The 72,089-nt window shown below is 47.7% G+C and overlaps 1 long non-coding RNA gene and 2 pseudogenes across 1 annotated transcript; all 3 read left to right on the forward strand.

Moving 5' to 3' along the window:
- Window positions 1-11,951: 11,951 nt before the first annotated feature.
- LOC149357245 (uncharacterized) lies at window positions 11,952-51,041 on the forward strand (annotated as a pseudogene).
- Window positions 32,086-34,003, forward strand: LOC149357246 (uncharacterized). Its single transcript, XR_016289893.1, has 3 exons — window positions 32,086-32,384; window positions 32,607-32,696; window positions 33,781-34,003. It is a non-coding gene; the product is annotated as an uncharacterized LOC149357246 (long non-coding RNA).
- Window positions 51,042-51,233: 192 nt separating the features above from the next.
- Window positions 51,234-53,165, forward strand: LOC149357247 (uncharacterized; annotated as a pseudogene).
- Window positions 53,166-72,089: the final 18,924 nt, after the last annotated feature.

A 72,089-nucleotide genomic window follows, 5' to 3' on the forward strand; every position in this document is an offset into this window, starting at 1 on the left:
CTCGTGTTGCCAGCGTGGGCAGCGGGGCTCGATGGTTGCGTGCGTGCCGCGGCAATTAGCGCAGCGTGGTTTCGGGGCGTCGCAGTTATCGGTGGCGTGGTCACCGCCGCAGCGAAGGCAGCGAGCCTTGTTTCGGCAAGTTGCCGTGGTGTACCCGAAGATGCCGCAGCTGTGGCATTGTAGCGGGCGAGGAAGACGGGCGCGGACTCGTCGGCGGAGCTTGAATAGGGCCACCTCTTGTGGGGGTTCGATGCCAGCGAAGCGGACAATGATGTTAGCACCACTGCGTGTGCAGCTGATGGCGGGGACCTTGCTGTCGAGGCCAGCTGCAATATCTTCCTCGGAGAGGCCGCGGTCAACACCAAAAATGACGCCAGTGCAGGTTTTGGGGCCAAGGTGTTTGGCGCGCACTCTGACGCCGCAAATCTCTTCCACGGCGAGGAGAGGAGCTATATCGGCTGTCGAAGGGGCGTCAACGGCGCAAACATTGCGGTTGATGTTGACACGCACTGCTGTGACACCAGGAAGGTGGGATAGTTGCGCGGCAAGTGCGTCGCGCGAAGTGTTCTTAAATGTCCCTTTGTTTCCCAGAGGGAAATAGAGAACAGTAGCGGGCTTGGTCTTGCTGCACTCCTGCGGCCTTGGCGCTGAAAAGCGACCAGTGGAGGGGGGACGATGTCTGGAGCTCCCGAAGGGGGTGCCTGTTTGGGCTTGGTTTGCTCAAGAGGACGGAAGGCGAGACGGCGCTTCTTCCTTTTGTCTGGTTTGCGACCTTGCTCTTTGGAAGGGAGAGCTTCGTTCTCGCCGTCTGAGGGGCGAGGGGGCGAAGGGGGATCCTGCTGAGGGGGGCCGCGCTTGGTTTGTAGGTAATCTTCTTCAGTGAAGGCATCCACTATTGTGGGAGTGGAAGTGGTGAAAGTGTTCTTTTCTTTGGCTTCAGAACAGCTGATGCCAGAGCGAAGGCTGGGAGGGGAAGTCTGTGTTGCTGCAGCGAGCTTCCCTTCTTGTGGAGGAGGCGTTTGGCTGCTCTGAAGGTGCGCAGTGCTTGGTTGTAGGGGAGGAAAATCCTCTTGGCCTTGAGGTGTGAGTTGTAGGGCCTCTATTGCTTCATTTTGGCAGTTCGGAGGTGGAGTAACGGGGTTCTCGGATGCACTGAAAAGTTGTGCCTGTGCATCGGATGCCGCGAGTTGAAGCGGTGATGGAGAGGCCTGAGAGGGATTCTCGATGGGCTTCTTGGTTTGGATGAAGGCAGGTGCCATTTCAGTGCCCTCGGGGCTCATAAAATAGTAGACTATTGTGTCTTCTCCACTTTCGGTGGACACGTTTGGAAGTGCAGCAGTCGGAGTGACGGGTGCTACTTGAGTAGTTGGCTGCGACTCGGCATTGAGTGGCTTGCGTGTGGTGGGACTTGGTTCAGTCTTGCTGTCAGCCTTGGGGGAGCGGTGAGCAGCAGAGAGTAGGCGACGAGCGTCGTCTTGAGACTCGATAATCTTCTGTGCCTCGACGTAAAGTTGTTGAAGCATGCGCGAGCAGCCGACGCTGCCGGCGCGGCGGTGGTGGCGGCCGGGAAGCCGGGCGCTAGGAGTTGGAGGCAGCTTCTCCATGGTCCGTTGCGGACAACAAAAAAAAAAGGGTAAAAGAAATTAAGAAAGAAAAAAGGACCCCATGGTGGGGTGGAAGGCGCGACGTTTACGCGACGTTAAGGTAGGAGTGGTAATACAGCAGCGATAACGAAGGATGCTGCAAGATAATACTAGAAGAGTGGGATGATGGCTGCGAGAGCAGGAGAAAATTGCGTCCGCTCGTTAAGAGAGTAAGACAGAGAATCCTCACATTTTTTTTTTTGAAGCCGGAAGCGAGGGCTCCGCCATGACACTTGGCCGTTTTCTCAGCCAATGGCATGCGAGAGCCGCGAAGATCACCGCGAGCGGCGCGAGCAGACGATTTCGCGCCGCGCCAGGCTGTCGGCAGCTGTCAGACACGGCTGAAAGTGAGACTTTGCTCCCATTGACAACAAAGACGCTGCGATGCCCAGCTGCTGCGTTCCTGGATGTTGGTCGCGCACGCCAGGACAAGAACCGGGCGTCACTTTCCACACGTAAGTATAGTGCATTTTGTTTTCGTATTTAATTGACTGCGTAATGAGTAAAATGCATTCTCGCAGAACATAACGCACGACACGGCGTGAACGTGGTATTCGTACCGCCCCGGCCTTATTGGTGGCTCTTTGTCCGAGTGCAGTGAATAATTGTTTTCAAACAGGTTTCCGAAAGATCCAGAGCGAAGGAGGCAGTGGACTGAGGCCGTTAGACCAGGCCAAAGCGACTGGGAACCAGCAAAATGGACCTGCGTATGTTCAAAACATTTTCTGCCCCAGCACTTCGATCGGATGTCGCCGCTCGTAGTTCGTATACGTGCGGATGCCGTCCCCCTTCAGGTGAGGAACCACCTCGATACATTCTCAAGAGATTGGAAAGAAATGCTCTTATTGAGAAGGTGTATAGCTTGACTGCATGTATATATGCTTTCAATATGACGTTGTAGGTGTTCATGCAAGAAATAGAATGATTTGCGAATAAATGGCTTTAGCTAGACGTTATGATCGAGTAGCGCGGCTACAGTATTCCCGCACTGATAAAAAGTAATTGTGTCATTACTGCTAAACTGGCTGCGGTTTATATATGGCTCTGATGAAATTCTGCTTACTGTACATGATTATTTATTTATTAGCTTACGCACTCCCTCATTAGAAGAAAATAAAAAGAGATACTTGTCATCTATAGCATCGAGCGCACCACAGTTTCTTTGGGGCATCATTTCCATTTGATATTATTACTTGTAGTGTGAAAATGTTTGCGCCTAGCAGTAATTTGTATGGCGGTGCATTTTTTTGTTGTTATCTCGGCCATAGCGCCTGGGAAGTGTCACTGTTTTATAACTAAGAGAGCACTGTGATTCCTTAAAACTATAGTTCGTTTACAAAGGAGATCATAAAGAAGTTCCATAAGGCATAGAGCACCGTACGTATTTGCTCGCGTAATTTGCGCACGTTTTTTCTTTAATTAGGGCTCCAAAAAAAGGGTGCGCAATTTACGCGCAAGCGAGTCATCCGAACACGTCCTAAAAGAAAAAGGTTGGCACCCCTCGCTGGCAAACAAAAAGGTTGACTCGTCCGCCCCGCCCACGCTATGTAGCTCCCCGCGGGGTGGCATGACGGCACGTGCTTAGCTCAAAGCAATAAACGCGCAAAGATTCAATCGCGAAGTCAGCAGTGGGAGGAGATAACGGGCAATAAAACGAAAACGGGGCCCTTGCGTGTGGCCCGGCTGACTAGCGGCAAACCGTATAGCAAACGGTACGGTAGAGTTTTGGATTTGGGGTGCGCGCAGCTGTTCGTCCGGGATAGCGACCGCCAGCGCGAGCAAGCCGGGTAAACGGCGCAGAGTTCGCACCCGCGTATACATGCTGGTGGTCTGGCTCAGCATAGTGCGCAAAATGTGCGAGTATTTTTTTTTTTTTTAATCCGGTTAAATGTTTGAACTTTTTGGGGTGCACAATCTAAGTGCGGGCGCAAATTACACGAGTAAATACTGTAAATGTCTGACTTTGTCAAAATAAAATTCTATTCAAACGGCCGCTCACAATTTAGAGTACATTATAACCTGTCATACCGAGTATTGAAAAGAATAGCTTTGTAATGTGAATGCGTCATGTACACCACCGACTTAGGCTCATGCTTGATGGCAGTCACTGTCAGTTTTTTCAAGAGTAATCAGGGCTTTGATTTAGGTTGATTGCTACTGAATCAACCAGAAATTACCTGCTTCCTAAAATCAGATTTTTGTCTTTTGTGGTAAATGAACGATACGCACATTTTCAAAAAGAAGTCAGTTAAGTAACATCAGCAGTACATGTCCAGAGTGCAAATGCTAGTTCTTGTTCATGAATCTATATGCTGTAGCTTCACAGATGGACATGTACTATTGGTCACTGATGTTCAAGAATAAGGGCTGCAGTTAGCAGCCTCCTAGAGCTTTCTTTAGCGTGCCTGCACTACTGTCCTTTAGGGTACAGGGTGACTGAAGTATCGTATTTTGTAAAAATATGGAGTGCATGTTTTTCATACTATAGAAGCCGGAATAATCAAGAGAGTAATTAGTGTACCATACTTACAATTTTAGTTCTAGATATTCAACACAACTGAAGGTGATTTTGGCCTTTCAAACTAGTAGTGTCAAAAGGAGGTGATCATCCCACTGCACGCAGCAACAGAGTAAGCACTAGCATATAAGTTCTAGCATATAAGGGGATTCTTTATCACCCAACATTTTTAAGAGCAAAGATTTTGTGAAAGGACTAGAAAGCCATATTTTGCATACTTAACATATCCTGTTTTCCTTCCAGAAGAGTTATTTGTCATGCATTTTGCATTCATGTCATACATGAGGTGTGTAGTTGCCATTTATTACCCAATGCTAGTTTTATCATATAGTTGTTCTTTTAAGAAATGTGTTGTTTCCCATGGGTTCTTCCTCGCATTGTATATGTTCTTCTTGTTGTATGCTACATTTGTATGCCCATCCTGCTTGGGCCAAAACATTGGCCTGCAGTATATGTAAATAAATAAAAAATATAAGTTTTGCAACCTGCAACAAATTCATGTTCTTAAATGATGAAAACGCTTTTCCACATGCACTTGGTACATATGCATACAGAGGAAAACCTTATCATTCTCCGTTGAAAGGGCGAACTGGGCAGACACCTTGTGCAGACACTGTGCAAAAAAAAAAAGAAATCGGTGAAAACTGGGCAGACACCTTTTAAGCAGGCACTGCAGGAACCGCGAGTCACTGCTCCAAGGTGTTCCTTTTTTCTGCAGAAAACAAACGACAGGGTTTATCTGTAAACTTTCTTGCTCTTTTTGGTCTCATGAAGGTGTTGAAAGCCTTTGCAGGAGACGTTTTCAGAATATCACCATGACGCAAGTGCAGGCATGTCCACGGACGCCTGAAGACCGTTTTTGTTGCCTTTCGATTGCATGCCCTTGCCAAGACCATTTCTTCCTCTGGATTTCGACTCGGTCGTCAATAATCTGCGTTCGTTCCTTGTCGCACTCTGCCCCCTTGCTGTCTCTTAACGTTAGAGAGGTCAATCATATTCCTTTCCACAACACGCTGTGTAGTCCTTAACTGAACTTGAATGCTTTTCGTAGTTCTCCACGTTTCTCCGCCGTAGGTGATTACCGGTAAGACACAGCTGCTATATACTTTTCTCTTGAGGGATATCGGCAAACTTCCATTAATGTTCATAGAGAACCTGCTGAATGCTCTACACTCCGTTGTTGTTATTCTTTTGGTTACTTCTGCCCTGTGGTGCGCATTTGCGGTCACTACGCGCTCTAAGTAGACGCACTCCTTTACCACTTCCAGCACCTCTACCAATTGTAAAGCGCACTTCCGTTCCCAGACTGCTGAAAACTGCACGGTCTCACCGGTTTTTCCAACGGATACAACATTTCTTGAGGCCTGGTGCTCGGCTCTTGTGGGGTGAAATGTTTGGAAAAGGGCATCTGGTGACGTCACCCTCCCTCGATGGAAAATCTATCCGCATTGAATAGAACAGAAAATGAGGGGTTACGCACTAATGGAAATGTAGATTTTGTACTAGAAACGCGGGTGTACTTTTATCGCACAAGGAAAGCGAGAACTAGAGCCAAAAGTGTAACAATAAGAGAAGCAATGCCCCAAGCTGGTTCGATGTCATCACCACAATCGTGAGTTTGAACCGTGGTACTGGCGAAAGGAATTATTAGGTCCGAGTTTTCCAGAAATGAAAGTGTCTTCCACCGCCGAAGAAAAGTCGGCGGAGTCACAAAAGGACCTCCTATCGCCCTGTAGACAAAATGAAAACCTCGTGGCACTGTGCTCCATTTCCCCCTTTAAACTCAGTACGACACTGTAGCGCCTTTTTGTGCACCCGGACAACCGTTAGCGGCGCTGCAGGTTTGCAGCCAGCCGACGACCCGAGAGCGGAACAGAGCGTCACGCCGCAGTAGTGCACGGGCTCCGAGCACCTGCGCATGCGCGCAGGAGCCTCCGAGTTCTCTGCGCGTGCGCTGTGGTACTGAACTGGGGTACTGTGGTACCTTACAGCAGACAGATGCAACAACAAAGACACACATTTCAGTGGCTCATAAGCGATTAAGGCTAACAAAAAAAGGCCAGAAATTGGCTGGACCGCACACGGCGGATTTAAGTTGTTTGACGGTGAACCGAGTCACTGAGCTGTCTACGCAACTGTATGGTCCAGGACCCTCTTCCCAACCACTTCTCCCGTGTCAACCATGGACACGATTGGCGAACGTTGTTTGCAAAGGTTATTTAATAGTCCAGATTTTATTCAAGAAGAGGATTTTACGAGCTGAAAATGAAATGGTAAAGCTTCTCTAATTGAGCTCGGTGGGCGAGTACAAAATACTGTGATTTGCAGACCATAGTCCGCCGCGGTGACGCAAAATTTAACCTTTTAAACATGTGTAGTCGGCGGACTGTAGTGCAGAAATTAAGGTACCTTCTTCAAAGTTTACGTGGGTATCGCCGGCAGGGGCCTTTGCCAAAACAAATAGTGGTTGTATAAAAAAAATTCAGAAGGGTAGCGGATCGGGCTAGTTGGTGCAGTTTTGACAATTTTCGAAGCGCTCAAACAACATCGTCCCTGCGCTCTCTCTGCGTCCATGTTGTTTTAGCGCTTCGAAAAATGTCAAAATATAAAAAAAATAAAACGCTGATCTCTGAGGCTGGCGCTTACTCTCCGTACTCTTGCAAACTGCGATCACAGAGTTTTCTTTTTCACATCACGCGTTTGAATATAGGGGCCAAAAAAATGCTGTTTCTTAATAAATGAAACTGTTTCACCGATAAAGACATATTTTACTCTTGCCGCCACCGGCTCCTAAGGTTACGTGTTTAAAGAAGTTGTTTAAAGTCAAGTGCAGGCCTTATTTACTCATAATTCACTCCATAAGGGAAGGAAATGAAACAAGCACAGCAATGATTACCATGTACTGTTATGTCGTTTGGGCCGTTTCTCTTTAGGCACACATTTTCAGTGCAAATCACCTTGAAAAAGTGAGAATGAACAACGAATGAACCATCACCAGCGGGCATCTGCGTGAGGGCCCTCTCATGCTACACCTGTCAAGACAGGTGCCAATACTATCAGAACCGAGAGCCTAAAAGTGCTAGTGAGCAGAAATGCTTAGGGAAACAAGGAAGTGGCCACATCGCAAATATGGAAGCCAAAAGTCATACAAACCAAGGAAAGCACAGGGGAATTTGTTTTTTTTTTTGCTTTTGGTGTAGTACTGGTAGTTGCGATTAATACGGGACTTACGGAGGCCTTGTGTTCGGAAGCCACAGCCAGCCTGTGGTTGGATTTACGTGTACTTTCTGTAAAATTATTGAAATGTTTGCAGAGTTATTTTGTCACTGTGACCAACACGGAAAAAAAAGGAAAAAATGCGGCATGACCCGTCATATGATGCGACAATTATAAAGCTGCTGGATTTTCCGCGGATCGTTACTTTGATGCTTTTACTCTTATCAATGCTTACTCTAAGCCGAGGCTTGACACACACGAGAGAATTGTTCTGCAGAGCGAAAATGGGCGGAAGCGGTTATATGAGTGGCGGGTGGAGCTTTTGGAGGGCGCAGAGGGGTAGGAAGGTGGATCGAGGGTGGCGATGAGTGGGTGGGCAGATCAAATACAACATCTAAACACAATCGGCCTGATCTCTTACCTACTAAGAATTAAATCGCTGGTAACTTTACTTCTACTGTGTGGACTTCATGATGCATAATTACCACACTTTCTTGCAATGCACACAACAAATAAATTAATATTGCATCATTATATTTCTTGGGTAATTGTGGTGTTCTGGTTGTAACAAGCACACAATATCACAATTCCAGCCTTCTTGCGATACATCAACACAGGTGCAACAAAAATTGGAGCAGCATCAAGTGTATTCATGATGTTTATAGGAAGCAATGTACAAAGGGTTGCTCATTAGCTCCTCCCGTGAAATTATCCTGCAACCCATAGCCAAATCAAAAGGTCAAGTTCATGCATTCACCACTCACCAATAAAAATAGATTTACAGCTCAAAGGGCATCAGGCCTGATGATGTTTGACGTAAAATGATGTTATTTAGCCAATGTTGCTTTGTAAGCAGCAGCATTGCGTTTCTCGCCAGTCATTATCATAAGAGAGCACAGTCATAAGACACGACTGTGAACACAGTCGCCCTACATGAGTCGCCCTACAAACAGCGCCGCCGAGAGCGCGATTCGAGTGAAGTCAAGTATATGGTTCCCGCGGCTACGATTGTTAGACAAGCGAATGCATTCCTGGCCTTCGAATGCAACCTACGAACAGATTGCCAAACTGTCGCAGCTAGTCAATACTATTAAATCATTTTGTGAAGGGGGGACTTCAACCTGCCTTACATTGACTGGTTACACAATGATCCCAGAACTACTGCTTCTGGTAGTTTATATTCTGCTTTTTTTTACTTTCTTGATGACCATACGTTTCAGCAAAATGTTTGCGTGCCATCACGAAACGATGGCACCGGTCATGTGCTTGATTTATTGTTGTGCAACACTCCCAATATTGTATCAGATGTGCACGTCTTGCCTGGTATTAGTGACCACAATGTATTTGTTGCTGACATTAATGTTGAATATTTCCAATTATTAAGAAACCCACTAGAAAAGTGTATACGTTTACAGTAAAGGCAACGTTGATGCTATTAATTCAGCCCTTGAGTGTTGTTATCCAACCTTTGGTGCGCTAGCAGACGACCTGAGCACTGAACAGCTATATAACATCCTTAAAGAAAAGCTGTTTACAGTCAGTGAAACTTTCATCCCGACACGGGTCTTGTCGAGCAGGCGGTGCAGAGATAAACTATGGTTTAATAAAAAACTGCTTATTTTTCTTCGTAGAGTGCGGCATGCGTATCCCAAGACAAAACGAACCGGCTGCGCTAAAGCACACCTTGAGCTTAATAAACTTGCACGCGAATTCCGAAACATGGCCATTTCGGCAAAGGAATCCTATATTCAGGACCTTGGACTGAAGCTAATTGAAGATCAAAAAGAATTCGGGAGATTTGATAGACGCAATGGTAAAGACAGTGTCTCTATCCCTCCGCTAATAGATCATGGAGTAATAGTTAATGATGATGCAGAAAAAGGCTCAGCTGTTCAGTAGTTACTTTTCTTCAGTCTTCAATCTGAGCTTCTCGCGCACGGTTGATGTGATTTCCCAGATTGAAGTAGATTTAATGCCAGAAGTCAATTTTAGCGTGATGGGTATTAGGTTTGGTTTCATTTATTACGGTTTAACGTCCCGAAGCAGCTCAGGTTATGAGGGACGCCGTAGTGAAGGGCTCCGGAAATTTCGACCACCTGGGGTTCTTTAACGTGCACTGACATCGCACAGCACACGGGCCTCTAGAATTTTGCATTCATCGAAATTCAGCCGCCGCGGCCGGGATCGAACCCGCGTCTTTCGGGTCAGCAGCCAAGCGCCGTAACCACTGAGCCACCGCGGCGGGAATGATGGGTATTAGAAAACTTCCGGACGGCATTAAATCAAACAAAGCATTTGGTCCAGACGACTTTCCTGTCGGGCTAATCTCTAAATGTTCATTGATATTGTGCCAATATTTTCTGCTTTTATTCCAGAAGAGTTTGGTTGAAACTGCATTAGCTAATGATTGGAAGATGGCGCGTGTTGTTCCCGTAGATAAGAAGGGACCAAAACACCACGTGGAGAACTACAGACCGGTGTCACTAACAAGTGTAGTGTGCAAAACAATGGAACATATTTTTTATAGTTGCATTATGTCTCATCTCACCAAGTACAGTCTTATTCATCCTAGTCAACATGGATTCCGTCAAGGGTTTCCTTGTTAAACGCAACTAGTTGAATTTACACATGACTTAGCAGTAGCTGTCGACAATAGACAACTGATTGATTGTATTTTTCTCGACTTCAGGAAAGCGTTTGACGTTGTTCCTCATGACCTTCTCGTCTCCCAATTGCGAACGTATAAACTTAACGAAAGTATCGTTATGTGGATAGCCGAATACCTTTCCCAAAGGCGGCAGACCGTGGTTGTTAATGGATGTTCATCTGCTTATGTTGATGTGACTTCAGGAGTGCCCCAGGGTTCAGTTTTGGCTCCTCTTTTGTTTTTGCTTTTTATAAAGGATATTGCTGAAGGTATTCAGTCATCTATCAGAATGTTTGATGACGACTATGTGGTCTGCAGGGTGATTGATAATGCACGTGATCATGAGCGTTTGCTAAATGACCTGGATACAGTACTGGAATGGTGCACTAAATGGAAGATGTCTCTTAACGTGGAAAAGTGTGTACACGTCACTTTTACAAGAAAGAGGTCCAATCAAATAAACACTTATACACTAGGTAGCGCAGATTTAAAAAGCGTTTCAGAACATAAATACCTGGGAATTCTTTTTACGTCAGATCTTAGATGAGCAAAACACATTAACTTCGTAAAGACTAAAGCTGCTCGGGTGTTGGGATTCTTAAGACGCAATTTCAGTCAGCTGCCAAGTAGTCTCAAAGAAAAGTTATATTTTACTAATGTCCCTTGTTATTAGAATAGGCTTGCGTGTGCTGGGATCCGTATACTGCCGAATTTGTTGATGGAATTGAGACGGTACAAAGCAGGGCAGTGAGGTTTCTTCACGGTAATTGGAGTAGAAATCTTAGTGCGCGAGAAATTAAAACTAAACTGAAATGGCAGGAGCTGAAGGAGCGCAGAAAAGATTTGAGGTTAAAATTTTTTCATAATATATACCACTGTAAAACCGGTATAAGTAGGGATCTATTCATAAAACCTCCATCTTATATATAAAAAAGGCGTGACCACTCTCTGAAAGTTCGTGAACTTTCTTTTAAAAGTGACCTCTTGCGTTATTCTTTTTTTGCACGTACGATTAGAAACTGGAATGCTTTGCCACCGAATGTGGTTTCAGTGCGAGCAAGTGGTGCTTTTTACCACGTTTTGCGCATGTGATTTTGCGAAGTGATTTTTGTTGCGATGATGTCCCCCCTGCTGCAATGCCTAAAACAGGCGATGCAGGTAATAAATAAGTGAATAATAAATAAATAAATAAAATGCCGGCGATCACGTGTCGCCTGCTCTACCTGCTGTTCCCGAAACACTGCGACCACTGATAAGAGCGGCGGGGGCATGAAGGGCTGCCTGAACACGCTGGCGTGCATCGCGAGGGCATAACCTGTTTAGAGTAGAATGCCAGAATCTCTTACGGCCATTTTCGTGGATGACCGGAGCGAGAAATAAAAAATCAGGGCGCGTTGGATTTCCCGCTTGCTTATGTACCTACAGTACAAAACAAAGACACAATGCTCATTGTTGATGGCACATGACACAGCACAGCTATAAGCGCGCTTCTTTATTTATCTCGTACGTCACGTGAATAGAGAGCGACAATGCCGTGTTACGAAGCGAAACGAAGCAACGAACGACGAGACGGCGGGAGCGCGCGCTCAAAGAACAGCCGCAGAAGCGCGAGTGGGAAATGCAGCCAGATCGCCGCTTCAGTCGGCATTAAAGTACACACTGACCACACGATACTTCAAAAAAGTATGTGCAGTACTGACGTCCAAGAGCCTGAAAATGCAAGACACATTGACAAGCCACCGCCAATTTCCGTCAGTATTGCTTCAGCAGAGTTCGGTGCGCCATTGTGGCCCATCGCGTACAGGCGGCACGCGCCGGCGTACACCTGCGGCTCAGATAGGCTGCAAGACGCGGACTCCTTATGTTGCTCACGCCCTGATTGCGCTGAACGCATTCCACTGGTGCAGCGAGGGCGGTGAGTGCAGCCATGGGGTGGCGGTGGAAGCGTTCCATTCGGCTATTCGTCTCGGGGTGGTACGCGGTGGTGCGCAGGCGAGTTGCGTCGAGAATGCAAGGGAGCTCAGCAAAGAGAGACGACTCGAACTGTCCGCTGACGCTCTGGATGATTGTAGACGGACATCTAAAATGGGCCACCAAGGTAGAAAGGAAAGCAGACGCGACAGCAGAGTTAGCAGTACCGGGGACTGTGGTTGCTTCCGGCCAACAGGTGTGCAAGGTGAAGCAAGGTAAAAGTGGTTCGCCTTGTTCAATGTTGACTTGTCACAGCGGACATCTGGTGTAAACAAAGAAATATTTTTTTATTCCGTTCTCGAGCCGATCCGGAGCCCGAGCCTTTCTGTCACGGGGTTCGCGTTGCTTCTACTTCCTCGCGCGCTCCGAACATCCAGAGATATTGCTGCTACTGGACTTTGCGGGCCGCTGCTTGATTGCTTTGGTCAGGACGAGGTGATGACGAGTCAACGCATCCTGAGTCACTTCGAGGAGCAACGCCTCTGGCACCGGCTGGTGGGGGAAGCTCGAGACAAGCAGATGACCAAGCCAGGCCTGCTGGCAGTGTGGCACGACGTAGCGCGCCTGCGGCTCGGCAGCGTCTCGGTACTGCTCTAGTTGCTGCCGTACGCGGTGCTGCCCGACCAACCGATGAGCAAGGGCTCCTTGGACTACCCGTACACCACCCTCCAGACCTGGTGCCAACAGGCCAGGAATGACCGAGGCAGGAGACTGCTGGTGAACATCGTGCTGGTAGAGGCGGGCCTGGGAGATGCGGCCAGCTACGGCAGTCATCTACGAGTGAGCTACCTGTCACCAAGCATTCACTGCGCCACCGATATCCGTCTTAAGCTGGAACCGCATGGAGCGTTTTTCGCGAGCGAAAAACGCTCGCGCTGCAAACGCCCGCGTTGCCGCCGACGCGCGAACACCCGCACGAGAAAAATGAAGCGGCGCTGTCGCGGCGCGTTTTTTCGGGTTGCCAGACAACACAACTGCCCACTAGGTGAATTATCGGTTACCGCATATATAATATGCCCTTTAAATTACAGGACACTACAATAAAACAATCTTCATGTAATTATACCTAGTTAAAGGTTGTCTTGTGCATGTTGGCCGAACGCTACGCGCGAAGGAGCACGATGCGTGAATGCACGTGGCTGTTTGGACGTGCTCAACAATAAAGCCAGCTCCTCCGAGGAAAGAGCAATGTTCCCCCAAAAAGGTACCGCCGAGATGCGCGGAGAGCAGAGCCATCTGTTGGCAAACCGGAAAACCAAAATGACACGTGCCTGCACGCTGATTGGTGGACGCGGGCCGTGACGTCAGTGGACGCGCACCGCGAGGCGTTTTTTTTCTACAAGCGTAGAACCACGCGGCGGCGCGATTTCGAGTTGGATTATGCTGGGCACGCGTCAGAATGACGCGCGCGTCCCACCATCCGCGCGGCAATCGCGCCCAAAAACGCGCCATGCGGTTTCAGCTTTATACGTGGTGTCGAGGCTTGGCCGCCGCACGTCGTCACGTACTACCTCCTACTACACATCTCCGCCTTCGCCATCCACGACTATCTACCGGTAAAGGAAAAGCTGAAGCCTTTCCTGTCTACATTTCTCCTGAGCTCTGACGTGCATAGTCTTGTCCAGAATATCTGGCACCTCGTCCATGGCAACTATGAGGAAGGGATGGAGAGTATGCTGCAGGGACAAGACAGGCCGGTGCTGAACTGCGGCCGCTTCTGGGCGCCCTCTGGGGCCCCGCCGAGCGCCTAATGATTCAGTGCCAGCACCGGCTGGCCCTGCGCTGCCTCGGCCACATGGAGGTGGCCTCCACGCCTAAGAAGATGACCCTGAAGTTGGACGTGCTGCTGGCCAACTCTCGAATCATCTACTCCCTGGAGCTGATCAGCGGGCACGGTCACTCTTACAGCCTGGAGCAGCTACTCGGATGCGTTATAACACTGGTCATAAAATCGAAAGTGCGTGAAGCCCGTGAGCAGCTGGAGCCGCTTCTGCAAGTGCCGCTGTCTTCCACGCAGGAGGAGGAGTTTGTCAACTTCTTCTGCGAGCTGGTCGAGCCGACCTGGATTTGCTACGTGGTGCTGCACTTCCTGCAGGGCGTACGACCCCATGCTGTCCTGCCGCTGACCGGCTGCCTTCAGGAGCTGTTTCAGAAGGGGAGGATGCAACACTGATGCGTTCGCGAGATGCGGGAGAATTTTTCCGCCTCGCAGGAACTCATGCAGAGCTTCGCGCGGTCAATGCCCCTGCCGGAAGCGCAGCTCAATCTAGCGTCAAGCTGGCGAAACCAGCCTGCCACACCAGAGCAGTACCCCGGGTTTGTGCCAACTCGTGTGCCGCGCAGGGGCATCACGCCTCGCCTGCCAACGCAGGTGGCTGCAGTGAGGGCCACTGTGGGTGCTGCAGAGGCGTCAAAGCCACCCGGTATGCCTTTTGCTCCCGACAAGACAGCACTGAGTGAATCGTGTGCCTCAATGTCTGCTCCGGTTGCCAGCTACTATACCCCGCAAAGCAAGCCGGAGGAGGATGCAGTATCGATCCTGTGCACGCCTTCCGTCACTCTGTGGGAGGGCCATCTTCAACGGACAACCTCCGCGGCACACCGACCTACAAGCGCACCTGCGTCCCTTTTGAACCGGCGACTCGTGAACCTCCCACCTGTTACTTCCACGCCAGTTGTCCTTCGAAAGGGTTCCGACAAGAACATGCTCGCACATGTCCGACGCCCACAGATCTCGACGAGGAGGTGCAGCGAATACCTGCAGATCCATCAGGGCGGAGGGTCACATTTTCCACACCACATTCGAACAGTTCGGAAGCTAGTCCTGACCTTGGCACCACTGGCCAGATCCTAGAAGGCACCTTCATGCAGTCTCATCCTGAGGAGCAGGCAAATGGCGAAGTGGAGGCATGCCATTCAGAGCAGACAAAAATTTACAGTGACCGATCCAGACAGTTGCCGACACCCACGGACACTGACAGCGACCACTCTGGCATTGATCTGCAAGACAGCACTCCAAGTCCGGTTCGCTCTCCACAACCGACGCCACAGCAGCCTGATCCCAGTTTGCAGCCCAGAAGTGACGACCGGTATATAGATGGGAGCAAGGTACCGGGACCGTTAGCTGGACAGATATCTTCCCCGAGCGCAATGCACTGCTGCTGCCACAGTTCCTGGATCAAGAGGCTGCCGGGTGCCTGCACTCGCCCACTACAGACGATTCATCTGTTGCCGGGCTTGCTTAGCGAGGTCCCAAGGAGTCAACATCTGAGCCAGCACCTGTAGCTGCAGCGTCAGGCCTTGCATAGACTGAGGCGACTTTGGATGAAGAGGACCTGGATGGAACGCCGCTAATGGACAGCTATGAGGACATAATTCCTGAAAGCAAGCATCGGCACATTACCCGCGACATAGAGCCTGATTTGAGCAGGTGCCATGTGGTTATGGCACCTGAGCAAGAAAAGACGCCAACCTCAGTGAAAACAAAGCTCATGTAAGGTAGAAAAGAGTACGAACAAAAATACAAATACAGGTATCGCTGCCACAGGGCAATCTCGCAAGAACACGTATGATGATAAAATAGGAGGAAAGAAGCCACGAATCTCTGAGGCTGACAAACCACACAGAGGCTTTACAAAACTGCTTCGGAGTCCAGGCTGCCTGTAATTCGAAGATTAAACAGGTCGTCGTCTCCGAACACTCTGAACCGACAGCAGTACGAGTTACGCGGTTCAGTGTTAAAGTAAGTTTTATTTTGAAACCGCAAGTGCGCTTTTATCCCACACAGAAAGCAGAAAAAAGACAACCTGAATGTTGGAAGCCAAAGAAAACAGATACATGCCGGCGCCACAGGCGGCCAGGTGAGTTTAGGAACGTTTTGGGGCTTTGCGGCTATAAGCTTTGTGTGCCCGCGTGGCTTCGTTTTTGACGCCCCTCGATTTACAAGCGCGGAACCGCCGAGAAACTCTAAGCACCCTGCAGGCGCTAGTTAACTTTCGAAGGAGCATGCTAAGGCTGGTCAGATGATCCCCGCGGTCGATGAAGGATGATGATGGCACGATGGTCAATGATAGTATAAGGCAGTTGCAAGTGTAGAGAGCACCTTGAGTCTCCGTACGCTAGCCTGGCAAAACGTAGCGGGTTGGGGCAGTCAACTTCGAGCATCTTAACAAAAATGGGTTATTAGGGATGGAAGACAACATGCAAGGCAGTTAAGAAAAGGCGATTTGAAAGCTGGCGAAACAAACTCGAAACGTTCTTTCCACTCGGTCCTTTGCCGCTTCATTCACCAGCTCCGGCAGCTCCGCGGAGCTGTAGATACTATTTGTGCTTTCGTACAATTTAACCCATTCGTAGTGCACATTGGAAGGTATATGCAAGTGGGCGGGGCCTAAGGCTCGCCAGGGTCGGGCTTAGTTGACCCCGTATCTCTGGAGACGCGCCGGGCGCGCGGTTTTGTGCAAAGTAGGCTTTACTTTCCAGCCACTAACTTTAATTGCGAGCGCCCTTGACAATTCGTTCGTTTTTTGGGGTAAAAATGGTCAAAGGCCCTTTGCGACCATGAGAAACCTCCTCGACGCCGCCTGCTGAACCGTGCAACTAACGGCGCTGGTCAACGAATCACAATCGGAAGGGGGAAAACGACCCGCCGGTGCCTAACCTAACCGATCGCGTCGAACGAACCTGCTCGCTACATTGTGCCTGCCTGTGCGCTGCGCTCACAGCCAGAGTACGCGGACCTACTGCGTCGTCGGTCCCCTTTTGTTCGACAATTGAGCGTGTAGTAGCAACGCAGATGGAGCCTGCTGTGCTGATCAATCACGTGTGCTGCTGTGCTTGCACTTATGGTAGGGATGGCGAGCTGCTTGAGGCAGCATGGCATAGTCTAGTGAACCATGTCAGTAACATCCCCGAAGGGCACAGCCAACTCTGCCCACGCTTTCTACAGAGGTCTTGGCCTTTCAGCAGCTCTGCATCTCTCAGTGCTGGAAAAGTACAGTTCACTCCTCTACTCAGCTTTCTCAGGACTTAAGCGGCGTCTTAGAACATAACTGGTCTACCAGTAGCGATCTTGTCTGCTTAACCGAAAACAGTCAAAGAAAATAATGCCACCCCTATCCCTACTATTCCATTAGAGTTAGCAGTACGTAATGCAGATTTTTTTTGTTTACTTGCGTAACAGCCCAAAAGGTTTTGCGTGCTTTTAACCTGGTTCTTTTTCACATGAGGAAGCGGAGGGCATTGTAACAGCACCAGTGCTTCCAAAAAAAGATTCAGCGGCTGTCACCATGTGTAAAGGCATACGGTCTCGAGCCGTTTCACATCCTGTTGAATGTGTTCGCCCCCAAATCAACCGTATCTACATACAAAGGCATCAGGGCTCTTTAAGTCGGCATACGGATACATACAGAATATCCACTATCATGTCTTAATAGTGCAACACAAAAAGCATAAAGAAATTTTTTTGCAACGCGGTGCAACATCCAGCTTGTTTCATGCAACTTTGTTTTAGGCGGACGGACTACTATACATTTCGAAAATTCAAATGGTGCTAAGGGTCAGAAACCTTGGCGCCCTTGTCAACCCCATTATTAAAGATGAAAATGCGATAGTAATTAGGTTCGCTACTGTGCTCTATACAATAGGCGTCTAATGTTCTTGCGATTTTTCCGCCAAAACTCCAAACTTATATGGGACGCATTAGTCAACACCTGAAATGTATGAGTACTTTTCATGCGAATATCATATCGAATTATACAACTACGAGCACCTAATCCACCATAATCCGCTATTAAACAGATTGAAAGTGTAACTGTAATGTTTCTTCTACCTCCTTTGATTTTAGAGAAACTTTAACGGTCCGTTCTACTTACTTTCGTGGTCCTTTGTGCCGAATTTTGCGGCGAAGAGGTCAGCGGGGAATTTCCAAATTCCCCGCTGACCTTGCGTGTGTGACGTCACTGGATGCACGCCCGTCGATATTCGCTTTCCGTTTGCTGGACAGAATATCGAGCTGCTTTTTAAGGCGGAAACCTTTAATGCCTGATCGCAGTAAGTAGGAGTTGTCGACAGAGGTGTCACGGTTTTCAATTGGTCCAAACGGTCGGGACGTCACAGTGCGCGAATTTCAAACGGGGCTAATTTTACTTTGGCTTGTGACCATGCAACCAATTAATGGGATGGTATAGTGATGCTCCAAGTTAGTGGGACTGGGTTTAGTTAATTTGTTAATTAACTGATTAACCTAATTAATCTTTCTAGTCAGACCAGATAAATAAATAAAACCGAGTAGGAAATTGGTCTAGTTGGAGAATCGAACCAGGGTCTATGGAGTGCGAGACAAGCACGCTAACCACTCCGCCATGCAAGCTCGATGGTTTGAAATGAACAGAGCCGTGTCTAGTGAATACGGTGTCTTCGTTCACTCCCATCTTCCTGCCTTCCCGTTACGGCGAGGTTCAGGCGTCCACCGAGATGTGCGAGACGGATACATTTGCTTTCCACAAAAACCAATTTACCGACGAGATAGGCTTAGAGCCGAACGGGCGATGACGTTCTGCGGACTCCCTGGTAGCGTTGCAAGACGCTGTCGCATTCCACTATTAATCAACACTTCGCTTAAGGCTTCCGCCTCATCGCACTTTAGGTCAACAAAGTGCTCTCCTGAATTTTTTCCTCATTTCAGTCAACTAGTGATCCAAGCTCTCACCTAGATTCTCCAGCTTCGCCAATCAACGCGGACACGATAGGTTCTGTGGCAGTATTCCTGACGTCCATATGACGGTCGGCCGTGACGAAATCGTTTGGTGGAAACCCAGTTTCGGTTTCGGTTTCCCGGTTTCTGTTCTTTTTAAATACTTCTAGTTGGTATCTTGAAAAACGGCTTCTCCACTGCAGTGAGGGCTCTCTATTGTATGGGCTGTGATTACCAACTAAACTATACAAAAAAAAACGTAGTTAACCTTTTTTAGTTTTTCAGGGTTGGCCAAATTGCAATATTTTCGATATCCTGGGATTTAAAAGTTGGGCTGCGCCCTATGCTTAGTCTACTGAATTAATTACGTCACGACCCTCTAGATCGCATTCATAGAACGCACGGAGTCCTCACATCACTGCTTGCGCGGTGGAGCAGCGGCTAAGCGATGCGCCACTGCCCGGCAGGCGGGTACGTCAAACAGAGCCACCGGTGGCGCTTGAGAGACCCAGGTTTCTCTTCCCCAGCTCCTGTACGGCTCATGCACAGGCCGCACGAGAATTAACCGATTGCATCGAATTTATTTGAATTAACTTCACAGCCACGTACCACGCGCGGAAGGTAACTCACAACCCAGAAGGTAGAATGCCACGTGCCATAGTGACCAGGTTTTGGTACGTCACAAGGTCACGTGACCTCTCTGGACCAATCGGAGAGTTTCGTGACAGAACTTCTTTGCGAGATGAGCACCTAAATGCCGTCGCATTGACAGTGTCGAACGTTAAAGATTTTTAAAGCTTACCAATGGTGATCTGTTGTTTGTCCAGCAGCTTCACTCGGCCCCTCTTAAGTTGCGCAAAGTTACTGAGTCTCTGGGTAGATGTCAAAGCCAGTCAAGCACCTTTCAGAGAGAGAGAATGACGACACTGATGAAGCGCTGTGTGTCGATGGACAAGTGATTTAACTAGGGTAAGATGTGCTAAATGAAAAAAAAAAATACATCACGCAAAAAGAATTACACACGATCTAAACCGGGTGATCACCTGTGGTGGTGTGCGCTGAAAACTGCTATATGCACATATCGGAAATATTTTTGGATCGCAGGTATTTAATGTCAGAAAGTGACTCAGACTATGGGGGCGCCGTAGTGAAGGCCTCCGGAAATTTCGATCACCTGGGAATTTCTAACATGCACTGACATCGCACAATACGCGGTTCTCTGTAATTTCGCCTCCACCGAAATCCAAACGCCGTGGCTGGGATCGAACCCGCGGGTTTCGGGTGAGCACCTGAGCGCCACAACCACTGAGCAACTAAGGCGGCCTTTGGGGGAAACACCACAAGATAAGGTATTCGGCCCAATACTGGGAATATATTGGCAAAGGCCGTTTCTGGAAAGGACTCGAGTGAAACGATTCATTTGCAATAATGAGCCGATTACCTTGCATTTGGTAATGTACTTTTCACTTGGGAGTGCACTTGGGAAGAATGTCACTTTGTATAGTACAGGGAACTTCAGAAGGGCGTCTGGCATCCGAAAGGGAAGCTCCACGCTTTGAAACCTGCGGTTCTAGCACGCCTAGAAGTAGGTTCATGTGCGTCCAATATGCACGGCCTATTCTCAGCCTTCACTCTTCAGTGTTTTCTGCTCATTCTGAGTCAGGAGATCAGAGCTTCCACTTGTGCAAGTGCATCCCGAGTTTCCTGTATCTCTCCGCACAGGTTCTCAAATGAGACATGTTCAATATCTACCTTGTCTCAATGAGCGGCTGATGCTGCATCGCGAAGAGGTACGCCGTCACCTACTATAATACGATGACGAGAAGCCCAGATGAGTGTTATTCAGTCTCTACAAACAGCTATCCCCAACTCAATTGATTTAATTTGATTCATGAGCCAAGAAAACGCAGGAAACCATCAAACAACCACTTCGCGTTTTGTTTATTTCCTTGCGTTGTATCTAAATATCCTTTCGTCTGCATATTTATATGAGTGTTGCAATTTTTTTTCGTCCCAACGGTCCCGCTAATGTTTATTATTTTATTCTACCGGATTTACAATAATCTTGTTTCAGCACAATGCGGAACGCTGTTGTGGCCCACCGCGCGCAGGCGGCACTGCGTCGCCGCACACCTGTGGTTCAGATAGGCTGCATGACGTGGACTCTTGATGTTGCTGATGGCCTTTTAGCCCTGATCGCACTCAATTGCTGTAGTGAGGGCGGTGAGTGTGGTCTTAAGTTTGCTGTGAAAGTGTTCCACTAGGCCGTTCATCTGTTTGTGGTACGCAGTGGTGCGCAGGTGAGTCGTGCCGAGAAGGGGAAGAAACTGTTGACGCTGCCACCAGTTGGCGAAGATGGGTCGGTTCGGAGCCGTTGCTAGCTCGCTGCTGCTGCTGCTCGCTGCTTGACGGAACCGTGGTCAAGCTTCGAACCCGTTCCCACCACCATCAGGACAGGAGTGCCGCCAAGTCAAAGAGTTAAGTGATGGGAGGAAGATTACAAGAGGGTTTATTTACATCTTTTTACATCATGGTTAGAAGTGAGGTTCCAAATGAGGCTCTATGGGAGGCTCTAGTGAGAGCTGAGATGAGGCTCAAGTGGGGCTTGAAAAGAGGCTGTCCTGCCGCATTCGTTGGCGACTTTTATACTGTTCTCCCTCCCTAAATTCCCTAGGTTGTGGACGCCCACGCCGGGGTGGGAGGGGCCCAGATCACAAACAACACAAACTTGTGCGCACAAACACACCACTGCACTTAGGGCCACGCCCGCGTCACATGTTGAGTCTGAGGGAAAGAAGGTTGTCGTCGAGGTAGCGTCGACTGCGGTAGGTGGTGGCCCCCGGCCAGCCGAAGGTTTCTGCGGGTCACTGACATCTGTTGATCATCAAATGCCACCCGCCGCTCGAGGCCAGAACGCGAGGTCACGAAAAGGCCGAAAGTGGTTCCCCGTGCTTGCAGATGTTCGCGAGGGTCGGAGATGATGCCCGCCGGCTTGTCGCGGTGCCTGGCACGCCAAAGAGCCACAGGAAACGAGGCCCTTTGTTCCCCGGCATGGCCACGGCAAATGGGGAAGATAACGTTCGTCTCCCCGAGGCGGCGGCGGCGTTCTACACGTGCAGGCACTTCGGAAAGGGGGCCTGGTTTTGCTTAAACTCAGCCCCTTCGTTTTGGTCCTGTACTCCGACCGGGCAAACTCCGTAATTGAAGTCAGCTGTCACCTGGGTCCTCTCTGTGCGTGCGGTCCATGGCGGCAGGCCCGAAAGTAATCACGCTGAAGTTGCTCGCAGCTATATCTATACAGTAGAAACAGGTGTTCTGGCTGGCTCCAAACGAGACCCGCTGACGTCGATCTTAATAGCTCCTCTGCGGCGCGGAAAATCTCGAATGGCCAGCGATCCCCACCGCTGGGCAGGAAGAGATGGGCTCGCGTCCACGTTGATATCTTGGCTTGCAACATCAACTTCCAAGGCAAACCCAAAACACCAAACCACCAACAAAGGAAAGCACAGATGGGACGTTCCAAACAACAAAGCGCCGCTCCACGCGCAAGCGTTCGGAATTCACTCAAGACCCACCAGGCTTCCTTTTAGTACCACACAAAATCCTGCTCCAGAATACTGATCTCTCAATTTTGCCCACATTTAGGGTCAAAGCGAGCGTCCGCGTCACATCTGAGGTCGCCAAAGACAGACTGCCACGTTGTACAATAAGCGGTGCTGTGTCAAAGCCTACAAATTTTGAATAGAAACTCCATTCCTTATCAACCAAGCTCTGATCCCCAATACCACCCGAATATCGAAAGTCTGCTTAAAATTTGGCCCACGCTCAGTTTAATCCCCTGGCTCTTCTCAAAGAACCTTGATCGCTCGAGACTGAGAATCAACTGCTCCAGTTAACCTCACAAAGATACGACTGCTCATCAGAATCCGTACTCATTCCAGTACTGGCGCAATACTTATACTCATTATGTCAGGCACCATAACCTATACACAAGCTGCTACAATGTTCTACACAAAATTCTGCACCTTCACTTCATTCGGTTAATCTCCGAATACCGCAATCGGATAACTAACCACGCGCCAGTAAACACGAGTACGCAAATGAGCACAAATACACGCACTTTCTTTGCCTTCGCAAGGCATTAGCTACACTGCCGTTAATGTAGCTACAACCGCCATGTACCTCAACCAAGTCTGACACGGCTGAGTCTACTATCGATACAAAAGAAACCTGTGCCAACCTTCAAACACAGCAAAACTTGAATGCTCTGAACGGTTCTAACTATGCAAACAGCACATGGCCTACTCAGGAATCTTCGCTACACTCCTTTTAGTGCTCTCATAACTTGGTAGCATGTCAAATTGAACTCTCATTTCTAACTCAGACTTTAATCTTTCTCAATTTTAAGAGAAAACACAGTAACGTCCGATCACTCTAAATCTTTAGCTCAAAACAAAGTAGCCCTTCCTTTTTTGATTTCGCACACACAAAAAAGGAACAAAAAAAAAGCTACTTCGAATGGCTACGCGGGGGTGAAAGCTGACTCACCTCCGCCGCGTTGAAGGGATTAGCCCTTCAGACGCGCCCGCTGGGGTCGCGCTTTGACTGATGACACTGTAGTCATTTCGTTACAAAAGGCCACTGAAAAAAGCCATCTACGACTCCCTCTGTCGTCTCCGCGCCCCCTCGACACACTCAGAAAGCCTTGGTAGCGCATGCAAAGTCGAGAACCGGCTTTTGGCGACGCACAGCGACCAGAGCGAGAAGCTGTTCTTTGTTCTCGCCCCCAGCACTGAGCTCGGCTACCCTTTCGCCCTGCGCGCTTCCCAGAATCCAGTGCCGAAAGTGAAGGACGCATCCTTCTTTTCAATTGCGCACGCTGGACACGCCTGCGTGCGTGGCCTCTGTTGCTAAATCCCTGTGCTCGCATGCGCTTACGGTCGCGCAACTTAGCGCCTTCCGGTCTCATGGGTGGCTTTGCCTTTTCCCTTGCCGCCTTTCTGTCAGGTAGGGGTGGCCTGGGCTTTCCCGCAGGCCGATGCCCTTTGAAAAAACCCCCCTCCTGCTCTGCTTGGAAGATGCGGTCTTCCCTTTCTGTTGCTGCGGTCAGGTTTAGAACAATCCCCGCGTATCGCCTGACCAGTAACTTTAGCCGCAAATTTGCCAGCTCCAATGCGGGAAGGTTTTTCTTTCCCTTCTGCCGCACTTCCATCTGTGCTAACACTAGCACCTGTTCGCGCACGTGAATTTAGGGCCTGACATTTCAACCGTTTCCTTTTGGTTCTTGCCCTTTTCCTTTTTCGCTTTGATCTTACCGCGTGCACCGCCTGAACCAAGTCTGTCTCCTCCAGCCCTTGACATGCATCGCGTGATCCTTCATTAGGCACAAAATTGACCTCTTTGCCTTCGCAACAGATGGTCATCTCCACAGAGCTGACAGACGGACCTTCAGCTGCCCCGGAAATGAGCAGTTCGCTCCCCTGAAGGTAGTCCTCCGCAGCTGGCTTATCGTTCTCAGTGCTTTCCTCTGAAATGCACTGCTCATCTATAATCGGGCTCTCCTTTGTCTCAGCGTGGCGTTCGATACTGCGTTCTATCCCAACAGCAGCTTCACGCTCTTTATTCGCCAGCTTCGCCGAGGTAGCCACAACCCTGGCTTGGTCACTGGCACCGCAGTGACGCCTCAAATCTGAGTTGCCACGATTCTGAGTACACCTAGTATACTGCATTTTTCCTCCTTATCAACATCCTGCAGCATAGTACCATAAGTTATACTGTTTACAATTCTTTTAATTATGCGATTTATGGATCCCATTTTGTGATCAGAGCAGGCGCCATATAATGTAATGCCGTAGGATATAATAGATTCAGCTAGTGCTTTGAATATGACGCGCCTTAAGTGCATCGAAGTCTTACCTCTGAGGTTGTACATCATCGCGGACACGGCTCTAAGCCTGTTACATATATACTGCACACGATTATTCCATGTCATATGCCCATCAAATATTATTCCGAGATATTTTACTGAAGGTTCAAATGGTATGACATTACATGTGCACGGATCACAATGCGAGCCATGTAAAAAAAGTGACTCATTTAGGAGTACTCGCTTGTGCGGGTTTCTAAAACAGAGAAGTTTCGTTTTTTGCTGGTTTAAATAAATTGAGTTTTGAGCAAGCCAGTCTATTACCTTGCATATATCCTGCTGAAAGCTTTTGCTTGCAAAATGAAGATCAGTGAATTCTAGTGCTAGTGCTATGTCGTCTGCATACTGAAAGATTCTCGATGTTAATTCCAAAAAACCGAGTTCAGAGACGTACATATTGATTAGTAATGGGCCCAGTGTACTTCCTTGTGGAACACCAAATTTGATCGCCCTAAATTCACTGCATTTATCATCAATTCTAACGCACTGTGCTCTATCCGTGAAATAGCCCTGAAAGAATTGATGAAATCGTCCCCGGAAACCCATGTTTTCTAATTTTTACAACATTAATTCGTGATCAATAGTGTCAAAGGCTTTCGATAGGTCTAAAAATAGTGCTAATGTAAGATGATTGTTTTCAATTGCGGTGTTAACGTAATCCGAGAATTCTTCTAAGAGCGTAGTTGTGTTCCGGTCCTTTGTAAAGCCGTATTGTGCCGGGTTATTTAAAGAAAACTTCTCGCAAAAAGACTGCATAACTAATCCCACGTGTTTTTCCAAGATATGCGCAAGAGCAGATATAATAGAAATCGGTCTGTAGTTTGCGCAGTCATTTCTTTTTCCGCTTTTATACACAGGTCTCACTATCGATATTTTCAATTGTTTGGGCATTATTCCGGTTTCTAATAAGCCGTTTAGTATTTTGAGGATCACGCCTTTTAATATGTTAAAGTTGCAGTACAGATCGCGCACACGGATTTTATCAAAACCTGGCGGCTTAAACATCTTCATTCTACGTATGATGTTCCACAACTCAGCCTCTGTTAACTCGGGAAGGTACGCTGTTTGTGCGCATGTAAGTATTGGCTTGTATTCTAGACGTTTTGTTCCATGAGCGACGCGCAGCTTATCTGTTGCGTGAATGAATGTGTCGTTAAACAGTTCACACATGACTGTGTTTCTTCCTTCGGAAAGTTTTTTTCGATCGTCTCCTCAATCGTAGACTGTTTGACCCGGCCCATTAAACTGTTTGCTAATTTCCATGTCTTTTTTCCATCGTTCTTGTTCAGTACAAACTGCTGGGATAGGTATCTTCTTTTAGCCAGTAGCGTTTTGGCTGTTACAAGATTTCGCAATGTGCGAAATTGCTCTCTAAGTGCATTGTTTTCAGGGTCCTTCCTACAGTTTTGCCAGGCTTTATCCTTTAAGTAACACAACTCCATAATTTCCTGCGTTATCCAGTGGTTGTCTGGTTTTCTTTGTTTAATTTTGACAGATTTGTATGATGTCGAGTATATTAGGTGCAACTTTTCAAGAAATGTATTATACAAAGTCATGTGATCCAGAGATAACATCGCATCCCAGTTTGTGTGCTGAATTGCATTGTCTACACTCCTGTCGTCTAAAATTTTTCTAGCTATAGGTCTTATGTTCGCACTACCTTCGTAGTTGGAAGTTTCTGTCATGGTTACTAGTGCCACAAAGTAGTGATCTGCGAGTTTCAGTTTAATTACTCCTGAAGAGCAGTGTTTGTCTGCCATGCGAACAACTACTCGTATATGGTCGATGCACGATGTCGTTATCTTGGAACCTAAAAATTCCTCTCTAGTACATTTATTAATAAGGTTAGCTAAGCCAAATTCTGCCAGTAGATCAAGATAGTCCCTGACTACTCTCTTTGACCCTTGCATTATATCTATATTTAGATCTCCGGCTAAAATAAAATGCTTCTCGTTCATATATGTTTTTACTAGTGAGCTAAGTTCTTCCAGGAATAAAGTGGTGTTCTTGCTGGGTGGTCTGTATATTGCACACACAGTGTAAGTTACATTCAATTTGTTAAGAGAAACAACAACCATTTCTGCGTTGTCTATGGATACCTGAATTTCGTATGACAGCCAGGTATCATTTACAAACAAGATCACACCTCCTCCTTTTCTGTTTTCTCGACACCAAGTGTAATGAGAGTAACCAACAAGGCTGTAAATGTTTTGTTGGGTTGCGTCTAGATTAACCTCGGTTAGGACAATTACATCTTCTTTCTTCTGCCGGCTATTCACATAAGCACATAGCTGATCCCAGTTTTTTTTTATGCTACGTATGTTTACATGCAATAAACTTAGTTCCTGAATCAACCCTTCTTCTTCTGCAACCTGTTTTACACGAGAATCCCGCTCAAAGAAAGACATGAACTCAGCCATTAGTTCATTTTTTCCAAATCACTTTCCGTTGCAATCTTGATAGCAGTACTTCCTTCTTGCCGCCTTGCAAAGATTTTGCCATTGCGCATCCAGACAAACTTGTAGCCCTGCTGTTTGCCCCTCTGTTTACTCTGCCAAAATAACTTCTTTTGTGCTCGTGTCAGATTTTCATTGATGCAAATGTCATCAGACTTCAGTGCATACTTCTTCGAAATCCAAAGGTCACGATCAGCCAAGTCCTTAAATCTGACAATGATTGGGGGTATCTTATCTTTCTGCTCTTTTAACCTGTGAACGGCGTCTAGTGAGTGACGCTCGACTGTCGCTATTTCTAGCTTTGCGCTCAGTTCCGCTAGAACTTTGTACAGATCTTCGCCCTGCTTATAGGGAACGCCATGCAGCTCGACGTTTTTCCGCCTTGAGTACTGTTCAGCACTCTCAACGTTTTCCTTCAGTCGTGCGATTTCAGTGTGCTTTTCTGAAATCCTTTGCGTCAGCTCTGCTGAAGTGGTTTTTAGTTCAGCAATATCCTTTTCTTGCCTTGCCATGGTGGCGATAACTTCGTCATATTTATGCGACAGGAGTTCCATCGATGCTTCTATTCCTGCTGTTGTCGTGCATTGGCTGTCTAGCTTTCTTTCCAGCGCTTCCAGCCGAACCAAGACTGCAGCCATCTTTTGGCTAATCTCCTCAATCAGTTTTGTTACATGACTCATTCGACTTTTCTTTTCTCCCCTTCCTTCTCTACTTAGTTCTGTGTCACTGGTTTCTGATGTTTCTTCCTCTGTGTCCTTCTTTTTACAGCTCTCACACATCCAGCGTTCGATTTCGCGTGCTGTCATGTTTTTGAAAGTTTTTTTAGTCATTCCCGCACATTTACCTGCATGGTATACTTTTTTGCATTTAGCACATGATACACCCTCTTGACCGTTTTCAAGCAACTTTGAACATTTCATGCAATCTCGCGGCGGCATGGTTCAATACAGGAATGCAGTCCAGTGGAGCAAAGAAAGATGTCTGAACTCAGCTGAAAGGCCTCTTACCTAGAAGTAAGCAGCAAGATCAGCACGCAGCTCGGTGCTCCACCGGACTGCACCCCAGCATCGTTTGGCTCTTCCTTTTGTAGGCTTCAGCTCCTTCCAGACCCCTGACGTCACCGCTGCCGTTGAACATCAAGCGATGATGTTATCGCTGGCCCGCCCACGCTCTTGGCTTAGATGTTGCGCCGTGCGTATTCCGTTGCTCGCTCGTTGATCAGCCGGGAAGTAGCCGGCAGGCGGCCAAGTGAACGGGGCAGCAGGCGATCGCGAAAACAGGACCTACACTCTAAGAAAAAGGGTGTAAGAAGGGTGCATCTTCACGACTTATGCTATCTGAAGGCGCATGGACTAAAGAAGCACTTTGCAGAGTGCATCGTTACACCCGTGTGGAGGTGGTGGAGGCCGTTAGTCTCTTTCAGAAAACTTACCCCCTTTTTTACTCTTCAAACCAGCTGTGTTCCCTCTGCGCGAAGACGCTGAACAGCAAAGTATGCAGCCCTCACCGCCTTCCCTCCATCTCGATGATGGCCCTCTCCCGAAAGCGGGGTGGCGGGGTTATTTTGAGGACAATAGTTGAAAGCTACGCTGGCTCACGCTCCCCCACTGCATTGATCCTTTCACCCGCGCTGGCGACACTGACCGCGCCTCCTCGCTTCTTCAAGGGACCAGAAGCTATTTCTTGGAAGAACATGTACAGCGATCTTCTGCCCATCTCCGCCTGGAGGCGGCTTGGCGGATGCACAGAACGTTGCTGAAAAAAGGTGCATTGGCCGCGATCGGCCACGACAACCATCACGCATGCAAACATGCTCTTGGTTGCTAACGACCAAAATAATCACTAATATTCGGTGCATGTGCTTTCATACTCATGACTGGATATCATTTTAAAAAGAAGTAAGTCAGCAAAGACAGACGGCATGATAGGTGCTGTGCTACTCCTCTGACCAATCGCAGCTCTGAACGAAATCAACAGTTTAGCGCTTCAACACACCAGAGGCATGAAAATTATTGCGCTTAAAATTTCGGCTTGTGGTTAAGCTTTTATTAAAGCGGTAATAAAAGCTTTAAAAGGAATAGTTTTGCTTCACAGCCAGCGTAAGCTCTATTAGTCAGCGCTGTTCTTCATTTTCTAATAGCGTACGATAAATACCAGGGCGGTTAATTCCCTCCGTAAAATTTCGAATAACGTGCACTGCTTTTCGAATAACCCCTCGTTGTGGCACATGTTCCTGAGCAAATAACAGACGATATAACAGAAAGGGCCCAGGTTAACATGCATACAAGTTAATAAATCAAAATCAGACGAACGAGCGAGATTGTTGACGCAGTAATTTTATGCTAGCTGAACATGCAATGTAACGCAAATCCCGAATAAATTGCACTCTCATATTTCTGCTCCATTTCAACAACAAAAAAGAGCCCTACTCGCTGATAAACGCGTGATATTGACCACTAATACTGACAACGCTGAAAAACAAAAATGCAAGAAACTAGGGAAGGAATAATTCTGCATCTGAACTGAGTTGTGAACGTGGCCTGACCATTCCATATATATAGGTACTTTTTTGTTTAGAGCACTTTTACCAAGACACGAGCCAGGCCTCAGAGTCGCACTTTTGCTGGTCTACTATGTGATCACCAGCATTTGTAAATCTGCTCGGAAACTCCTCAACGCAGCGTAAAAGGCATTTCTACGTTTCCTTTCCAACAAGTGTACCGATCTTTTCTCTCGGCACAAGATAGCGAAGCCCATATAGTAATCAGTTTTCGAGATAGCTGCATTTCCTGATCATGTTTTGGCGCGTACAAGTGTTTCACATAGAAGCAATTCAATTTCAGCTTATTTTAAATTGATAAACAGGGAGCAAGGCGACCAACGCGATTTAAGTCTATTCGAACTTCTCTTGCGTATGAAATTGTGCTGCACGCTGTTGACGCTTCCACCATTTGTTGGCGCTGATGGGTCGGTTCGGGGTCGTTGCTAGCTCGCTGCTGCTGCTGCTGCTCGCTTGACGGAACCGTGGTCAAGCTTCGACACCCGTTCCCACCACCCCCAGGACAGGAGTGCCGCCATGTCAAAGAGTTAAGTGATGGGAGGAAGATTACAAGAGGGTTTATTTACATCTTTTTACAACATGGTTAGAAACTGAAGGGAGGCTCAAGAGAGCTCAAGTGAGAGGCTTGAAGAGAGCTCAAAATGAGGCGAAGTGAGCTAGCAACGACCCCGAACCGACCCATCAGCGCCAACAAATGGTGGCAGCGCCAACAACTGGTGGCAGCGGTGGGATAGAAGCCCCAACTCCCCCCACCCAGACCCAACAACGCCTACAAGAGCAGAAATTAGCTTAAACTCAGTGTACGTCTACGTAACTTTTAGCTTTTAGGTTGTTCCGCGCAGCTTTAATACAGTCAAGTAGTACTGATAGTCAGAAATGAAGGTGACTGCCTCCAATTTTTTTTTTTCGAACTGTAGCGCTATGGAAGCATCGAATTCCGCAACAAACCGGGTGCCAGAGGAAACAGTAATCAAGGTGCTTATATTGCGGCAGTGCATTGTGAATTCTTATGGAATGGTTCATGCGTCAGGAAATAACTCTTTCTTTTAGAGGCTAATGATAAGCACTAAACAGTGCATTGCAATAGATAGACGCAGCCCGAAGACCCAAGCTCGAAAATAAATGAAACTACGGCGTATAAACCGGCAGGTTTTCCTTCATCATCGTAAGTTGCTTCGGATGACTGAGACTTTTGTCTTGTACGCACAAATAAAACTGAGCTAAAGGACATTGTATCGCACTGACAAACCAATCTTTAACAAAAGCACAAATTCAGCGGTGGCAACTGCCTATATTGAATAAAATGAAAGCGCGTATAATAGACGGAATCGCCCGAATAACCAGTCGGTTGAAGCGTCTTAACGGATGCTTGCTGGCATAGCGCTGGCAGTGTTCCATTTCTGCTCTGTTGACCCATTTTGAAAATATTTTGAGAATTTCGCGAACACTGGAACGATGAGAGGTGAGAACTGCTGCATCAGCAGTGGTCGACTGTCGTTTGAACCCCTCTTCTGCGCCATCTTCCTCAAATGTTCAAATGTTGTGAATCCCCTTTGTTTGCCTGACGCTTCTGATCACTCGATGCGGCTTTATTAAATCCATATTTATACAGCTGTATCTATTTAGATTGAGTTAAACTATTTTTGAACAGAGCGGTTTTTTTGCTTTCTTCGGATTCTCCTCACACGTGCGGCCCCATAAGCAGAAAAGAAAGTTGAAATTTCTCGCAGCAATATCACGCGGCAATATCAGTATTTAAAACTGTTAGTGTACCTGACATTGAATCAATAATGCGGCAGCATTTACGTCGCTTTTTTAGCCGGTTCTATGAATGATTTAGAAGTACAGGAAGGGCAGTTTATTGATATATATTTCGCAGTGCCTCCTGTACGCGGTAGTAAATGAGAGCTGACGAGAACTTCCGAATGATGCTCGTAACTTTAAGCTGCAGCTGCTCTGAAAACTATTCTGTTGCATACGCCACACACTTACGGCAGCATCTGCGTAATTCATACTGCGTAATAGCTGGCTGCATTAAAAGCTTCAAAGGGATACTGCAAGGACTGACAAGACGAGTCTCGCCGCGCTCGTTGTCTCCGATAATGGAAGAGTTGTGCGCACGCCGAAAGCGCGGAAAAATACGTGCCACAAGGGCAGAGAGGCGCATGCAAAAATAATAAGCTACCAGCACATTGCAAGGACCAAAGGTTGTCGCCCCGCACGCGGGCGGCTTGACCTTGGGACACTACTGGGAACGCAGACGTTCTTTCAGTCAGCGGAGAAAAGAAAAAGAGCGGAAGCGCGGGGTCCGGCGGAACGAAAGAAAGGCACGAAGCATTGAGGAAGGAAAACCTCCTCTGTAATTCCTCTATGGCGCGAAGCAAGCTTTGGAAGCGATGGCTGGCGATGGGTTGTAGTTTCTCCTGGTTGCTCCCTTCTCGCTCTTCAGGTCACGTGCCTGTCTATTTGGATTGGCCGCTCGCCTAGAGTCGAAGACGAAGCCGCTGTTTACCGCGCCTAGGTGCCGTGCGTGCAAGTCGCGACGCGCATTCCTCTTTTTATCTTGTAGTACGGGCCTATGTGCGTTTAGGTTCTGTTCAGCGATTACTTCATCGTGCAAGCTTCATCGATGTGTGACGCTGCAGTGGGCGACATCTTCGCGAAAGAGTCAACGTCTGAAAGAAACAGCGCACGCCAGATCGTCGCGGCGCCCTCATCGTACGGATTCTTTGCGCCCAATTTCAACCGTACAAGTAAGTGACATTTTCGTTTGGTCATACGGGTTGTTTCCTGCCATCAAGTTATGGTGTGTTCAGTACAGATTTTTTATCATGGATTGTGTGCGCGAGCCGCTGCTTGTTGCTATTTCTTGTTTTGAGCCGGTCGCGTGCGGCCGGAGGGAGCCGATCGTGTACAACACACGATCGCAGCGGCGCAATCTGCAGGCGTCTTTCTCATGCTTTTTTTCGCTGCAGGCTCTGATCCTTCGTCTGCCGTGCGAAAGAACATTGCCGGTCGTCTCTTCGACGCCAAGTATTTGTCCCTGCTCACGACCATTCAGTAAGGTAAGTCCAAACCGCAGTCTCCGTTCAGAAAGGGGCGAGTAAATTAGTGTGCGCGCTTCTGTAGCACGTACTGCACGCAGTGCTCACATCTACTGCAGCACTGTATGTGATTCTTATTGGACAATAATCCCTTTATAATTTTAGCGCGGCAAGGCAACTCCTTCTGCCAGGCCGCTTTTTTTGCGAATGGACGGCGTCAATTTTTTTTTTCTTTACCACGGAGTAGCAAGCAGACGATAAAACAGTAAACGTGAAATTTATTTATTCATAGGCAAGAAATTAGCAGCTCATTTGTGCTCTACGCTTCCTGGCATGCAACCGTTTTCGCTTACACCTTGCAATATTTTTGCTAACCCAGAATGTGACTTATCATGCCAGCAGTTTTACTGCATTCGAATGGCAAGATGCGCTTGCTAATGGTGTTAAGTTGATATGTAACTGGCTCTTCACTCAGGCTGAGAACTAATAGAGAAAAGTGAACTTGTTTAGTTCTCTTTACTAGTGAAAAGGTCGGGGCTAGTGAGTGGCCAAACATTAGCTCACAAAAGCGTACAGTCTATGTCACCTCTTTTTGTGCTCTTGTATTCTCTTGTGAAAGAGTGAGACTTTAGGTTTGATGTCGCTCTAAGAGGTTGAATAGAAGAATATGCTAGTATCTAAGCTTTTCTGTGTAGAACAATAAGGATTTCAGTTGCACTGCGGCAATCTGTCAACGAAAAAAAAATTCTGTAATGAATACTGTGAATCTCGTAAGCAGTAACAGTATAGTTCTTTCTTTTTTCTGCAGTGGCTGTTAGAAAATATGTTAATTATGTTAGGCACTTAGTGACAATTCACTGGTAATAGGCCATTGTGCTGTAGAAGTTTGTCCAGGCTTATTGTGCCAGTGCACTGCGTCAATTATGCCTGTTAAAAATATGTGGCAAGTGCTGCAATGGATAAAATCTGGAATAAAAAGTTGTTTCTCGTTTTCAAACTATTCCTGTCGTTTTTTGAGCATGTGTGCTGCCATTACGTGGTTTAATAAACATATAAGTTATCACTAGCCATTACACTAACGCTATAAATGACGCCTCTATTGCAGTGCACCTGGGAGAAGGAGGGATACAAAGGTGCACAACCATTGTCACTCCTAGCACCGAAGTTCAGCCTGGATTCTTCAAAACCCTACAAGTGGCCGGGACTAGATGTGTGTGGTATCTATGTTTTTATGTAATTGGGACATTGTTGCAAGTTCATCATCACTTGATGTCCATCCGTGAACATAGTATGCTATGTTGCGCAGCTGCAGCCATTCTATTACAGAGATTTTGGAGCTTTTCAATGTTTTCGAGGACTTAGTTATGAAAGAATTTCTGAATAATGGTTCGAATAATTGTGACCACTTTTTATGGCATGAAGTATAAATGCAGTTTTTTTTCTGCAAAACTAGGCTGGACTTCAGCAAAGATTTCATATTGAATTAGTTTGAGAGGCGCTGCCTACAATCCATGTTGCTTGGCGTCAGAAAAAAATGACACACAGTTATGGTAATGCTTGGCAGGGTGGCATGCTACCAAGCTAATATGACTAGCACCGTTTATGCATGTGAAGCTTAATGTGATATGCAGCTATGTGAGGCTGTTAATCTTCTTTGCACTGTTCACACTTTCTTTTTGAGTAGGAAGGGGCTGTTCACTGATGTGAATAATTTCCAATAACTCACATGAATTCATATTAGTTTTATTTCACATCGGAGTGAACTTAAAATTTAATTAAGCTCACGTGCCCTGCATGTGACAGCAGATATGGAAGGCAGCTGTTTTAATAGCCATTCTTGCATGCGGTCAGTCAGTGTTTAAAATTTCATTATGCTAAGCATCTGAAAAGATGTGTAAAGGTAACATTCTATTGTGCCAGCAAAATGTAATTCATGAGAATTACTGCTGCTGCATATGCTGCAAGCATTGGATGAAGCAGCACTGTCTAAATAAAAAGATGAGATTTGTAATTTCCTCAAGCAAAAATACTGCTTTAGTAGGAGACTGTTCTATGCTGCTTATGTAGTTAATGTAGTCTGTCAGTGAAGGCCTGTCCATAACCAAACCTTTTTGCACAGGCATAATGTAGAGGTGTAATATGAAACAGGCTGTGAACGTGAATAAAAAGTATCTTTATTATAATGTTTTCCAAATAATATTTTTGGTATGACGTTACCTCATGCATCGAGACAACTCTTTAGATGTGTAAGTTGCCCTTGCTATTATTTCACGTTTAGCCGAAAGCTTTTCCTTGTTTTCCAGGAGTGATACACTAAGATTTATAGTGCATACGCCTTTGTGCATAGGCCTTTCACCAGGTATTTAAACTGTATCGAAAGGCTGTGACAATGGAATGCACCCAGAAATGCCATCACAGGCACAAGCTTCCTGCTGTTTGCTAATCGGAAATGAATTCACAGGTAATATATGCAGGGAAAATTACAGTTGAAGTATCACTCATTGATGTTCAGATAATCACCTACACTTCCCTTTTAGGAAGAAAATTCACTGTATGGGCAACAAAACATATAATGGTATCAGAGACCAGAGACATATTGTTAGCAAGGGCTGCATGAAACCTTAACCGCTCTAGATATGGAGAAATAAAAACACGAGAATGGAGGGAAGGGTTTGTTAAACGGCATTTAATTTTATCACCTTTTAGTAGCTTCCATTTCATGCACATGTTTTTCTGTTTCTTGATATGACCCTCTTCTTAGTCTAGCATCCGGGATGCCTACAGCCTGACCGTGCAGCTGGGCACAATATTCTGGATTTTTGCTGAGGAGCCAGTGTGCTTGTGATAATGTCAGCATATGTGAGTTATTAAGTAGCCGCCATTTAGGACATGTTTTGTTTTTCCTGCATATCTTTTCTGATTTTGGTTCGCATTAATAAACAGAAGCCTACACTTGTGGCATTGTTTTCATGCATCTCCCTTTATCCCTGCCGTTTGTGTGGTTTACACTTTTAGACCTGAATTAACTAAGCCCATGGTCACGTCATCTGAGCCTTGTGGTTGCAAAATTCATTATATGTTTTCTTTTCTGTGCAGGTCAAGTACATGGTACATACTGCCTCCACCTGTATGAAGAAGACTGCCAGGGTCATTGCTGTAATATGGTGTAGCATGTGACAAAATAAATATGACGGTATGTTTCTTTATCCGATTCGTTTATGAATTCTTTGTGTACATTCTGCAGTAGTACCTGCACCTGAACACACAATGACACAGATCATCTCACATGAAAGATTCGTCGCAACATTTTGACACTGCCTGCACTTCCAGAAAGACTCAGGCTTCTACCATATGGGTCAACTTTAGTTCTGCATTCAGTGGGCAGGTTTACGCTACAGAAGAGTAATAATGCTCTCGTGTGGACAGTATAAATACACCACCGAGTAGTGTATAGATACCCTTTGCAGTAGGGCATTACTTTGTACCACTAGAAGGGTAACTTTATCCATCATGTAACGGTATAAGCTTGCACCACAGGGGTGCAAACTTTGCTCTGTTTATGACGGTATAAGTTTAGTCTTTGACAAAGTAACTTTGGACTTCTATACATAGCATAAATTTACCTGCTAAAGGTGCAAACTTGCACCTCGCATGCTAGGATATGTTTATGCTTTCCTCAGGCTAACATTTACCCCTTTTAGAAAGGCGTAATGTTATACCTAACTGGTTTAAAGTTACTCTTCTTATGTCAGTGCAAGTTTAGGCTATTAGAGCGTAACATTACTCTATGTGCGAGAGCATAAATACTTAGTCTCCAAGAAACAGCGTAACCTTACCCCCAAAAAGGTGTCAGCTCAGCGACAAGTGTTTTAACCCCCAAAAAGACTAAGATCACACCTTTTTTTCTTAGAGTGTAGAAGTAAGCAGCAAGATCAGCACGTAGCTCGGTGCTCCACCGGACTGCACCGGAATTGAATGGAGAGAACTACCTTCGAGAGCTTTAAAGTCGCTGGTTACTGGGCGGGTGCTTTCGCCGATATGGCGGCTCGCTGAAGCTTCCGTTCTTATTGGCAGAGCATCCTTCATATGTCCTGAACTCCTCTACGCGTGCGCTTTGCACCTTAGAGCAGCGCATAAGCACTTCCTCCTGACGGTGTAATGGCCTTTTATTGGAGACTTCCCTTTTCTGGTTCGCCCCAGCGTGACAACACATTTCAGGTTAAGCAAACAAGGAAAGGAGCACCTTTTGGTGACGGAACTGGCATTTACTGCGGAGGCGAATAGCGGCTGTGTCACGTTTTAGATTGCCAAATGTTCCTCTCGTCTCAGCGTTTTGTTTCTGTTTTTTTTTCTTATGTGATGCACGCAGCATTTGTGGAATATGGCCTTGCTACCCAAATGTCGATCAGCGACATTGGTTTTTTTGGGAGCAGAGATAAGGTACTACGCGAGCACTTATCTGGTCCCCACCCGTGTCAGTCATAGCGAAGGTCATTCCTACTGTCACGGCGTGGTCGCAGCGTCGAGATAGAGAGACTTCTGGCTTCTCCATTCTCATGCCACGAACAATGATCCTGGATACCTCGCGACCGCGTACCATTGATCCAGGCCATCGTGTAGTATCATGTGAGCTCAAGAAGTACTTTGATTTGGGCTAGTTGGTTCATATCTTGAAAGTAGTTCGGACGGCGCGAAAACAACAAAGACAAAGGAGATACGAACACAACAGGACGGGCGCCAACTTGCAACTGAAGTTTATTGCACCAGACCCCTACATTTTATGCATCACCCCAGCCATATCTCGCAAGCCTATCACACATCAAAACGAAATTGTCATCGAAAGTCCTAACACCGGAAGTAGGCGCAACTATTCCAGACAGATATGCATTCTGCACTATACACATGATAACATTTTCCTTATTTTATAAGTCTCAAGATTAGAAGAGCGCGCAACCCACATGAAAGCAATTCATTCTGAAAAAGAAATACAAACGCTTGAACAAGGCAACCAGAGCGCAAACTCAACAATTTAACACAAATTGTGATAATGAAAGAATGACCAACAACAAACGCGGAAAATTTTTGGTGGACATGAAAACGTAAACCTTCGGGGAAACCTCCCAGCGTCAATGAACTATTTCTAGCGTCAAAATCATTGAGAAAACCTCCCAGCGTCAAAGATAAAACGTAAAATCTAAAGACAGCCTTCGAGAAAAGCCACCTCAGTGTCACTAATTGAAATTGAAGGCCTACTCACGCATGCGCTTCCCGCTTTCTTAATAAAAAATGCCTCCACTACTTCCCGCTCAAATCTGTCTTTACCGCTCTTCAAAAAAACTGTTTTGCTCAAATCCGGACTACACCCTTTGCAAGTCTTGCAGTGGTCAGCAAGGAAACTTCCACATCAAAAACATCAACATCATCAAAAACATTAAACATCAAAAACAGTTCACGAAATGCAGATCACAAGTGGTATATCAGATTCCTCTAAGCTGTGGTCTTGTGTACATAGGGCAAACCGGTCGATGTTTTAATGAACGGGCCAGCGAACACATGCGGAATGTGCGCCAACAACATGGAAGTTTCCTTGCTGACCACTGCACGACTTGCAAAGGGTGTAGTCCGGATTTCAGCAAAACAGTTTTTTTGAAGAGCGGTAAAGACAGATTTGAGCGGGAAGTAGTGGAGGCATTTTTTATTAAGAAAGCGGGAAGCGCATGCGTGAGTAGGCCTTCAATTTCAATTAGTGACGCTGAGGTGGCTTTTCTCGAAGGCTGTCTTTAGATTTTACGTTTTATCTTTGACGCTGGGAGGTTTTCTCAATGATTTTGACGCTAGAAATAGTTCATTGACGCTGGGAGGTTTCCCCGAAGGTTTACGTTTTCATGTCCACCAAAAATTTTCCGCGTTTGTTGTTGGTCATTCTTTCATTATCACAATTTGTGTTAAATTGTTGAGTTTGCGCTCTGGTTGCCTTGTTCAAGCGTTTGTATTTCTTTTTCAGAATGAATTGCGTTCATGTGGGTTGCGCGCTCTTCTAATCTTGAGACTTATAAAATAAGGAAAATGTTATCATGTGTATAGTGCAGAATGCATATCTGTCTGGAATAGTTGCGCCTACTTCCGGTGTTAGGACTTTTGATGACAATTTCGTTTTGATGTGTGATAGGCTTGCGAGATATGGCTGGGGTGATGCATAAAATGTAGGGGTCTGGTGCAATAAACTTCAGTTGCAAGTTGGCGCCCGTCCTGTTGTGTTCGTGTCTCCTTTGTCTTTGTTGTTTTCGCGCCGTCCGAACTACTTTCAAAATCATGTGAGCGCCTGCGCATCCGCGACCGCGCTGTTAATCGCACGACCGCGGGATACTGGAGCCATGTGAAGGAAACAATGCGTAACGCCGTGCCACTTCACACCTGGTCGATGGTAGTGTTTATACCGAATGCCTGACGCGGGCGTTTCGGCATGCAGTCAGCCTTCCCTTTTTAGTTAGCCTTCCTCATAGCAGTGGTAACGTTACAGTCGTTGTTTTTAATTTTAGTAGCGTGTAAGCGCATAAGGCTACCATTCGTTATACGAGGCCTAACTGCAGTAGAGACTGGTGGATCCGCTGTCCAGCCCATTGTGGAACATACCATGTGCAGCCATTCCGTACCACAGCGCATGCGCAGAGAACTCGCAGGCTCCTGCGCGCATGCGCAGGTGCTCGGAGCCCGTGCACGGAGGTGGGACGCCCTGTTCCGCTGTCAGGTCGTCTGCTTGCTGCAAACCTGTAGCGCGCTAACGGTTGTCGGAATGCACAAAAAGGCGCTGCCGTGTCGTACTGAGTTTAAAGGGGTTAATGGAGCACAATGCCACGAGGTTTTCATGCTGTATACGGTGCTGTAGGAGGTCTCTTTGTGACCCCGTGGACATCTCTTCAGCGGCGGGAGACACTTTCATTGCTGGAAAATACGACGTAACGTTCTTGACCCCCGCTGCACCGGTTCAAACTAACGAGTGTGGTGACTACATCGAGTCGTCTGGAGGCTTTGCTTTGGTTTTTATTAGATTTTTGGGTTTTGTTGTCGTCTTCCTTGCGTGATAAAAGTGCACACGCGCTGTAAACTGCAAAACCTATCTTGATATCTCTGCGTATCCCTTCATTTTCTTTTGCATGGAATTGAAGAAAACAGGGCTCTAATGAGTTTTACCCCACAAGGCAGGTTATGGTTCCTGGCGCATAGATTTTCCATCGAGGACAGGTGTTGTGACGAAAGGCCATTTAGCAAGCATTTCACCCCAGGAGAGCCGAAGCACGAGGCCCGGGGTAAATTCTGAACCCATTAGAATAGTGGAGGGACAGTGTAATACGGAACAGTCTCGGAAGGAGACTGCAGTTCACTATTGGTAGGGAGGTGCTGGAAGCGGTAACGGAATACGTGTACTTAGGACAGGTAGTGGCCGCCGATCCGCATCACGAGATTGAAATAACTGAAATAATAAGATTGGGGCCGAGCGCATTTCGCAGTTTCTCTAAAAGCATGAATGAAAGCTAAGAATATTCATTCAAGAGAAAGGTAAATAACAGCTGTATCTTACCGGTAGTCGACTCTGGGGAAAAAACCTGGAGGCTAACTAAAAGGGTTCAGCTTGCAAAAGTGTGGAAAGGAAAATGATAGGTGTAACGTTAAGACACAGGAAGGGAACGGAGTGGGACTGAGAACAAGCTCATGTTACGGGTATCCGAGTCGAAATCCAGAGGAAGATATGGGCTTGGCCAGGGCATGTAATGCGAATGCAAGATATCCGGTTTCCAGGTGGCCGTGGGCAAACGTGCGCTTGCGTAACGGTGACGCTCTTAATACGTCTCCCGCAAAGGCTGTCAACGCCTTTGTGAGACCAAAAAGAGCAAGAAGTTTTGCTGGTAAACCATTTCGTTTATTTTCGGCACAAATAAAAGAATGCCTTAGAGCAGTGACTCGCGGTTCCTGCAGTGCCTGCACAAAAGGTGTACAAAATAAAAAAAACTGTGATCGCTGTGTTTAGTGTTCCGATAACAGAAGATAAGTTAGTTTAGCGATTTCGCAGGAAGCAAGCAGTACCGCTCTGTGCTGACCGAAGGTCGCCGCTGCGCATTGCTGTTTCAGTACGACAGCCTGCGTCCACCACTCGTGTAGCGAGTGAGTGCACGCCAAATTATCCTCTCCCGTCCTCTTTCCCCTCGAGCTAAATGTAAAACGCCGGGCTGGACGAATAATCTGGCCGGCTGTGGTTTGCCATCGGCGATCGGTGGCTGCAGCGGCCGCCATTTATCACTGTTTTTGGCTAACCAGTTGCGTAATTCAAATTTTTATTTAAGTATATATCTCGCAAATACAAAGTGCAAAAGGTGTGCACGAAGTATTTTTATTTTTTTTTTTGAGGAACACTTCGCGAATGGTGCATATTCACATTGCCTCTTTACTGTGGCGTCTGATGCCCAAGATGCCAGTTTTTTTTTGTCTTGTTCTGTTTTTCGGCAAAGGGCAAAAGCGTCGCCAAGCCTTTTGCAGCTCCCGGCAGCGCAGCTTCCAGCGCCCTCACTTCTGCCGCTCAATGTCGCAACCCAACTGACCACCGCACCCGGCGTTTCGGCCAATCAGCTGTCGTCGAAAGGGACCTTTTTTTTAGAAAAATAACTGAAATTTGGACATGTGCGCAGGTAGCCAGACCAGATTAGGAATTTTGTAAGAATAGGGTGCATAAGGTTAATGGAGGAATATGGGAGAGTCCTCGGTGCTGCAAGTGGATGCACTTGGGCTGAAAATGGCGACGAAGCCACTCAATGTGTGGGGCGAATTAGGAGGCTGCAAAGGGACCCAGATCCTAAGCACTGCAATGACACCAGAGAATTACAACACACGACGACGACTGCGAGGAAATTAAGGAACAAATCATATGGTGTACTAACTACCTAATTGTTCCGAATGATAGGCTGGACTATTATGGGTTGTCATCGCGCACTTCAGGCTGTTGTTCTGCGTACCCAACCTCGATTTATACAATACCAGCTGATCAAATCTAAAGAGGGAGACGAAGACGGAGAGCTGATGGGAGTGGTCACCACCGTACCTTGGCCAAGCCTCCCGCGTGGGTATGTAACCTATGTTTACTGAGGGGAAGAAGAAGAAGTAGAAGTGGACGCGCTTCGCATGGGCTCTGCCAACAAGGCAAATTTCCTGCGAAACATCCCTCCAATCTAGGAAATCATAATTCGAAGAGTTTTGCGAAATCATCTGGTATCCATCGACGATTTTATCAAGCCTGTGAGCGTTTTTCCGACATTTCTAGGGAATTGTGAGGCTTCGAGGCGGTGGCCACCACGCTAGGTGGGGCGAGGCCTAGTGCAGTCTACCCAGTCAGCATGATGCCTAATGGCAAACATCTCAAATTAAAAACAAAAAAGGATACATCAAACCAAAACGAGGTGGTTCTCAGTGGTCTATGCTTACCAACCACTCACCCAGCTAACTCTACGAATGCCAAGGAAATGCATTTAGACGCCCAAATCCAAAATCATCCAGGTGGTGACGAAGGCCGTGCCTGATCGCCTGACGGCCTGCACTGCAACTGGCAGGTAAACATATGCAAGAAGAATCGTAAAAGATTAGCAAAGTGCGTGCAAGTCGTGAACGCAGGAAAGACTTATGCTGCCCCAACGCACCTACTTCAGAGCGCCGTAAAACCGCAAAAGCCGTCAGTATCGCTAGCCCAGCCGGCAGTGCGTCACACGACTCAGAAGAAGAGGAAGCTACCACCGCCTACTACAGCTGTCTACAAGATAAGTGTAAGACCCAAGAAGGGCATGGACGTCAAGAAATTCGTGCCAGCCCAGTTTTCTAGAGCCATCGTGGCAGCCTGCAACAATTACTTACCATCGTGCGACCGCATTATTGTGCGAGCACACACCGTATCAAAAATCATCATAGTCAGCGCTCCCTGTGAAGAGACCACGGATGCCGTACTGCATATCACGAGTCTGTGCCTGGAGGGCAAGACTAACGCAGTAAACGTCTATCTGGCGGCGCCTGAGGATGCCATCAGAGGAGTTATTCATGGAATGGACCCAAACACTCCATGAGAATGATTCTTAGCCAACCTTTGACTGCGCACCCGGCGAGGTAGAGATCGTTCAAGCACGCATGTTTGGAGGGCCTCGCACAGCAGTGCTAACCTTCCTGAGGCCCATCCTTCCCCGTTACGTCATCTACTACGGAGGATAGACGGCGTGCTGACCATGTAGGCCGACACAGCAGACCTGCAAATTATGTCTCAAAGCAGGCCACATCGCGGACGTGTGCCCAACCCCGGGGATCAACCTGTGCCGCGACTACGGACTTCAGGACCCGGAGGAAAACCACAGCTGCGAGGCTGAGTGATTGGCGTGCCAAGAAAACCATGCAACGGGAGACAGAGACTGCGAGGAGCGCCTCAAGACAGTCACTGGACCAAGGCACAACAACACCGCCGTCCAAAAGGACAACAAACAACAAAAAAACCCTTCAAGCCAACACGTCAGCAGGAAGGATCAGCAGTTCAACCTGATGGAGTACCGCTGGTTCGCTTCGGAGGAACAGGAGCGGCAGCCGACAGGGATGCCCGGGCCACAGTCTCGCCCTAGTCGTAAGCAGTACCACCTAGGGGCTCCCCTATCAAGCTTTCAGAATCGTTGATAGAAGGGCCACTGATACCATCATAAGGGGAGCCCATAAAACTGCCTAAACATCCAATGAACGACAATAATGGAGCGTATTTGGGAACTCGGAGTACACAGCACCTGTGACGACCTCAGTGAAGCGGTTCTACAGGGTAAAAAAAAAACGCTTAACCACAAAACAAGAGGGTAGGGATATCCTGACGACACCGGCGCTATGGCAGGCACTACGAACTAGCGGGATCAAGTCCTAAATTCTGACACCTTAAAGAGAAAAGATCTATGTAAACCCGATAACAAGGCACATGCATCCCTAACGGCAGAAGGATAGAAGGAGCGCCAGAGACAAAAAGATGGCAAAAAAAAAAATTGGCTGTGGCTTAGTTGAGGTTAAGACTGGATATGTCGAAGCGAAAAGCTGCGGCGAGGCGGAGGAGGAGCCGCGCCTGTAATGTTTACGGTGCTGTCTTAGAAGGTTGCGTCAGAGACATGTACTGTGGTGTGCATTCCTTTCTGGTGTACGCCAAGATATGAGAGACAGGCATTTGCTTTCCTTAAAAGCAATTTTCATTTCATTTCATTTTCCTTAAGGCACTTACGGCGCGGTTCGCGTATCCACCGAGATATGAGAGCGACAGGCGTCGTTTGCTTTCCTTAAAACCAATTTTCTTTTCATTTTCCTTCCCTTACGGCGCGGTTCGGGTGTCCACCGAGATATGAGTGTTTCCTGGCGCACTGTCTGTTGCTTCTTGTTCTTCCGTGGCGACTGTCGGCGCCTGTTCTATGGGCAAGCGCGCCTTATATACCCCTCCTTTCAAATGCGCACTGCGCAAGGCTGCGGCGAAAGGTCAAACGGTGGCGAGGAGGAGAATTGGCCGCGCACATGCGCAGTGGCCTGCGCCGTGCGTGACTTCAGTCCAGGGGATACAGCTCACGCGAAGCGTGGTGTTGACGAGCCTAGCAAAGCTTTTCGGTAAAAAACTATCAAAACAATCTGAAGCGGTATACGTGGACATCGGTGCCTATGCCGTGCCAGACAGGTTCGCGACTGCTGCGGTCGACGACAGGGCTTCATTCAATACCGAAGATCCTGCGGAAGTGGTATCACTAGCCATAGCCATCACAATCAAGACTCAAGATCAACAGGTGAAGTCATCGCACATAGTGGCGGACTCCCAACAAGCTTACAGGATTACCTTCCTGGAAAATATGACGCAAGGGCGAGCACACTATTAAGTACACTTTCACTCTCAGGAAGATTAACATGGACACCTGGTCACGGTGGCCTAGCTGGAAACGAAGTAGCGAGTGATCTAGCCCGAGCTCTCACAAACAGGGCGGATCCCCATCCCTACCCCACCTAGGGGCGTAGCCAAGGGGAGGGGGGGGGGGAGGCTTATAGGGCTTCAGCCCCCCCTCCCCCTCGAAATGTTTTCGAACTGTCACCAATCGCAGCGTGGCCCAAGTCCAAATCGCGACTTCTGCTATCAAAGTACTGTTCTTGCTTGGATGGTCTCCCTTTCCTTGCGTATGATTGCGCAAGATGTTTATTTGCCTCATTTGACGCGTTATATAGTGTGACGTTTGCTTAGATACGTAGATTTAATGGAGACATGTGTATTTAAAAAACTTGTTGCGAGGTTTTGTGTATACATACAGTGACTTTGTTTGCGTTGAAACTTTTTTGTTCTTTATCAAGTTGTATTTCCATTTTATCTGCGAACTTCTAATGTATATTTTGCAGAACTCCTCGTTTATGCATGTGCTCGCTTTTGCGGCTGAAATATCGGTGAAATTACTCGCAATACACGCCCGGTGACAGCTGCTGCTGCGCAGTACACTGGAACGAAGGACAGCGTCATTGAGATTTTTCCCTGGCCGTTGCATATGCACAGAAATGTAAAGGTTCTTGAACGACAAAGATTCATTAAAATATTTGTCCTCGACTTGCTCATTTCATGGCCTTTACGTTTTTTATATTAGCGGCATGCACTTCTTTGCTGGTTTCGGACTGATATAGTTCTAGACTTCATGTGATATTTTTTTTACTTAATAAATATGTAAAAACATGGAAGCACTGCCATCAGTTACATCTGCTACGATTTTTAAGACATACGAATACATTCTTTGATTTAAAAAAATACATATTTCACTTGCCTAGAGAATGCTTAGCGTTACCTAATACTCAATGACATTGTCAATGACAATGCAGTTATTATTATTTCGTTTGACTCTCCACAAATTCTGTGAGGAGGCCGCGCTGCAACATGAGCCCCCTCCGAGCAAAATTTCTGGCCACGCCACTGACCCTTCCTCCCTCTTAGGACCTTACGGTGACTGGCTAGAACACCTTATATAGAAAGAAGACATTTCTCACCGCCCCTCACCCCCTTCCCCCCGTGTAGGGTAGCAAACCGATTATTATTTCGGTTAACCTCCCTGCCTTTCCTCTTCTATATCTTCCTCCTCTCACCGCCACACAAACAACTCGGATGCCAGTGACTGGAGGAGAGTACAAACAAACAAACACATATCCAAGTCTTCACATTTTACACAAGCGAAGACCCACGCAATTCCCGAGTTACTGTCCTTGGTGCGGAGCAAGCCCCACGCTCTACCATGCTATGCAAGGTCAAACCGGATAAAAAGTCACTAGCGCCACACGCGACACACGAGCAGTGGGAGGAGGCTCTGACCAGCGACAACCTGGACCAGTAATCCTGGATCATCCAACCAGTACGCAAGTCAGCAGCCGCCTGCGAAGCCCTGGACTAGGGGTCCCGACCACACGGCTCCTGCGAATTAATCTATGCTACCTGAAAGTTTTTTCTCAGACTCAAATTTGAAGAAGAAAATGCACACTCACGGCCCTGCGCTTCAGCCGCATTGCTATCGCCACGTAAGTCTGTGCTCGCCTTTCCTGACCTGGGTCTCTTTTGGCCGTTGTTTCCGTCTTCCCAGCTCCTTTCAATAAACACCCGTCTTACACAAAGGGTTATCGAGTGATTTGAGCACAAGTTGAAAATGAAATAAATAAGGAGATGGGGAAAGCGACTGACGGCCTGTTTTGCACATCGTTTTATACGAAAGGGACAAGTCATTTCTTAGGTTGTTTGTTTAGTTTATGTCACAGACCTGAAACATACTATTCCTATGCTCTGTCAATGTGCTTGTTCTTGTTGTGCAGCCATGGAGCTGAGTGGCCAGCTCTGGACTGACGCGTTGTGCACGGGCACGGGTTTCCTTTTTTACCACGTTTTTGTAGCGCTGCCAACTTGGTATTCCGTGTCGGGTTTTAGAAAATGAAATAGGGTTTTAACGAAGTTAAACCACGTGGACGCGCGAAAGCGTGTGTTTATTCTGACTGGCTCATAGTTTTGCTTTGCTGGGTCGTCGGCACGTCTGGCGACGATGTTAGGCTAGGGTTAAGCTCTATTGTTAAGATGTGATCTGTTCGCGCCGCCTATTTAACTTGATGAAGACGACGATGTGGAATACACAGTGCGAGATTTTTTAGCCGTTTTCTGAGATGTTTTGTCCCATCCCCTTTAAAGGAGGTCCGTTTTGTTTTGGTTCCAGGACATGTAGGTATTCATTCAAATGAGGTGGCTGATTACTTAGCAAGGTCAGCTCCTCACGGATCAGTGATTTATGCCGTCGCGAATTTCAGTCTGCTGGCGGTTTCCAGGTATCAGTGGATCCAACACATATCAGCCAGGTTACGCGATCCCTTGCTAAATACCACCGATTATCAGCACTTAGCATACAATTGGAACGTCCGTTCGTGTAAAATTAGCCTGCGTGAGGTATCAATGACGCGGTAACGGTGCAGGATTCCCAGTTTAAATTTATATCGATACACATGGGGGTGGCCACCGACAAACCTATGCGACTATGCGACTCTGTAGACGATTTTCTGCTTTACTGTCCAAAGCTCGCACTTCAGAGAAAGATTTACCTTGAAGTCCCTCTCTTCAGGTTAGGGCTCTCGATAACTCTGCCAGTGTTATTATTGTTCGGTGCGAGGGATTTCCATTGGATTCAGTTTGTGGGTTTCTCCATGATTACATAGTTGCAACTGGTAGGTTTATTTCCTCTTCTAAAATTCTTCGACCTCTTCTTTTTTCACCAAATGCGGTTTTGTATTTCGCTTTAAATATTCTTCTGTCGTTTTTCATCGATACATTTTTCAAAACTCACGATTGGCGCTGATATCTCACCGTGATCGCTTATGCAAATTTCCTTCTTTAAGCTACTACACCTCGACCAATCCCCCCATGTGGGTATGTGCCATGTTTTCAGAGGAAAAAGAAGAAGTACTAGTGCAAGGGTATGTTACAGTTTAACACATGACACGGGTTCGGCGGCGGCAACAGCTAACTGCTCTTGTACAGTGACCAGCGAGCCTCATGTTTCAGCGCCGCGGCTGGTTCGAATGTCAGTCGCGGGAATATTTATTTATTTATTCAAAATCAACGTGAAGGCTTCAGCAAACCGGCTTTTGCAGCTTTAGATGTGCAGTACAGGATTTGGTCTAAAATCACAGCGATATTTTCAAAACAATAGATTAGGAACGTTAAAACCAAGACTGATAAGAAGAATAAAAAATGACTGCTTGCTTCGGATTCATGCAGTGCCAACATTCCAGTACGAGGTGTCCCAGATCCCTAGTAATTTCTGGTGACGGTTGGGAGTACGAGACCCACTGAGACCCTCCTGACCTTAAGCACTGCATTAACGAAGTGCGCAGTGCCGGCAACAGGTGGGATGAAAATTTGTCACAATCATTCTCTTGCGCAGCCGCCGTTCGGACGTGCTCCGATTTTGTAGTATGGATCAGTCAACCTTCACTGTTGGTTATTTTGCGTCACATGGTGTAGAATCTGAATAGTGGAAACAAAAGATGTTTTACAAATTATTTTGCTGTACATTACAAATGTAAACGTCTTTAGCCTAACGTCAGGGTAAGTTGGAAATAGTGGTAGCTAAGGTTGATGCATCAACTTTCTCTGCGTGGCCGCAAAAGTGACAGGTACCACTGGAAAAAAAAAAGAGCAAAATCATTTTGGCCTCGACAAGAATCTTTCTTGTATGCTTTGAGTGTCATCAGCTCCAGCGTAACAGTATTTGAATTTTGCGTTTGCGGTAATCTAGGTGGAAATGTTCGCCGTTATAATGTTTCTTGTTTGAACCTTTAGAATGTGCCAATATTTTGATCAATTTATTGTCATATTCCCTCCCTATCGCGACCCTATAAAGAGGCTAACAGCATGAAAAATACATCAGTAAATAAATAGTCATGAGCACTTTCAATACCGCTATCTAAGAGCTAATTCAAGACCGCTACCAGATTAAGCAGTTCCCTCAATTTAGCTATTGGATTCACTTGCAGTCAGGAAATTAACGACTGTCATTGGCAGAATCTACTTTCCGCCCCTTTGTATGGGCAGTGGTTATGAGACGCCTTAATTAATTTGGTTCGTTATTTCCAGGATAACGATGTAATCTGTGGGCTTCAATGTCAGTGTGTTAGCCTCAAGGAGCCTCCCATAACCTCTCGTCGACGCTTGCTTTGCGTCGTGTCTCCGCGCAGCTTAGCTTCACAGCAGATCAAGATGTTGTGAAGTCGCCCACACAACGCCCATGGCAGGATTCTCAGCCACTTAAATGGTATGGCACTGCGTTTCACAAGCCTGCTTTTCGCCCATGCGGTCACGAAATGCCCACTGTCAAAGAGAAAGTTCCGCATCCCTAAGAACACAACCAATGGCGGTACGTATTTTCCAGGGAGGCAGTATGACTATCTCAAGAGCACCTCCAAGGGGCTGCCCTTCCTGCAGGGCGTACGACCCCATGCTGTCCTGCCGCTGACCGGCTGCCTTCAGGAGCTGTTTCAGAAGGGGAGGATGCAGCACTCGTGCCTCCGCGAGATGCGGGAGAATTTTTCCGCCACGCAGGAACTCACTCAGAGCTTCGCGCGGTCAATGCCCCTGCCGGCAGCGCAGCTCAATCTAGCATCAAGCAGGCGAAACCAGCCTGCCAAACCAGAGCAGTACCCGGGGTTTGTGCCAACTCGTGTGCCGCACAGCGGCATCACGCCTCGCCTGGCAACGCAGGTGGCTGCAGTGAGGGCCACTATGGGTGCTGCAGAGGCGTCAATGCCACCAGGTATGCCTTTTGCTCCCGACAAGGCTGCTGTGAGTGAATCGTGTGCCTCAATGTCTGCTCCGGTTGCCGGCTTCTATACCCCGCAAAGCAAGCCGGAGGAGGATGCAGTATCGATCCTGTGCACGCCTTCCGTCACTCTGTGGGAGGGCCATCTTCAACGGACAACCTCCGCGGCACACCGACCTACAGTCGCACCTGCGTCTCTATTGAACCGGCGACTCGTGAAACTCCCACCTGTTACTTCCACGCCAGTTGTCCTTCGAATGGGTTCCGAACAAGAACATGCTCGCACATGTCCGACGCCCACAGATCTCGACGAGCAGGTGCAGCGAATACCTGCAGATCCATCAGAGCGGAGGGTCACATTTTCCACACCAGATTCGAACTGTTCCGAAGCCAGCCCTGACCTTGGCACCACTGGCCAGATCCTAGGAGGCACCTTCATGCAGTGTCATCCTAAGGAGCAGGCAAAGGCGAAGTGGAGGCATGCCATTCATAGGAGACAGAAATTTCCAGTGACCGATCCAGAGAGTTCCCGACACCCACGGACACTGACAGCGACCACTCTGGCATTGATCTGCAAGACAGCACTCCAAGTTTGGTTTGCTCTCCACAACCGACGCCACAGCAGCCCGATCCCAGTTTGCAGCCCAGAAGTGACGACCGGGATATAGATGGGAACAAGGTACCGGGACCGCTAGCTGGACAGATATGTTCCCCGAGCGCAGTCCACTGCGGCCTCCAGAGTTCCTGGATCAAGAGGCTGCCGGGTGCCTGCACTCGCCCACTGCAGCCGATTCATCTGTTGCCGGGCCAGCTCAGCGAGGTCCCAAGGAGTCACCATCTCAGCCAGCGCCTGCAGCTGCAGCGTCATGCCTTGCAGAGACTGTGGCCACTTTCGATGAAGAGCACCTGGATGGAACGCCGCTAATGGACAGCTATGAGGACATAATTCCTGAAAGCAAGCATCGGCAAATTATCCGTCACATGTAGCCTGATTTGAGCAGGTGCCGTGTGGTTATGGCACCTGAGCAAGAAAAGACAGTACGCAGCTCGGCTGCTGCTGCACTCGTTGGAAATTTGCACTTCGGCACTGCACCAGTCGGCTCTGCCCAGTATGGCATTGCACACTTTGGCATACGACCGGTAGACACTCCAAGCATTACTACTTCACACGTCAACACTGCAAACTGGTACTCCAAACTTCGGTGCTGCAAACATCGGCCCTGCAAACTTCGGCCCTGCACATGTCGGCCCTGTACGTGTCGGCACTGCAAATATCAGCACTACTGAATTCAGCATGCCTGCTGAAGAAGAACCCACTTCTCTTGGCGACAACGACGGCACTGAGCTAGTAGAAGACCCACCAAGCAGAGCCTGTTCTCAGGCGTGAACAGTCTGCCTCCGTGTGTCAGCATTCGTACTCAGTTGGGAACAATACGCTGCAGGTGAAGAAAATCAGCCGGCTCTCTGCTTTCTGGAAGAGAGAGACCTGTCCTCTAAATCTGACGCTCTCCACTCATAAGGTGCGGTGAAGACACCAGCAGAAGAAACACACTTTGAAAAATCTGCACCAATCAATGTGTCTTTCGGCTTTGTTCCAAATTTCGACAGACCTCTTGTTGAAGTTTGGGGAGGACCTTTAACGACAATTGATACGTTTGTAATATACGATGGGTTATTTGTAATGTATTTTAAACATAAATTGTATTTATGAATGCTCGAAAAGTATGTAGGAAATAGGTTCTTGAAATTTCTCGCTCGGTATTCGATATTTATTCGTAAAATTTGTTTGGTATTTCACCTACACCATGTTTCGCACACGTTTAAAATGCGAGAATAAAGGTATGTGTCGGTTTAATGTGTTGGCAGCACAATAAAAGTGTACTTTAATAAATATTAAATTCGTTCGTCGAGATTATTCATCAGTACTAACAAATAAGCAGTCCTCGCAAAAATTGTAGCAGGAATCTTCATGCTCCCGTGGAGCAATCTGGAGCTCAAAATCGGTTTTCGGGGAACAGTCAAAACGTCATTTTCTCCCTACTCTTCGTGTTTATGATACTGGCAGAGAGATAAGCACCACTTATTGCATTACGTGTGGAGAATGTGATTATATTAGACCGGGAAGCGCGGGTTGGGAATCTGCGGACCCGTACAATCCAGGGAAAAGGACTCCGACTCGTAGGACCGTATTTTTTCACTAGACGCCTAAGTAAATTTTGTTTGACAGTTCGACTCCTGGCGGACGCCTGACGTACGTTCCGCTGAGCAGTTCGGTTCTAGGTCATCCGCACTTTCGAACGGAACGCGACTAGTTCCGCACTAGAGCAGCAACTTGGAGGCCCATAGTCCTTGTGTCGGGAACGCCTCACGGGGCAAGATTATGTGGCGTCTCTCGGAAAGTATTTGTATGTAAAGGCAGCTACTACACGCGTTAGAATGCATCAAATTTATTGACATAACTTTCCGTCGCCATTCGTGGTGTGGCGACATCTCTCACGGCTGAGTGACGTCCCGCGACCTCGCTACCTCATCGATCTCTTGATTTATGACAATGCCTCGTTTTCTTTGGAATGTGACTCCTAATGGTTATCACAATAATGAGTCATGACTGCACTGTTGCGTCGGGCAGTCAGTGATATTTTCCTTCGTTGGACAACCGAAATACGTCTAATGCTGTAACAGCAATTTGCGGGCTGTTATAAGCCGTATAGAATATAGTAAATTTGCAATATGTCAGAAATATACTAAGCGAGCAAAAGGTGCAGTTCTGACATCTTCTGCGACGGTAAAGTTTTATTCAATACAGTAAAAGCATTCATTTTGGTTTTACCTATGGGGACAAAATAACAGAAAATCAATATTCTATTAATAGAATATGTCCGAAATGGATTTTTAACACAGACTTTATGCCTTAAGAGTCCTCGTCGCCGCAGGGAAGGCGCCCCCTGGTGCTGCTGGTGTTTCTCTTGCTGTGGCTCCGATCATCCCCTTGGATCGCTCACCATCGCCGGGTGATGCCAGAAGGATGCAGGAGACTCCTGCGAAGCAATCTCCTACGACTACGAATTTGGAAGACTGAACTCGAAAACGTACAGAACCTGAAGCAAAGGGCGATTAAAGCGGCGCGGAAAAAGGTGTAAGAAAACCTGAGCGTTCAACTGAACAACTTTAGTGGCATAGAATTCTGCTCTTTTCCTACAACCTCATGGAAAGGTGGAAGGCTGCTTCCAGTGAGGAGGAACACGGTTTCGAAACAGTGGCAACACGTGCATCAAGTAGAAAAAATGGCTCTGTCCCCAGATCGCCAGCTACCCTGACCAGGGCTGCGCGCAGCAGGGAGTCGAAATGGAGGCCCACAAGTGAGACATCACCGGCGCCCAAGACAAGGGCTGCCAATGAGAAACAAGTGTCAGCACACAGCTGCACCAAGAGGAAGCCATCGGAAGTCTCCGCTAGAACCACATGGGCAGCCAGAGAGAGCGAAGGTAAACCCAGCACCAAGCGTGCAACACGAAGTCCAAGGCTTAACTCGGAGGTGCCCAGCTCTAGAGCATGAAGCAACGCGAAAGCCACTTTGGCTTCTGAACGCAGCGCAGGCACAGTCCACGCTGACAATCAAAGACGCCCAGTACGGGAAGGGTAGGGGTAGCTAGTCTGCAGCGGCCAACGCCAAACGAGAGCCACAAACAGGCCCTGGAAGGAGCCTACACAATACATGAGGGGGCAGTACAGAGCAGGCAGAACCAAACACAAGGTGGCATTGACGCACAGCCTTCGATAGCCGACTGCTTACACACCGAGCTCTGAAAGGGAACCATGTCTGCGCAATGCTGCCAAGGGCAAGACTCTGAGTCGTTCGAAGACTACGAGAGCCAGGCGGCGTTCTTCCGCAAGCATAGGTAAGGTGCTACCAGTTTGAAGGCCCTTTAAACGGACACTGAGGAGAGATAGAAGTTGGCTTGTATCCATAGAAGACTACCAGCTCCTGATTAAAAAACGCCAACCTTACTGAAAACAAAGCTCATGTAGGGTAGAAAAGAGTAGGAACAAAAATACAGGTATCGCTGCCACGTGTCAATCTCGCAAGAACACATGCGATGATAAAATAGGAGAAAAGACGCTACGAATATCTGAGGCTGACAAACCATACAGAGGCTTTACAAAGCTGCTTCGGAGTCCAGGCTGCCTGCAATTCAAAGTTTAAACAGGTCATCGTCGCTAAACACTCTCTGAACCGACAGCAGTACGAGTTACGCGGTTCAATGTTAAAGGGACACTGAGGAGAGCTCTATTAATATTTTTTTTTATAGCAAAATCCGATATTTCGGCATTTCATGGCTTTGTTGCCACTTGGCCGGCAGCGAAAGATGCATTTATTTCTAAGAAATTTGGATTCGAAGTTGAAATAGTTTTTCCCGCCGCTCTGATTCAAACTTGGGATTCTGCTATGACGACACAGAACTAAGTGACGTGAAACATGACATTCACATGACGTAACGCAGACTCCGTGATTTCTGGTGGCCAGCAGTGCGACCCAGCAGCAGCCGAAAAGAAAGCTACCGCCGGCCGCACGTTGAAGGCATCTATCGGCTATTCCGGCCGTCGCTTCGTTTACATTTGCACCGGCGTTTTGCCAGCGTTACAATGGATCCCGTTCTCGAAGTCGTCAACGAAGTTCTCGCAAATAGACGCCTTTAGCATACCGTGTACATTAGCTGCATTCGATTCAGCCGTGGTTCTCTGCACCGCCGGAACCGGTTCACGGTGCGCTGCACCAAAGCGCTCGATTCACAGCGCCCCCTGCACCACCGTCCGCGATTGATTTTGGTGCAGTCGTGGTGCCGCTTCGGTGCAAAGAACCGCGGCACCGTCAGAGACGGAGGTGCAGGATAGTGGTGCACGTGTTTGACGGCGTAAGCAGACGACGCGCGCAGCCGACGTTTTGTTTGTTATCAATGGCCAACTTAAGAAATTTTTCCCATTTCTCGCGACAGCTTGAACAGCCTCTTGAATTCGAAGCTGAAACACCTAGCTACTACGCTTTCGTAGTAGTTGGGGATTCTGTTGCGGTCTGTCCGAACTGTGTTGCTGCAAAAGAAAGCACCACGTCGGCTTCCTCATCTTCGCTGTCGCTGACGACTCAGAAAATTCCATAAAAGTGGATTCGACGCTGTCGTAGTCCATGACTCCACGAGGCACGAAAAACAGACGCGACGCACCGCAACACAACAGGCGGACGAGAACCGGATAGCAGACGACAAGGCCTGTGCGTGCACGCGCTCGATTGAAAATCTCCGCACCAGGGATTTGTGACGCTGCTGACGCGCTGCACCTGCACCAAGAAACTGGAATTGCACCGCGCCGGCACCAACGGAACTTTTTCAGAATTAGTGCAGAGAACCAGTTCTGAATCGAACAGACCTCTTGTTACCGTTAGCGGAATACCGGGAGCCCCCATACCGCTGAGAGCAAGCGCTGATTGGTCCCGGCGCTGCAGGAGCGCGCGTAGTTATCGGGTACGTGGCGCCATCTGGCGACGTCAAGGAGATTTGCGCATGTATTTGCTGTGCCTCAGTGATTCGTAGCTTCTCGTGTCCTAGTGTTGCTAGAACTATTGGTTCTAGCAACACTGTTTTGTTCTATGACGCCATGAAGCTTGTACTTGCGAGTTTGGCCTGTGGCGGCGATACCTGTATTTTGGTTCTTGCTCTTTTCTATGTTACAGGAGCTTTGTTGTCAGTATGAATGGCGTTTTTGTATACAGGAGCTGGTATTCTGTCGATGCAAGTCAACTTCAATTTCTCCTCAGTGTCTCTTTAAAGTAAGTTTTATTTTGAAATCGCAAGTGCGCTTTTATCACACACAGAAAGCTGAAAAAAAGACAACCTGAATGTTGGAAGCCAAGGAAAACCGATACATGCCGGCGCCAAAGGCGGCCAGGTGAGTTTAGGCGCGTTTTGGTGCTTTGCGGCTATGGGCTTTGTGTGCCCGCGTGGTTTCGTTTTTGACGCGCCTCGAATTACAAGCGCGGAACCGCCGAGGAACTCAAAGTACCCTGCAGGTGCTAGTTAACTTTCGAAGGAGCATGCTAAAGCTGGTCAGATGATCCCCGCGGTCGATGAAGGATGATGATGGCACGATCGTCAATGATAGTATAAGGCAGTTGCAAGTATAGAGAGCACCTTGAGTCTCCGTACGCTAGCCTGGGAAACCGCTGAGGGTTGGGGCAGTGGACTTCGAACATCTTAAAGAAAAATGGATTATTATGGACGGAAGACAACATACAAGGCAGTTAAGCAAAGGCGATTTGAAAGCTGCCGAAAGAGAGACTTGAAACGCTCCTTCCACTCGCTCCTTTGCCGCTTAATTCACCAGCCTCGGTAGCTGCGCGTAGCTGTGCATGTATACTATTTGTGCTCCCGTACAATATAATCCACTCGTAGTGCACTTTGGAAGGGATATGCAAGTGGGCGGGGCCTAAAGCTTGCCAGGGTCAGGCTTAGTTGACTCCGTATCTCTGGAGACACGCAGGGCGCGCGGTTTCGTGCTAAGTAGGCTTTACTTTGAAGCCACTAACGTTAATTGCGAGCGCCCTTGACCATTCGTTCGTTTTTCGTGGGAAAAAACGTCTCGGCCCTTTGCGACCATGGGAAACCTCCTCGACGCCGCCTGCTGTACCGTGCAACTAACGGCGCCGGTCAAGCGATCACAATCTATTTGGCCCCAATCCCTCGAACAGCCTCCGACACGCGCGACGCGCCAACCTTGTTCTCACCCCTTGGGACTCCCGTCGCTGCCGTTACATTAATTCTTAAACGGAGGCCAACGGCGGACGGGGGAAACGACCCATTGATGGTGTTAATGAAACTGATAAGCCTTTTGGTGCGATTTTGGATTCCATAAAGGTCTACGATTTTTCATAACTTTAAAAAAAATTGTTTATTTTAGGAAGGCTGTCGGTAGGGTGACAAAGGGAGAGTTGGCCGCGTGCTCACGCGGCCTCAATATCATTGCTGACGAACCCGCCCTGATGAGCCACAGCGCTTTCAGAGATCGTAGCGAGACAGTGGGTTAACCGGTCGCCTCGAACGAAGCTGATGCACCGGCAACAATTTGTTCGCTTGTACCGCAGTTTACCATGCGCGAGAGGAAGGCTCGCTACTTCGTGCCTCCCTGTGCGCCGCGCTCACAGCCAGAGTACGCGGACGTACTGCGTCGTCGGTCCCCTTTTGTTCGACAGTTCAGCGTCGTACTGGGAACGCAGATGGAGGCTGCTGTGATGATCAACCACGTGTGCTGCTGTGCTTGCGCTTGTGGTAGGGATGGCGAGATGCTTGAGGCAGCATGGCAGAGTCTAGTGAACCATGTCAGTAACATCCCCGAAGGGCGCAGCCAACTCTGCCCACGCTTTCTACCTAGGCCTTAGCTCAGGGCTGGTAAGTACAGTTCACTCCTCTACTCAGCTTTCTCAGGACTTCAGTGGCCTCTTAGAACATAACTGGTCTACCTGTAGTAATCTTGTCTGCTTAACCGAAAACAGTCAAATAAAATAATGCCACCCCTATCCCATAATATTCCATTAGAGTTAGCAGTACGTAATGCAGAATTTGATTTTGTTTAGTTGCCTAACAGCGGAAAAAGTTTTGCGTGCTTTTATCCTGGTTCTTTTTCACATGAGGAAGTGGAGGCCATTGTAACAGCCCCAGTGATTCCAAAAAAAGATTCAGCGGCTGTCACCATGTGTAAAGGCATACGGTCTCGAGCCGTTTCACATCCTGTTGAATGTGGTCGCCCCCAATTCAACCGTATCTACATACAAAGACATGTGGGCTCTGTAAGTCTGCATACGGATACATACAGAATATATGTCCTAATAGTGCAACAGCTAAAGCATAAAGAAATTTTTTTGCAACGCGGTGCAACATCCAGCTTGTTTCATGCACCATTGTTTTAGGCGGATAGACTACTATACATTTCGAAAATTCAAATGGTGCTAAGGGTAAGAAACCTTGGAGATTTTGTCAATCCCATTATTAAAGATGAAAACGAGATAGTAATTAGGTTCGCTACTGTGCTCTATACAATAAGCGTCTAATGTTCTTGCGATTTTTCCGGCAAAACTCCAAACTTATATGGTGCGCATTAGTCAACACCTAAAATGTTTGAGTACTCTTCAAACGATTATCATATCGAATTATACAACTCCGAGCACCTAATCCACCCTAATCCGCTATTAAACAGATTGAAAGCGCAACTGTAATGTTTCTTCTACCTCTTTTGATTTTAGAGAAATTTTAACAGTCCGTTCTACTTACTCTCGTGGTCCTTTGTGCCGAATTTCGCGGCGGAGAGAGCTAAATTCCAAACTCCGCGCAGACCTTGCATGTGTGACGTCACTGGATGCACGCCCGTCGATATTCGCTTTCCGTTTGCGGGGCAGAATATCGAGCTGCTTTTTAAGGCGGAAGCCTTGAATGCCTCATCGTTGTAAGTAGTAGTTTTCGACAGAAATGTCACGGTTTTCAGTTGATCCAAACGGTCGCGACGTCACAGTGCGCGAATTTCAAACGGGGCCAATTATACTTTGGCTAGTGACCATGCAACCAATTAAAGGGATGGTATAGTGATGCTCCATGTTAGTGGGACAGGGTTTAGTTAATTTGTTAATTAACCGATTATAAAAAAAAAACGTAGTTGGCCTTTTTTAGTTTTTTAGGGTTGGCCGACTTGCAATATTTTTGATGTCCTGGGATTTTCGAGTTTGGCAGCGCCCTATGCTTAGTCTACGGTTTTAATTACTTCACGACCCTCTAGATTGAATTCATAGAACGCAGGGAATCCACACACCACTGCTTGCGCAGTGGTGCAGCGGTTCAGCGATGCGCCACTGCCCGGCAGGCGGGTGCGTCAAACAGAGCCACCGGTGGCGCTTGAGAGACCCAGGTTTCTCTTCCCCAGCTCCTGTACCGCTCATGCACAGGCCACACGAGAGTTCACCAATTGCATCGAATTTATTTGAATTAACTTCACAGCCTCGTACCACGCGCGGAAGGTAACCCACAACCCAGAAGGTAGAATGCCACGTGCCATAGTGACCAGGTTTTGGTACGTCACAAGGGCACGTGACCTCTCAAGACCAATCGGAGAGTTTCGTGACAGAACTTCTTTGCGAGATGAGAACCTAAATGCTGTCGCATTGACAGTGTCGAACGTTAAAGATATTTAAAGCTTACCGATGGTATTCTGTTGTTGGCCCAGCAGCTTCAGTGGGCACCTCTTAAGTTACGCAAAGTTACTGAGTCTCTGGGTAGATGTCAGAGCCAGTCAAGCACCTTTCAGAGAGACAGGATGATGACACTGATGAAGCGCTGTGTGTAGATTGACAAGTGATTTAACGATGGTAAGATGTGCTAAATGAAAAAAAAAATACATCACGCAAAAAGGATTACACAGGACCTAAACAGGGTGATCACCTGGGGCGATGTGCGCTGAAAACTGGTATATGAACTTATCGGGGAAATGTTTTTGGATCGCAGGTATGTAATGTCACAAAGCGACTCAGACTATGGGGGCGCCGTAGTGAAGGCCTCCGGAAATTTCGATCACCTGGGAATTTTTAACATCCACTGGCATCGCACAATACACGGTTCTCTGGAATTTCGCCTCCACCGAAATCCAAACGCCGTGGCTGGGATCGAACCCGCGGGTTTCGCGTCAGCATCTGAGCGCCTAAACCACTGAGCAACTACAGCGGCCTCTGAGGGAAACCCCAGAAGATAAGGTATTCGGCCCAATACTGGGAATATATTGCCAAAGGCCGTTTCTGGAAAGGACTCGAGTGAAACCATCTATTTGCAATAATGGGCCGATTACCTTCTCCATTTGGGAATGTACTTTTCACTTGGGAGTGCACTTGGGAAGAATGTCACTTTGTATAGTACAGGGAACTTCAGAAGGGCGTCTAGCATCGAAAAGGGAAGCTCCACACTTTGAAACCTGCGGTTCTAGCACGCCTAGAAGTAGGTTCATGTGCGTCCAATATGCACGGCCTATTCTCAGCCTTCACTCTTCAGTGTTTCCTGCTCATTCTGAGTCAGGTGATCAGCGCTTCCACTTGTGCAAGTGCATCCCGAGTTCAATGTATCTGTCCGCTCAGGTTCTCAAATGAGACATGTTCGATATCTGCCGTATCTCAAAGAGCGGCTGATTCTGCATCGCGAAGAGGCACGCCGTCACCTACTATACTACGATGACGAGAAGCCCAGCAGAGTGTTATTCAGTCTCTACGAGTAGCTATCAAAAAATCAATTGATTTAATTTGATTCATAAGCCAAGAAACCGCAGGAAGCCATGAAACAACCACTTCGCGTTTTGTTTATTCCCTTACGTCGTATCTCAATATCCTTTCGTTTGCATGTTTCTATGAGTGTTGCAATTTTTTTCGTCCCAACATTGTCGCTGATGTTTATTATTCTATTCTACCGGATTTACGATAAGCTTGTTTTAGCATTATGCGGAACGCTGTTGTGGCCCACCGTGCCCAGACGCCACGCGTCGGCGTACACCTGTGGTTCAGATAGGCTGCAATGACGTGGATGGATTCCTGATGTTGCTGATGGCCTTTTAGCCCTGATCGCACTCAGTTGCTCTAGCTAGGGCGGTGAGTGCGGTCTTTAGTTGGGTGCGGAAGTGTTCCACTAGGCCGGTCATCTGTTTGTGGTACGCAGTGGTGCGCAGGTGAGTCGTGCCGAGAAGGGAAAAAATCTCAGGAAGAAGATACGACTCGAACTGTATGTCGAGGTGCCTAATGATTTTAGACGGATATCCAATAAGGGCCATCCACGTAGAAAGGAGAAGCAGATACGACGGTGGAGGCCGCAATATCGGGGTGTGGTGTAGCTTCAGGCGTGCCGGTGTACCTTCAGGCAGGTAAATAACAGTGCACTTGCAAGGTGCAAGTAGTCCGGCTAGATTGATTTGTACCATATCAAGGCGTCCTTGGGGGGAGAAGAAAAGAAGTTTTTTTGTTCTGATCTCGAGCCGACCCTTTTCCGTTACGTTTCTCTCAAAATGTATTTATTTATGCTTATTATTTTCGAATAATTTCCTTTAACAATCACCTTTTTGTGTCCTTAATTTTCATTCAAATCTCCTCAAAATCTCTCATAATTCGTCGCTTGTTTTCAGCAGATTCTTCAATTTTTATTTATGAGCCGCCTGAGCTAAGGCTGAATGAACCCTGTTTTATCCTGCTTGGTTCTGCACGAAACCTTGGCCAATCCCCCACCGTGGGTATGTGCCATGGCTTCAGAGGCAACAGCAACAACAACCCGAAGCCCGAGCCTTTTTTTCAACGCAGCTCGTGACACTTTCTCTTCATCGCGCGCTCCCATCGTCCAGAGGTGGCGCTGCTACGGAATATTCTGGGCCGCTCCTCGACTGCTCTGGTCAGGACGAAGAGACGACCGGCAAGAGCATCCTGACTCAACTCGAGGATCCACGCATCTTGCACCGGCTGCTGGCGGGAGCCTGGGGCATGCAGATGCCCATCTCAGTGCTAGTGGCAGTGTGGCACGACGTGGCGGGCCTGGTGTTCGGCCACCTGCTGCTGCTGTTCCTCATGCTGCGTTCCGGGGTGCTCCCAGACCACCGGGTGAGCGACGGCTGTCTGGCCTACCCGTACACCGCCCTCCGCAACTGCTGCCAGCCGGCCACACTCCAGTACTGCCACAACAACGATTTCATACGCCGTGACATAAAACCGGAGAACATCCTGATCGGTTACAGAGGTGTGCTCAAGACAGCAGACTTTGGCTCGTCCATCCATGCTCCGTCCTCACTGCGTTAAAACCTGTGTGGTACCATGGATTACTTGCCACCCGAAACGGTTGACTACAGCGTCTACGACGAGCAAGTGTATCTCTGGGCTCTCCGTGTTCTAATCTGTGAGTTCCTTGTCGGAAAGCCTCCTTTTGAGTCAAGCTCTGCAAGAACTACCTATGACAGGATCCGACGCGTGCACATACAGACCCCTGCTCATGTCTCGGATGATGCCAGGGAACTCATTTCTACTCTGCTAGGGAAGGAACCGAGGGACAGGGCTAGGATGGAGGAAGTGATGTCGCACCCATGGATCACAAAGAATGCAAAGTGTAGTACCTCATAGATGAACTTTTCTAGTGGACCTGTACATGTGTGCTAGCCTAGCAGACTGCTCCAAGCTGCATGCGCCTGGGGAGCAGGCATCTGGCGAAGCGGAGACAAGGCATTCAAAAGGAAGCACACTTTAAAGCCAAATCTGTATGCATCGAAGAGACTTTTGACTTCGTTCCAATTGTGTACACTCGACGGGGATAAATACGGAAATGAGTACGTTTGTAATATACTTCTGTAATTAATACGTTTGTAATTTTAAACATAACTTGTATTCATGTATTCAATAAACTTTTAGCCCGATTTATGAAACCTTGTTTTGCGAGCGTGCACTGGTCTGTACTTTGATAATTAAAATGGTCCAATGGGCCTAAAAACTTGGCGACCTTCTTAACCGCATTCTTAATGAACAAAATTCGGTAGCATGTGGCTTGCCTGCTATGATTTATGCAATAAGTGTCAAATGTTATTGCGTTTTTACAGCCAAAACTCCAAAAATATGGCATGCATGAGTCACTGCATTGAGTTTGAGTAGGTTCCATTGGATTATCGTAGTAGATTATACTAAACCAGCCACTCTAATCCAGCTTAATTCACTGACTAAACTGATTTAAATTGCAACTACAGCCTTTTCTGCCTCCTATGAATTTATTGTAACTTTTATGGCACTTTCTCCGTAGTTTTCTGGTCCTCTTGGGCAGAGTTCATGAGCAGGGTGAACGAATTTTAAACTTGCCCCATTTCCTGGCCTCCATTTGGGAGGTTTCGCAGATAACTGTGCCTTTGTGACGTTGCTTCTGCCATCGCATGGCCATCAATATTATTTTTGTGTTTCCTGCTCCGAATTTCGAGCTGGCTTTTCGTCATTAGAGACAAATACTGAGTCGATCTCTCACTTGAAGTCACTAGTTTGGGCAATCAACGCGCACACGATATCTTTTGCGACAGTATCCGTGACTTCACCGGACGCTCATTCATGACGTCATCGTTTGGTCGAAACCCAGTGTAGCTTCCGGTTTTCTCATTTTTGCTGTTTTTATATACACATACTTGGTATTTTAAAAAACGTTTTTTTTTACGCCGGACCAGAGGGAGTATGGACAGTTGTCGAGGAAACGTATCGAAATAATACGTTTGTAATATACTGCGGGAGATCTACACTGAATTTTAAGCAGAATTTGTACTCACGTACTCATGGAGTTTCCTTTTAATCCATTTTCTGGTGTGGGCATACTTGCAAAATGTTGGGATTCCTCAGATTTATATTTGGCGCTGTTTTGTAATTAGGCTACGGTTCGGGTGACGTCACAGCCCTCTCAATCGCATTCATAGCACGTAGGGAGTCCTCATAGCACTTCTGCCGCAGTGGTGCAGGCTTTTGTGCGATGCGCCACTGCACGGCAGGTGACTGCTTCAAACAGATCCACCTGAGCGGTTTGAGATACTCAGGTTGCCCTTCCCGAGAACCCGTAAGGTTCATGCAATGGGTCACGGTAAGAATTCCACTATTTCATGGAATTTATTTGAACTTCATGCCCGCATACCATGGCTGCTCACATCCAGGTACGTAGGTCGCCATGCGCCATGGTGGCCAGGTTGTGATGACGTCGCAAGCTCACGTGACCTCTCGAGGCCAATCATTATTTTGCCACCTGACACGATGGGCCAGTTAAATGTGGTGGGCAGGTTTGGATGGCAACACAACAACAGGTGAACTCTCCTGACCAATAAAGAAATTTCGTGACCTAGAAGCCGTAACTTTTTTTGTTAGACGACAAAACAAATGCCATCGCAATAAAAGTTCCTAACGTTAAATGATTGCTAAATCTACCCGATTTTGAAAGCTTTACAAGACACCTCATAGTTCCACAAAGTTGCTGAAGTTCTTGGCACCTCTAAGTGTTATTCATGCACTTTACTGAGGAGCAGATTGATGACGCCGATGACGCGCTGAGAATTGATGTACAAGTGGTTAACGATGGTAACATGTACTAACAATAAAGAAATTATAGCAATTGAAAAGGATACCCCACGGTCTAAACCGGATGATGATCACGTGTGTTGGTGTGCGCTGAGATCTGGTATGCGTTCCTCTGAGGGAAATAGCTTTCTAGTCTTGCAGAGTAGAAGGCACTTCAGAAGGACGTGCAGCACACAAAACGGAAGCACCGAACTTTGAAACTCGTGGTTCTAGCACGTAGAGTAGGAAGTGCATGCGTGTGTGTGTAATACGTGCGACCTGTCCTCAGTCTTCAGGTAATCAGTTGCTTGATGACAGTGTTCCGTTTAAAAGTCTATGTCAAGCTGTGATCGCTTTCACTTATACCCTTGCATCCCTAGTTTTTTATATCTGCGCGTTCAGGTTCTCAAAAGAAACATCTTCAGTATCTTCAGTGTCTCACAGAGCAGCTCATAATGCGTTGAGAAAAGGTATCTCGTCACCAACTAAACTATGATGACGCGAAGTCCAGCAAAATGTTATTTATTCCCGTGCTTAATCTCAGAAAATGCAATTCATTTCATTTCATTATGTGAGGCGAGACAATAGAGGAAGCCATGAAACAATCACTTCGCGTTTCATTTACATCCTCGTTTTCTGTCCTAATTTCATTTACTTGGCTTGTTTATTTGTATATTGGAAATTCTTCGTCTGGGCGTTGTCGCTAAAGTGGATTATTCTAACCTGCCGGCAAACTGCGTTAACCTTGTTTCAGCGCAGTGCGGAGCGTCTTTATGGCCCACCGCGTGGCAGGCGTCGGGTTAAAGCTGTGACTCTGATAGGCTGCAAGACGAGGACTTCTGACGCTCCTCGTGGCCTGATAGCTTTTTCGGAAAAATTTGATTCGTTGTATTGGAAATGTAAGTTTTTACGCCCATACTCAAGGACTATTCTAAACTTTTAAAGTTTTTGTGCATAAAGGCCAATGTTCCCACTTAAATGCTTAGAGAGCGAGAATTTTGGTCGTGTTCCAAGTTTTGGAACTCGAATCGGGCTCGAGATGTTGTGTTATACCATGCCGCGACTTTTAACACCCTTATGCCTTTAGCCCTTAGCCCTTAAACCCTTAGCCACGTACAGGTAGAAACAATAGTCTGTGTTTCATCAAAGCTATGTTCTTGTAAAAACTGGTTAAATATTAATGGCGCTAACGTGATGCTGTATAATGTGTATTTATTGTTTTCTTTCTTGCTTTCTTGTTTGCTTCCAATTTTCAGAGTATTAACAGGTATGTAAGTAATTTTGCACGCTGTATGTTCGCTATCTCTCATGTCGAGGGGGCTAGGGTTCCATTCAAGTGAAAAGAATAGATCGTTTTTTTTCGCTTGCGCCTGCCTACATCTTTATGATGTCAATAAAAGTGAAATCAATAAAGAGGTCCCTCAGAGATCTGCCAATACTTCAGGACCGAATGGGCTACAGCAGGTGTGCAGAGTAGACATGCAGCCTGCCCACGGCTTTGAAGTCTCTTGTAAAACGTTTTAACAGCAAACCAGGTCTAAAATCTACTTACATCTTTGGCTTTTAAACACAGAAAACAACTTTTTAGCACTACTTGCTCCTGCTCAGCAAAGAAAGCTTGAGCAACTGATGCACTCTATTTGTGTTGGAACTGCGTGTGTAAGGCTGCAGCCTTGGCAAGTGTCCTTCGCTGAATGTGGCAGGCTCAGTGACAGCTGGGTTTCGCCGTTTTAGACATCGGCTTCCGGACTACAATGGTGCCGACCATAGAGCGGTAGCGCGACAAACGTTCCTTCAGCTGCACCTCAATTTCCACGGCTGGTGAGTGAGCTGTGGAGAATTTGTCCTTTGACGGGAAGTAGGCTGCCTGAGGCGTACATTTGGGGCATTAATTTCTGAGGGCGTGGCACCGAGTGTCTTCGCTGTTTCTACCAAAGAAGCTGTGCGCAGGGTTAGCCATCTGGGCCTTTTTTTCTTTGAAGCAAAGATCAGCGCTACAAACGAGGATAAGTGCTTGTCTTGTCGTCGGTAACACTGTCCTAGTTCGTTGCGCGCTTTTCCTTACGAAGTTGTTTGGGTTTTGTGTGCCACTGATGTCTGCATGCTGTACTTGCGAGAAGTGGTTGCGTCAGAAAGGTAATCTTACATTATTTTGTGATCAGTGCTTGTCACTCCGCCGCAGCATTTTGTGACGCTTTTTGCGTCCCTTCGAATCGTGATGATGTTTTGTGTTGATGTTTTTGTGAACGTACAGGCGTACTGCAATGATCGCACTAGACGCAAATACATTTTACAAGATAGAAGCGATGCGGTTGATGCTCAGCTTAGGAGAGGCAGGGACATGGCTGCATGGTATTAGTGGAGATGTCTTTCGTTGTACTTTAATTGTCGCCTTCATGTCTGGCTTTTGTTTTTAACAAAATTTTCCTACGAGTAAACAGTCAAACAGCTAGAAGATGTGGGCGAAAAGCTGCTTACCAACTTGTGCATGAAATTAGACTAAATTTGATGCACGTATGTAATATATGTAACAAATTCTGTGGCATGCCATGTAAGGTAATTTTGTTTACTGCAGCGTGAGAACGACAATAAAACAGCCTGCTTTGGTCTGCGGTAGGCAACAACAACAAGTCGCGATCAGTGAAACCTCCTGTACCCAGATGTGTACCTTTTCTGGTGATTCTGGGAGCACCTACTAATTGCACACGGGACAGTGTGCGCGCTCTGCGGTCAAGACCGGGTCCATCGAGTGTGCAGTCCTAGTTGCAACTTCCCTGCGAATTTGTTGCGACAACTTGCTCAATTTCATTGTCTTCGAAAGGAGCTCGCAGCACTGACTACCGTTCGCAACTACGGATGAAGCTTTGGAAAGGCTCCGTCGATGCAACTCAATTTCACTCATGGAAGAACTGACTACGACCGCATCTCGCCTCGACGAGAATCCGGCAGTGGCTCTTTGGAAGGAGTTCGTTTATCCGCTATAAAAGAGAAAACCTTCCATTTTAGATTATGGTCACACGAATAGCAAACACGAACACGACGTTGCCACGCTCCAGAAATAGCTGAGGTCTTTGAATTTCTGTGAAGCTATAACCTGACAGGTATTCCAAAGCCTCAGCCACTGGAGGACGTCAGCTGACATCTCAGTTCGACGAGCAAGGCTAAAAAGGTTCCATTAGCCCAGTCAATGAAGGTCACTTTCGAGCGACATCACCAATAACTAATAAAATCACATCCGAACCCCGTTGAAAGGGTGAACCCATTCTGGCGCTCTGACCTTGCCGAGAGGTGCTGTGTTCGATCCCGCGTGCTCCCGGGTACTCAACGGTTTCCAAATGGCTCCAAGATTTCCCCCTGTCGGGTGCTCGGCTTTCCTGGGGAAAAGTGGTTGGGAAAAGGGCGTTGTACCAAACAGCGACGTAGACAGCTCAGTGACTCGATTCGCAGTGAAACAACATAAATACGCCATGTGCGGTCCAGCCCACTTCTGGTCCTTTTTTGATAGCCTTAATCCTTATGAGCCAATTAACAGTGTGTCTGTGTTTGTGCGCCTCTGCACGTGAAGGCGTGTGTGCGTGTGTGTATGTGTGTGCGCACGTTTGCCTGTGTGTGTCTGTGTTAGTGCGCGGGTGTGCGTGTGCGTGCGTGTGTGTGCCTGCGCGTTCCTGAATGTGTGTGTGTGCGCGCGAAGGCCTGTTCGTGCGTGTATGTGTGTGGGCGCATGCCTATGTGTTTGTGTTGCTGCGCGAGTGTGTGTGTGTGCGCATGCCTGAATGTGTGTTCGCTGCGTGTACGTGTGAATGTGCATGTGCTTGTGTGTGTGCTTGAAGACCTGTGAGTGCACGTGTGTATGTGTGTGCGCGCGTGTGTGAGTGGGTGCCTGAGTGTGTGTGAGGGAAGCCGTGTATGTGCTTATATGTATGCGCATGCGTGTGTACACATGCTAGCCTGTGTATTTTTGTGCGTCCGCGCGAGTGTGCGTGCGCATGCCTGAGTGTGTGTGCGTGCGTGTACGTGTGATTGTGCTTTGTGTATGTATGTGCGCGCGTGTGTGTGTGCGTGCGCGTGCCTGAGTGTGTGTGTGTGTGTGTGTGTGTGTGCAGGAAGTCATGTATGTGCGTCTATGTATGCGTGTGTGTGTGCGTGCGAGCCTGTGCATGTTTGTGTTTGCGCGTGAGTGTGTGTGTGCTTGCACATGCCTGAGTGTGTGCGCGCGCATGCGTGTATGTGTGAATGTGCTTGTGTGTGTGAGTGCGTGAAGACCTGTACGTGCATGTGTGTGCACGCACGTGTATGTGTGCGTGCGCGTGCCTTAGTGTGTGTGCGCGGGAATCTGTGTATGTGCATGTATGTATGATCGTGTGTGCCCGTGAGCCTGTGTTTATTTGTGTGTGCACTTGAGTGTGTGCGTGCGTGAGTGCACCTGAGTGTGTGCATGCGTATGAATTCGTTTGTGCCTTTTTGTGTGTGTACCATCGCGACCTGAGTGTGTGTGTGTGGGTGCGCGCGTGTGTGTGTATGTGTGCGCGTGTGAATTTGTGTGTATGTATGTGCCTGAGTGCGTTTATCTGTGTGGGCGCGTGCATGTGTGCGCATGTGTGGCTTTGTGCATGTGCGTACCTGTGTGTGTGTTTGGGAGTCTGTGAATGCTGCCTGTGTGCCTATGTGTGTGTTTCTGTGTGTGCGAGTGCTCGCGCGTGTGTGTATGTATACGTTCGTGTGCGTGCGCGTATCTGTGTGTATTTGTGTGCGTTAATATGGGCGTGCGCGTGCCTGAGTGTGTTTTTGTGCGTGCGCACCTCTGTATGTGTGCGCGTGCGCGTGCCTGAGTATTTCCGTGTGTTTGACGTGTGTGTGTGCGCGCGTGCGGGTGTGTGCGTGTGCGTGCGCATACCTGAGTGTCTTTCCGTGTGTGTGCGCGCCTGCGCGTGTGGGCTTCAGTGTGCGTGCCTGTGTGCGTTTGTGTATGTATGTTTGCGTCCTGTGTGCGCTTGTGTGTGTGTGTGTTTGCGTGAGTACCTGTGTGTGTTCCTGTGTGTATGCGCGCGTGTGTGTGAGTGTGCGTGTGTGGGTGCGCTTGCGTGTGTGGGATTGTGAATGTGCGTGTGCGCGCGCACCTCTGTTTCTGTGTGCGCGCCCGTGCTTGCGTGTATGTGTGTGTGAATATGTGCCTATGTGCGAGTGGGCTTGTGTGTGCGTTGGCCTGCCTGTGTGCGTTTGTGTGTGTGTGCGCGCGCGTACCTCTCTATGCTTGTCTTTGCGCGCCCGTGTGTGCATGCGTGTGCTGCGTGCGTTGCCGGGCCTGTGCGTGTGTGTGTTGGTGTTGGGAGGGGGGCAAGCGGTATCAAGAATGGTTTAAGTGAGTGAACGGGTGGAAGCGTACGTACGCTCGCGGCTGCAAGAGAAGGAGTTGAAATGTGCAGGCCTTCAATTTTTTTTGACGTCCTTTACCTCGCGCCTCGGGACGAGTGAGCTTGGTGCGTGAACCCGCGCAGGCCATATGCAGCGTCTATCTATTCTTCAGCCCGCGCGAACGCAAGCGAATGGAGAGAACCACGTTCGAGAGCTTTAAAGTCGCTGGTTACTGGGCGGGTGCTTCCGCCGATATGGCGGCTCGGTGAAGCTTCCGTTCTTATTGGCTGAGCATGCTTCTTATGTTCTCAACTCCTCTACGCGTGCGCTTTGCACCTTACAGGAGCGCATAAGCACTTCCTCCTGACGGTGCAATGGTCTTTTATTGGAGACTTGCTCCCCCAGAGTGACAACACATTTCAAGTTAAGCAAACAAGGGAAGGGGCACCTTTTGGTGACGGAACTTGCATTTACTGCGGAGGCGAATAGCGGCTGTGTCAAGTTTTAGATTGCCAAATGTTCCTCTCATCTCCGCGTTTTGTTTGTGTTTTTTTTTCTGATGTGATGAAAGCAGCATTTGTGGAATATGGCCTTGCTACCCAAATGTCGATAAGCGGCATTGGTCTTTCAGAAGGAGAGATAAGGAACTACGCGAGCACTTATCTGGTCTCCACCCGTGTCAGTCATGGCTAAGGTCATTCGCACTGTCGCGGCGTGATCGCAGCGTCGAGATTCAGAAACTCTTGGTTTCTCCATTTCTCATGCCGCAAACAATGCTCCGGGATATCTAGCGACCACGCACCACTGATCCAGGCCATCGTTTAGTACCACGTGAGCACCTGCTCATCCGCGACCGCGCTGATAAGCGCACGAGCGCGGGATACTGGAACCATGTGACGGAAACATTGCGCGTCGTCGCGCCACTTCACCCGTGGTCGATGGTAGTGTTTATACCGAATGCCTGACGCGGTCGGCGTGCAGTCAGCCTTCCCTTTGATCGGACGCAGTTAGCCTTCCTCATAGCAGTGGTAACGTTACAGTCGTTGTTTTAATTTGAGTAGCGTGTTAGCACCTAAGGCTACCATTCGGTTTGGTTTGGTTTATTTTATAGGGTTTAACGTCCCAAAGCATCTAAGGCTATGAGAGATGCCGTAGTGGAGGGCTCCGAAAATTTCGACCACCTGGGGTTCTTTAACGTGCACTGACATCGCACAGTACACGGGCCTCTAGCATTTCTCCTCCAAAGAAATTCAACCGCAGCGGCCGGGATCGAACCCGCGTCTTTCGGGTCAGCAGCCGAGCACCATAACCGCTGAGCCACCGCGGCGGCTCAGGCTACCATTCGTTATACGAGGTAGAGACGTTTGGATCCGCTGTCCAGCCCATTGTGGAACATACCAGATGCAGGCATTCAGTACCACAGCGCATCCGCAGAGAACTCGGAGGCTCCTGCGCGCATGCACAGGTGCTCGGAGCCCGTGCACTGCGGTGGGACGCCCTGTTCCGCTGTCAGGTCGTCTGCTTGCTGCAAACCTGCAGCGCCGCTAACGGTTGTCCGAGTGCACAAAAAGGCTCTGCCGTGTCGTACTGAGTTTAAAGAGTGAAATGAAGCACAATACCACGAGGTTTTCATTCTGTATACGGTGCGATAGGAGGTCCCTATGTGACCCCGTCGACATATCTTCGGTAGCGGGAGACACTTTCATTGCTGGAAAATTCTGACCTAACGTTATGACCCCCTCTACCCTGGTTCAAACTCACGAGTGTGGTGACTACATCGAGTCAACTGCAGGCTTTGCTGCGGTTTTTATTAGACTTTTGGCTTTTCTTGTCGTCTTCGTTGTGCGATAAAAGTGCACTCGCGCTGCTGCTTCAAAACCTGTAGATATTTTTGCGTACCCTTCATTTTCTTTTGCATGGAATGGAAGAAAACAGGGCTCTGGTGGGTTTTACCGCACAAGGCAGGTGCTGATAGATTTTCCATCGAGGAATGGTGACGTGACCAAAGGCCCCTTTTCTAGCATTTCACCCCAGGAGAGCCGAGCACGAGGCCGGGGAAAATTCTGATCCCTTTAGAAAACCGTTGTTACAGTGTATTGTAGAACAGTCTCGGAGGGGAACTGCAGTTCTCAATTGGTAGCGAGGTGCTGCTGGAAGTGTTAAGGAAATAAATACGTGTACTTAGGGCAGGAAGGGGCCGTAGATCCGCATCACGAGATTGAAATAACTGGGATTATAAGATTGGGGCCGAGCGCATTTCGCAGTTTCTCTAGAAGGATGAATGAAAGCAAAGAGTATTCATTCAAGAGAAATGTATATAACAGCTGTATCTTACCGGTACTCAACTCTGGGGAAAAAATCTCGAGGCTAACAGAAAGGGATCAGCTTGCAGAGGTATGGAAAGAAAGTGATAGGTGTAACGTTATGAGACAGGAAGCGGACGGAGCGGGACTGGGAACAAGCGCATGTTATGGGTATCTGAGTCGAAATCCAGAGGAAGATATGGGCTTGGCCAGGGTATGTAATGCGAATTCAAGATAACCGGTTTCCAGGTGGCCGTGGGCAAACGTGCGCTTGCGTCACGGTGACGCTCTGAAGACGTCGCCCGCAAAGGCTGTCAAAGCCTTTGTGAGACCACAAAGAGCAAGAACTTCTGCAGAAAAACCCTTTAGTTTATTTTCTGCAGAAAAAAAGGAATGCCTTAGAGCAGTGTCTCGTGGGTCGTGCAGTGCCTGCATAAAAGGTGTGCAAAATAAAAAAAAAACTGCGATTACTGTGTGCAAAGTGTTCCGATAACAGCAGAAAAGTTAGTTTAGCGATTTCGCATGAACCAAGCAGTACCGCTCTGTGCTGACCGAAGGTCGTCGCGGCGCATTGCTGTTTCAGTACGACAGCCTGCTTCCACCACTCGTGTAGCGAGTGAGTGCACGCCAAATTATCCTCTCCGGTCCTTTTTCCTCTCGAGCTAAATGTAAACGCCATGCTGGGCGAATAAACTGGCTGGCTGTGGTTTGCCATCGGCGATCGGTGGCTGCAGCGCCCGCCATTTATCACTGTTATGAGGTGATCAGTTGCGTACTTTACATTTTTTAATTTAAGTAT

This window comes from Amblyomma mixtum, chromosome 3 (assembly GCF_055824585.1).
Source record: "Amblyomma mixtum isolate Tamu chromosome 3, ASM5582458v1, whole genome shotgun sequence".
NCBI classification, from domain to species: Eukaryota; Metazoa; Arthropoda; class Arachnida; order Ixodida; family Ixodidae; genus Amblyomma; species Amblyomma mixtum.